The sequence below is a fragment of the Gymnodraco acuticeps genome, unplaced genomic scaffold (genome assembly GCF_902827175.1).
Source record: "Gymnodraco acuticeps unplaced genomic scaffold, fGymAcu1.1, whole genome shotgun sequence".
NCBI lineage: Eukaryota > Metazoa > Chordata > Actinopteri > Perciformes > Bathydraconidae > Gymnodraco > Gymnodraco acuticeps.
The window spans coordinates 1,971,846-2,032,820 of record NW_022990346.1 but is presented as its reverse complement, the minus strand read 5'-3'; the positions used below and the strand labels follow the sequence as shown (position 1 = coordinate 2,032,820).

General features: G+C 40.2%; 1 protein-coding gene across 3 annotated transcripts; it reads left to right on the top strand.

Annotated features, from left to right (window-relative positions):
- The first annotated feature begins 3,721 nt into the window (after positions 1 to 3,721).
- srgap3 (SLIT-ROBO Rho GTPase activating protein 3) lies at positions 3,722 to 60,227 on the top strand. 3 transcript variants are annotated; one of them, XM_034223709.1, is made up of 22 exons: positions 3,730 to 4,310; positions 16,449 to 16,644; positions 25,795 to 25,957; positions 29,397 to 29,459; positions 36,580 to 36,765; positions 38,667 to 38,795; positions 41,612 to 41,833; positions 42,152 to 42,253; positions 43,062 to 43,259; positions 43,508 to 43,592; positions 45,499 to 45,526; positions 46,679 to 46,709; positions 47,168 to 47,228; positions 47,846 to 47,923; positions 48,035 to 48,169; positions 50,886 to 50,991; positions 52,417 to 52,644; positions 52,751 to 52,824; positions 54,769 to 54,949; positions 55,128 to 55,277; positions 55,665 to 55,980; positions 56,653 to 60,227. In XM_034223709.1, exons 1-22 carry the CDS (start codon positions 4,247 to 4,249, stop codon positions 57,094 to 57,096), a joined length of 3,240 nt encoding a protein of 1,079 aa, XP_034079600.1. In that variant the 5' UTR covers positions 3,730 to 4,246; the 3' UTR covers positions 57,097 to 60,227. The 3 variants fall into 3 exon arrangements, 2 of the variants coding, with proteins under 2 accessions (XP_034079600.1, XP_034079599.1); XM_034223708.1 differs by lacking the exon at positions 46,679 to 46,709 and adding an exon at positions 46,106 to 46,208; XR_004569742.1 differs by lacking the exons at positions 50,886 to 50,991; positions 52,417 to 52,644; positions 52,751 to 52,824; ... (2 more) ...; positions 55,665 to 55,980; positions 56,653 to 60,227 and having other exon boundaries at positions 3,722 to 4,310; positions 46,106 to 46,709; positions 48,035 to 48,153.
- The last annotated feature ends 748 nt before the right edge of the window (positions 60,228 to 60,975 follow it).

Here is a 60,975-nt window from a genome sequence, read left to right as displayed (position 1 = left end):
GCAGCGATAGGAGCATACTGTTAAGAATGTCACAAGGCTCAGGACCCAAACGCACAACACCAGAAACAGGTCAGGATTAACAAGGTCTTTTAATTAAGGTCAAAACACAAAACGCTCACTTGGAGGATCAAAACTCTAAACAAAAACATCTACATGGACTATCAAAAATTAAACCAAAAGAGTCTATCAAAAATATACTTAACACGATCAAGGAATGACTGGCAGGCTTGACGAGACAAGACAAACTGGCACAGGACAAAGGGAGACGCAGACTATATATACACATTAGGTAAGGGCACACAGGTGGCAACAATTAAGGGAGGGGCTGACAATCACACTGGAGGGAAAAACACACAAGGGCAGGAATGCTCTGAAACGAGAGGGAAAGGTTACTACAAAATAAAACAGGAAATCACAAGACAAAGCAAAAGACAAAAGGACTGAACTAAATAAATTAACTTAACACAAATGTCTAGACACCACACATACCTCTCTGGAAAGAAATGTGCATATCAATTAGACATCTCTTTCTCAGCGTGAGTGCTCAATTGTTGAATAACCACAGTGTAAAACGGCATCCAAAGAATATACAGACTGCGCTTTTCAGTGTTTTGCATTTCATAGTTCTTAATTTCAATCAGTTATTACAAAATACTGTATTCAGAACCTTTAACTGACAGGAAAGAAAACATAACAGTGAACACAACCTGAAATCCACTTCATATTTGTTCACAGTCATGTGCCATTCAAGCCATTTTATGATGCTTCTAATACATGTATCACTACAGCTATCAGAAAGTAGAGCCGGTCGAACTACACAACTTTAATGGGGATCCCGAAGATCACTCATTTGTTGTATATGTTCTTAGTTTGCTGACTTTATTATTCCATGATTATATCGCATAATGGAAAGTATATCCCATTCGGCTGCAATTACATATTTCTGTATCAGTGCTGAACCTGTTTCACATGCTGCCTATTTCAAGATTCCCACAGGCCAAAGATCTTTTACATTTAAAAGGTTATATGAGATTTATTGGAACGGGTTGCACATGTCTGTACAAAGATTCCTCTGTTTGAAGAAGAAGGACAATATCAGAAACAAAGGCTAAAGGCTTATCTTCTGTCTTATTTCCCACAGATTTGATAAACACTCAGTGGATCACCTTCAATTTAAATCTCAGAGCACACAGCATGAACTCTAGACACTTCCACATGCAATGTTTAATTTAAAGGTAAAAAGTGAACTGTAGACATTGACATCTAATAAAGTGATGTCAAATCTGTTTTTTCATTTCATTTAATTTCAAACCTTTATTTAACGAGATTGGTCCCATTGAGATCATAGATCTCTTTTTCAAGGGAGACCTGTTGCTTACCTATATTGCATTAATTTGCATGCCTCACCCCTAATAAATGATTATCTATTCGATAACAGCATTCAGGCCCATGCAGACTGTATCACAGGGTGGATTTGTTTTACACATTGGGTCTGGAAACAAGAGCAGTTCCCACTCTTGTTCTATAGAAATAAATAGTAAAAGGATCTCACAATGGACCTTTGTGCGATTAATACAGTGAAGTCACAGTTCCCAGGCTTTCCCCCCTGAGATGCCTGATGAGAGAGGTAAGGGTGAGGAACAGAGGGACGGTGGGAGGGATGAAGGGACAGCAGAAAGGTTACCTCCACTGACTTTTCTGTGGTAAACACAAACAAAAGCCGAATCCACCCAAGTGTCACTCTGGCCCTCCAGCACGCCTCTCCGTCACAGCTGATGTGTCACAAGTGTCTGCTCTCCTCAGACGTGCAGGTGATACATGAGGCCTAACAAACAACTAAGACCACCGGAACTGCAAAGATACAAAATACATTGTGATGCAGTGAGACACATAACACAGGAAGTCACTAACCCTTTCGCTGTCTCTCTTTCATATCAAGACTTGCTGAACACAACACAGATACAAACACACGTTATAGTGCCCATCTAAAAACTCCTTTGGGGCTTTTACTCCTGAGAAGACAGCTGTGCATGCTGTGTTCAATAGCAAGAAAATATATTTGTACATCACAAGCCCAGCAAAGATATCAAAGCTGATTTCTCATGCCGTTACTGGTAAAACATGAGGGTATAACCTACCTTTGTGTGAATGGATATTCCTAGATTGAGATAATCACTGTAGACATCTTTCTCATCTTTGTAAATGTTAATTGAGAACCTCAGATTGACTTGTTCCACCTAATTTGTGCAATGTAATATCTTCATTGTTTTGTCTAACTTAACAGTACAACTCATAATAGACTCATGAATAAACTATAAGCCAGTGGTTATCCTCTGGCGTGATAGTGCCGTAATATGTGTTCATTAATGTAATCCATCAATCACAAAAAGAATGACTAGCCATTTGCAGCCATTACTGAAAACCTAAAGCTTTTATAAAGTGTAAGTGGATATTATTCCTGGTTTGATTTTCTTACGAATGCCGTCCCACCTGTCAGCTTGAAATTATGCATGATATTTTGTGGTGCGGATGGAAATGAAGTGCAGAGGGCTTCTACAGTGTGGCAGTTTGCAGGTTGGAGTCACCTCACTGTGAGTCAAAAGCCTGTTCCCTCTTGAGCTGAGAAAAACTGAGGTGACAGGCACAAACCGAGTCCCATGGACTGTTAAAAACACGATGAAGCACCCAGATGACAGTATCTGTCAGGAAACACGCTCAGCCCCCGTCAGTACAACACTTTGACAATCTGCTTCATGATATGCATTTAAATCTGCTTTTTCCCTGCAGGAAACACATCTAGAGCTGAACAAGCCGGATTCATTTTTTGACACAAACCATTTAACAAATAAAATACAAATGCATATCTTTACAGTACTTTGAGAGTATTATTGTCATGGATTCATCTTGGTTGTGCTCATATTTCACATCAATAATTTGCAACAGTTTGTACGTTTTTATTCTCTTTTAAATGCGTACAAGGCTAAAGACATTTTTCTGCCCATGATATTCTTGCTAATCATCTATGATAGGAAGCCTCAGCTCTACCAACAGAGAAGAATAGGTAAACAAAGGGTGCAATGAAAGCATGTCAACATACCTGTTTGCAACAATGAATGGTGGTACAAAGGACAATTGACCTTTAAACCTTTAAAAAAACAATGCAAATACCATAGCAGTGCATTCATAGGCTAAAATGAATCAGTGGTGTTTCATACATGAGCTTCAGAGATTATCCTTCACAACCTCTGCTACGATGTGCCACAACTCATGAACAGAAGGGTGAAAATGTAGGTACAAATGTGTGGTTCCCATGGCAATGCAGTCAGAAGAGGGGGAAGTTCTTATATGGTCAGGATTATTTAACTCCGGAAACATAAATATGACAGGCCTACAGGTATGATACAGTATATGATGATGATGATGATGATAATGATGATGAGACGACGATTACATACATATTAAATGTCTATGTGTTTCTATGTGTGTGTGTGTGTGTGTGTGTGTGTGTGTGTGTGTGTGTGTGTGTGTGTGTGTGTGTGTGTGGGTGGGTGTGGGTGTGTGTATGTGTGAGAGAGAGAGAGAGAGAGAGAGAGAGAGAGAGAGAGAGAGAGAGAGAGAGAGAGAGAGAGAGAGAGGAGAGAGAGAGAGAGAGAGAGAGAGAGAGAGAGAGGGTGGGTGGGCGGGGGAAAGAAGGGGTGGTTGACAATATGAGGAGGCTCACGTGACGATCTTTTAAATTCCTGTTCCCCTGCAGCGCAATTTGTCAGAGCGAATGGTGTCTGCTTGCCTCGATGCTCGTGCGCATGTTACTTAATGTTCCGTTAACAATATCTACTACAATCAGGGTCTTGACTGCTTGAAAACCTCCATGGTTCGCCCGGCTCTCTTCATCATGGTGTTATTACAGTTGTGAGCTCGCTTGTGTCTTTTGTTTTTCCGGCTGAAGCTACTGAGTGGACTGGTACCAGGAGGAGGAGGAGGAGGAGGACTTGGTTCCCCTGCCTGAGGGAAAACCCGAGCAGAAAAAGACAATAATGCAACATTGGACTTTGCTCGTGTGTTATTTATGTACTGATAGGGTGTTTTGAACGGACTGCGGAAATACAACACATTATTGCTTTTGTTTTCTTCAATGCACGGCCACTAGAACAGAATACGAGGAAAGCGCTGCAACGTTACAAGATCATCACCTCAGACCCAAGACAGTCCTCGACAAACAGGGTGTAACCCTAAAACCCGTGGCAGGATGTCTTCTACGAAATACAAGAAGGATAAGGAGATCATAGCGGACTATGAGACCCAAGTGAAAGGTGCGGTGTGGATGTGATGTGTGTGTCCGCTCTGTGTGCATTGTCTCTGCATAGGCTGCCCATCCAACAGCCTGTTTGTCAGCCTGACTTCCCTGTATTTGTGTTGTTCTTTTTATTCCTGTAATATACTGCTTTCCATCTCTGGATTAGCGTTAAACCAGAGAGCATGCATTGATTGACTCTCCCCAATATGATAAATATGGTAAACCGTGACAGTCAACCCAATGACAAGAGGATCAGAGCTAGGGAAAAACCTAGCCCTTATTTTTGTCTGTATCTCGTGTGACAAGGATTGTCATTAATTCAACATCAGCCAAACGGATTTCTTTGTGCTGATGTTGATTTATCACAATGAGTGTTAGCTTTATTTTCTGCAGCTTTATTGCTGGGTAAAATGATCCCTGTTTTAAATCAGTGCAGTGCAACTAATTGTTTTACATTTAGGCCATTTATGTTGCTAACTGGGGATGTTGTGGTAGGCTCAAATGTAGGGTGCTAGATTTAATGCATTCAATTTATTAATATTCAGTGTCCTGTAATGGCGTGTGTGATTTCAATGTGGGTTAATTCAGCTGATCACACTCCACTCACGTTCTGCCTTTGATTCATAGTGATTGACTGTCTCCACCTGGCAACATGGATCAAACACTCTGTGACTTGTGTCTTCATAGACTCCTTAACCTGTGACAATATTTCAGAATCCTTTTAAGCTGAATACAAATATGCATTAAATGAATTCTGCTGTCTAGTTTGAAAGTGAAATGGCATACTGCACATACAAGCAGAGTAGACTGGTTATGAGCAGTAATTTCTCCAAGTGGAGCCAGGGTTCAGTTTGAAGGCCCCATTATAGCACTCTTACTCTCTGTGGTTTCACTAATGTTACGCCTCTGGGGCTTCAGCTGATCATCCCCCGAGTCATGTTCCAGTCCGGACCTTTAGATGCTCAGAGCGTTTGGCTTTGTAGGATTCCTCTTTAGGCACATTCTTCTTTGTATATACGCTGCTACCTCCTAGACTTTCTGTGGCTCTATAACCTCAGTTCTGTCTTGTGGCGTGCACTGGTCATTCAGAAAATGTATTATATCTTATTCTGCTGCTTTCCACTTTACTCCAGGCCATCTTTTGGTAATTCAGGCATCAATTATTTATCTTTGATCCAACTGTGTCATGGGAGAATTACTCTTGTTTCATTGAGCTAGGCCCTGTGTGCTGCCTCTTTGCATTAGTCAAGGCCCTTGAAGTGTGTGAGGACCAAGTTAATGTTAATTTATGGAGAACGCTGCTTGTTTCTCATTCACAGCTGGTGTGTTGCAATGCCTACAGACACAGAGGGCTCTGCTCCCACAATCCACCACCTCACAACAATGGAAATATTATGAATTGAAGCAGGCAGTGAGCAAACCGTAATGACATTCAGATTGGAAATTGCACCTGTCTTCCAGTGAGTTATTGCTTTATGGTTAATGTGTACATGGCACAAGGGGCCAAATCATCAGTGTGTCATTGATTGGGTCATAACAAGTTCGCAGGGTTGCTTTATTATGCATGGGCTAATAAATCCAATTTAAAAAAAAACTTGGTTTCAGCAGCAGTTTAACAACAAAGAAACGCTGCCAGTCAATATGCTATTTCAATATATATGCTCACATTAATAAAGGTGTCCTTAAATGTATTGGCTGCAGGTGTGGAAGCACAATGTTATATTTCCTCTATTGCAGTGTAACAAACCACTGCTTAAATCTTAACACACAGCTCTTAATGAATTCTTGACGACCCTTGAGGCTGGCTGCCAAAGCCGAGGTCTCTGAAGGACCTTGGGAGATGGTGTTCACTTTATTCAAGCTGTTCAGCTGGCAGAACCTGCATTAGCATGTGAAAAGAGAGGGCTCGTACGCTGAACAGAGAGAGCCTGACTGAGGAGCTTAAACTCTGTTTTGTAACTTACCACCATGTGGTTGCTGGACTGCAGCTCTGCCTCCTCCTGTTTGCCAGTTTAATAGGGAGCTTGTGAAGTGATGCCCTCTGGGCTCAACCATCAGCAGCTGTTTGACATTTACACTCCAGATTCTGAGGCTGAAATATGCCTTCAGTATAAACTCAGACTCCCACATCAGTAAAGCGACGATGAACTGAACCATCACGTTTTATTATATCAAACAGCGACCATAAGTTAACTGGTTGGCGCTTAAGAAAAAGAGAGGATGATAGCGGTGGAGAGAGGCAGTGATGACATGCACGGGCTATAACTCTGACTCCATTGTCTTCCACACAGCTCAGTTGTATTAAATTGGTCTTTTGTTTACATATTTTTGCCGTACTGTACTTTGACGTGAGGTACAGCAGGTGGCCTGTTCTATTGGCTGTGTTCCCTGAATCCCCCTCTGCAAAGATTTCTTATTCATTGCACGAGTGCAGCACAGTTTTACGCCTTCTCATTTTCTGTCTTACCGGATCCTTAGAAGTTGTATTTTTCCTGCAGCAATTTGCAGATAAATGTTTGATCAATGATAACACGTGTTGGCTTGATGTAGGAAAATTACACCAGCGTTAATTTGCCTTTCCTTGGTTTTCATCCAAGCTTCAAACTATAGCTCAGATCTTGGAAATGATTGCAGGCAACTGCTTCGATATATTCTTTTTAGTGTCCTCCAGAAAACACACGCACACACGCACACGCACTGACACACTTACACAAACTTGAGGTGATACTGAGAAGGAAGGGTGGGCTTTACACCTCTGGGTTTAGGTTTTTTCTTTTGCTGGTCTATGCCGGTTCCTTTTTCTGCCAGACTAAATTTAAAACAAATGTGACCTTCTAAGCCAACCTAATAAAAACCTGAAAGAAATTTGACCAGACAATATGTAAGTGCTCTGCATGGAGTGTGTACCTAGTGTGGTCTAAAACCATACCTGTCATCACTTACATCAAAATGAACATACTGTGTGATGTGTCGTGTTATATAATGATCCTTCTAAAGACCTGAAAAAGTGTTGCCAGTTTGGTTAAATGCTGATTAGATTTACGTGAGACACCAGGTTGGTCTGTTTGTTGATGCTCCAGGCTACAGACAGATCTGCTGATTGAGGTTAATGCTTAAAACTAATTACAGTTCTTTTATTTTATTTGGCAAAGCACCAATGATTACTCATCATGTGGTATATTCGAACTTTCCAACATTGAAGAAATACCTTATGATAGGCTTATTACTGGCACTGAATATGTTGGTTATGAGATGCTGAAAATGTGTCTAAATGGCATCAAAAGACATCAGATGTACCATCATGATGTGATGTTAGGTAGCTATTAGCATCCTGCTGGGCAGCATGTAGCTGTCCGTGTAAAAACGAACAGTGTAGGAGAGAAGTGGTGGCACTGACTCACCGGCAGCTTGTTTGGCAAACCTGCTGCTGAGTGAGAGAACATTTACGCGGAAATCTTCTATCGATTTAGACAGAATAATATGTTCTGCAACAGCTTGTTTATTTTACGATCCAATACATGTTGTGTTATATACTGGGTTGGTTTGTTTGTGTGCCTTGGTCGCGACGAGTCGAACAAACTGGCAGCTGAAGTTGCTGACTCAGTTAAGATTGCGTGATTTCATTCTATTTATATACACTTGGTCTTAAAGGAGAAGTTTGAATAAAACTCATATTCACTTTCATGCCGATGGATAGATGAAAAGGTTTAAACATATCTGGTGTGTTAGTTTTGAAACACGAGGAAAGCTAGCCTCGCTCTGTCCTTTCTGCATATAAAGGTCACTAAAAAACACGTTATAACTATTCACACAATACCTTTTTCTTGCCCCTCCTTCCTGTTTGTAGTTTTTTTGCTAAGCTAAGTTAGCCTAATACTTAAAATACACATATAAGGTTGGGATCAATCCTCTCATCAAATCTCTGTGAAAAAGTGAGTAAGCACATTGAACTATTCTTTATGGACCACATTATGTTTTATTAACAGGAACAAAATGTATATTTCTCATGGTAATATAAGAGCCAACAAGTCTTCATTATCTTATGTTAATTTTTCTTTTGTCTCTATCAAAGATGTACAATATATTAGCAAATGTGGCAACAAGTGTAGACATCACCTGTTATCGTAACCCTTCAAACACTTTCCTGCCATACTGTACCACATTATGCACTATACAATCGTTTTGTATCAGAGTCCTCCTGACTTTGCTGTCTCTGTTTTGGTGTCTGTAATTTCAGAATGATGGATGCAGCTGTCACTTAAGAAATTGAGAGTTTGTTCTGTCCATTTCACAAGAACTCAGTAGATAATCAGCCTTTCATAAAACGGGTGATCTGCCAGCCATGGATTATCATTTAAAACAGGCTCAGAATAGTTTTTTTGTTTGTGTGCTGGCATTGATGAAGTAGACAAGGGTTCATTGAGACAGAAAAACAGTTTCCTTTTATTAGTTATTTGGTGCCAGACAGTGCATGATTTCACTTCTCTTTGCTTTCAGTCTTGTGTGCTGAAAGAATACTGTCTGGAGAAGTGTAGCTGTCCACAGCATGATTGTGTTATGAGTCGAGTAATGCACTGCTGTTTGCAGGGGGACTAAATGTTCTCCTAAATGTATTTTGCCTTTAGTTGTGAAGATATACATAATGTTCGCAATTGGATATTGACACAAACAGCAGAAAATGTATCTGGTAAATATTGCCATCATGCTCTGTGTGCGAGAAATTACTTTGACCTCATTTGAAAGTGATTATGACTCTATTCGTGTTTTGTTTTTTAAGCATTCAAAATAAAGTTTCATAAGTGTATCTCCAGAAATTCATTGGGTCTCAAGGACAATAAAGTACCACAATGCCTACGACTTACCAGCTTTGAATAACACAGATGAAGGGAATACAATTAAATCTAAAAATTAAAGGGAATTATGACATTATTTGACTTCATTACCCAACAAGCATTCATGGTGAGATGAAGCAATAGTTGATACAGGAAAGAAACAAATTAAAACATACTTCCTGCTGAGAGACTGTAACCTTAGAAACAGAGGAAACAGGGAGTTAAAAAAAGAACTGACTATTTGATATACTAATTAGTTAAGCTCTTCTAGTGCAGGCATGGGACCTGCTAAATTAACTTTATTATGCACCCATGATTCACAGGTCCCACTATAGACTTTAGATAATTAAAAAGCGTACCTATTTGCAGCTCACAAATCCCTCTCACCCACCACTGATGGTAGAAATAGAAGCATATGGCACAGGTTCATTATTTTACACAAAACTGTGGCATTTTGTTACTTTATTGATTTAGTTACTGTAGAACATCAACTAATGATTCATTTCCCTTAAAGCCCAAGGTGTTGTATTTCATTGCTAGATTAGTAAAAAATATAACGTAAAAATAAACAGCAACCCTCTATGCTATTTATTCTTTATGATAAACAGTATAGGTTTATTTCTATTTCACAGTTGACTGTAATGATGGTGTCCCCCAGAATGTGCAGAGCATAAGGAGAGGCTTTATTCTCTCTCAATCTTATTTCAACTGAACTTTACTCTATTCCACCTACTTTGAGAAAGTGAAGAGCTGTCCTTGTGGTAATCTTGGATCACACACTACTTTATAATTAATAGGATCAATTGAGTCATTTAAAACGTCCATTGTATTTCTGATAACCATATGCGCTGGAAGTATTTTATTTGAATTCAATGCAATCAGTGTTCAGGAGGAAATAGTGAAATCAGTTTGATCGCTTTCATCAGTGGGAACCTCATCAGCTTTACATACGTAAACCATGTCGTACGTGCATCCTCACTCAATGCTTCCACCTGTCCACATCCATCAGACTCCACCTCTCCTCTGATAAGCTGCTCCCCGGGGACTGGTTCACGCCTGTGTTGCCATGGAGACACCATTCACCCTGGTCCTGCAGAGTTGGATCCTGGAAACGGCAATGATGGACAGCTAGACTCGGAAAGGGCACGTTTCCGGATGTAGTTGAAACGCTTGTGCTTCTCTGAGGCATCAGACTCGTATAATGTGCAGACACGTGACGGCGACACAGGCACCAGAGAGGAAATCAATTTCAGCCAGCGATAATTTGCACTGTGAAGCAGAGCAACAACTGATCGTTAAAGTTTATTTCACTGTCATCATGTGTTGGAAGTTTCCTTCAAAGCAGTGGGGTTTAGCGTTTATCATTGTTTTCGAGGCTCGTACAAAATAGCTCTTTATCAACAAGCTCATTGTAACAGATTGTTTTTCATGACAAGAAGCAGTTACCTAAATAGCTTTCCTTTCCATTTAGAGGCAAGTGAGGGGAAACCATGCATTAGATAAGCTCATTTGATTGATTTTTTGTTTGACAGAACATCTAGTAGAAAATCGAATAAATCAGCAGATAATTAGGAGGGGAAGATTAAGAGTGAGGGACGATCTAGAGACTGACAGCTGACATCTTGCTGTCAGACGCTCTGTTGGTTCACCTCTGCTCAGCCATTGATTGGTTGCAGATCCTGTTGTCTTATCTTTCAGTACATGTGCTGCAGCAGTCAGGGGTAAGGAGGTAACAGGCAAGATAAAGACAGACAGAGAAGAGCCTGCACTGACATCGGGGATGTGCCCTTGTGAATCAAAAAATTGCATTAATCATTAGGGGACTTAAAACGAACCAAGAAATGGGGGATTAATTTAACGACTGGAACTTGTATTATGAGTCTAATGAATAATACAAGTTATTAATGAACAGAGGGGATGAATAGAGGTCTGGATAAGGGTTATGTTTGTATGTGTGTCTGCTTTTCATGTGAATTTGTCTCTGCAGTGTAGAGCCCAGATACTGCAGAGCTGAGTTGGGGATTAGGTTAGGAAATATTTGGCTCTGAAGGACTTGTGTCTGGTGTGTATGCGTGTGTTACTGCAGTGCATGCTGATGTGAATGCCCAAGGATGTGATTTTCAAAGTGTTTAATACCTTGTGAGGCTGGTTATGATTTATAATTGATCTCCATTACACTGCGACATGAAGTTCTTTCCTCCACTCTGACTGCACCAATATCTTAAAACACGAAGAGGAATGACTGCTTCTTGTTGAGTCATTCAATCACTCGCAGGTATGCTAGACATAGCTGCAATCATTCGTAAAGAAGGCACAACATTCCACTGAAACCCCACTATTTGCGAGATTATATTTTACCCTCATTGCGCTGCAGTAAAACAATCCATCTTTCCTGCTCCTCCTCTGGCAGCCTGGCTTCCCCTGCTGCCCCCGGGATGCTCTGCAGAAAATCCCTCTTACTCACTGCACTCCATGTTATCTTGACTTCATTGCGTCAAGACATCACATGGCCCTCTTAAACAGCAGACTTGCAGGAAAATGCTGCAACAGTGCTTCACCACGAGTCTCCTGGATTGACTCCAGAAGGAGGCACAGATTTTATTTGTATAACCTCATAAGCAACGTCTTGTTCTCAGCCCATAAATCTGTCTGTCGTACATCAGAGGCAATTATACCTTTTTTAAGTGCTGAGAAAAAGGACATTCATTTAGATAAAGGCAAACAAAAAATAATTTAAAAAAAACATATTACAAATTAAGTTGAACAGAGGAGGCAAAACTCTTTCTGGATTATAACATGTTTTTTTGTTTGTATAGCAGAGGCTTTTTTTGCCTGTCCAACTTTCCAAACGCTATTTTTTTTTTACAAAATATGGCACACCGCCTTTGTTAAATCTTAGGTTAGGTTTTTTGTTTGTTTGTTTGTCTGCACCATCACAGAAAATGTCTTATGGGCAGGATGTAGCATGGGCCAGAAAGAAAACTTTACATTTCAGATGCAAAATACTTGTACTTTTTTGTAAGATCTGACAAAGCACTCTGAGAGCTCCAAGAGTTTTGCTTTTTTCATTTAGAATAACCAATATATGGAATCACTCAATAAAAACAACCCTAAACTCCAGCCAAACACAGATTCTCTGAACTTTCACAGCTGGACAAGGACTGTTCTGTGCTTGGTAAATAGGTCCAAAAAACCCAATAGCCTAAGCCAAAAAATATTTAGTTCTATTCATCATTCAAAAATGTCTCTTAATACTTCCATAGTGCATTTTAATGATTGAAGCTTACTTGCTCTGTTAATCAAATGCTATACAGACATTTTGAAGGAGTTCAGCTCACATATGATATTGGGTGGAGTGCAACAGTAGAGAGTTTTCACCAACCATACTAGGCGGTAACACAGCTGCCAATGCAGGATTTTGTCTCTAAGGGTCAAAGTTTAGGGATCTCCAACATTCTAGTATTGTTTTCAGAGGGTTTCCTGTGCTGTGAGGAGACAAGTGTTCACTGAGCTTTCAATTCCTGTCCTCAAACGGTGTAGGGCAATTATATTGTAAAGCAGGTGTCCAGTGGAAGGGTTAGGGCTATAACGGTGATGTATGGACTCGAGGTTGGGAATGTCATGAATTAATACTGTGTGCTCTCATATACAGTACATTTCATAATGAAGCTATAATTTACAGAGCAGCAGTAATGAACCACTGTGCAGAACATTATGACTATTGACCTCAGCGAGATAATCAGACTCGCCTAAGATCTTAAATTGATGATACAATTTGCATGAATGCACACAAAAAAACGTTCTTTCATCCCAACATGCTCTCCACTAAAAGAATTGTTGTTATGGTCCGTACGGACTAAATCCCAGTGGTCGGCAGACAACTCTTGCAAAAATATTGCTCCATCATTAGTTTAGTATCACAGAAAGACACTGATTACTAATTTGTATTTTGATTATTTCAGCTTTTGGGACTTACTTTTGCTTTTACTAAACAGTATTGCAAGGTTTAGAGGGAGAGGCAGTGTACTTTATAATTATAGCCTAATAATAAACAGCTCAGAAGCTGTTTTTTCTTTGTTATGGGAAACGACTAGAATGATACAGAAACCCCATTTTCCATTTCATATAACAGAACTAGAAGCAAAAGGTCCACAATAAGCTCAATTACACAAGACACCATCTAATTATATGATACTGTCACAAGGTCCTTCAATTATAGCCTGTTATAAAGCTTGAAATGATTAAATCATCATCCAGACAAATAATTGTGGTCTTGTTTTGGATGATCCCACCAGACTTTGAACATATTTATGCTGCTCCTCATCCCCCTTTTCTCCATCGGCCTTTTTATCTGAAGATAACCCCCAACTCGGTTCTCCACAAAAAAAGAAAAAGCAGATGGCTTCATCTTTAAATAGAAAGACATAGAGGCAAAACGCAGTAGGTCTGCCACCAATTATAGCTTCATGTGTAATCAAGCAACAACATGAATGTTTAATTTAATCACTTTGAATCAAATACATCGTTTCTTTGGTAGGATGCCCAAATAATCCCACCAGGACTTTGAGAATTTGCCTTGAAATCAACTCAGATTGTTCTCAGACACAGTTTGAAATAATGGGGTCAATAACAATAATAATACATTTACTGTTTTGCTTTTTAATACATGACACACTAATACTTTAATAGTCTAACTGGCTGCTAGTTATTTTTTCATTCTATACATTCAGTGATGTTCGCGTATGGGATTGTATTATGTGACCTATCTAGATTCATCTTTCTGTTGAAATGAGAAGGGAGCTGATAAGCTGAAAGTGGGGCATCCATGTTTACTGTAGCATTTTAATTTGTGGTTCAAAGCCTTGCTACATACATGTCAGAAAGGAAGCAAGGAATGAGGCTGTGGGTGCAGATACAAAGACCTTTATGCTAAGGATATACAGATAATATAGAAAATGAAAGATCCTAAATATCAAACATTAATCTTTTGAAGCACTTGATGTTTTGTGGTTTGCCCCACTAATAATCAGAATCCTAACTGAGAGTTTTATCTATGCCATAAACCGTGGTCATTGTATTTGTTTACATGGCAAATCAAGGAAAGGCAATTATGAACATCAGTCTTTTTCACTTTCACTTCAGGACTACATAAACATTCTCCTCACAGATCTTTTACATCCACAGCCATTGAACCCACTCAAAGAGCTGGGAGTACTTAGGGAATAATTCTCCAGTTTCTCTTGGTTCCTGAGAGGGAAGGGCACACTGCTGGTGTGCATGACCTATTTTTCCAACTCATCTGTCAAATGCAGAGCTGCAGCTGGTGGTTCAGAGTTCCCCTTTTGTGAAAGAATGTTTTCAAAAGTCCTCCTTTTCACTCATGCACATTGGTGTCACATTTTCCTGGGGCATTTCTCTTGGCTCGTCTGCTTTGGCACACTCAAAAAAAACACATCAAACAAGGAACATAACTGCATCTTTGGGAAAGTATTTCTGTCAGGATTGAAGAAGTTAAGTGGTATGTCCCACTAAAAACTGAGCTTTAAGCCCTCAGAGCTGAGAGGGAAAGGGAGGCCCCCGGGTGAAGGGGAGAGCTGGGACAATGGTTAACCACAGAGTGAAGCATGCCGCTCGAGGCAGAGGCCAGGCGGCACGACATCACAGGGAGAAAAAAGGCTTGCCCCCACAGCATCACTGTTGCAATTCAAAGTGATGGCAGTGTGAGTCTGCATGCATCCACAAGGAGGGCTTGGCTGACCAAATCACACCCCCGACATTATGGAAACACAGTCTGTGTCGCTGCAGTGGTTTCACCATTCAGTCAGCGGCTCATCTGCCTGGCAGAGTGGTGCTGCCATGGCTCATGTATAAATCTATCCTTAGTCCTTTCAATGACTCATGAATGTAACTCAAGGATGTTACAACATGCAATGACTTAGATTTAGGAAGTCCGTTTTTCAACTGCCGCTTTCAAGTGCATGGCCATGAAGACTTTTTGAAGACAAACAAATATTTAGGAATGGTGGAAATAAATTCTCTGCAGCACATAACACGATTGTGTATTCCTATTGCTTTAAATGAAGGACTTACACATACAATATACACACTTTTATCATCACAAAGTTCCTAAAGATACCAAGAATAAACACTGAAAGCATGAAGGTGCTTTGATGAAGCGCCGCTCGGTGTTCTGTAATCTTGGATTCTTGTCATTTCTTTTTACACTTGACACAGTACACTGCACTGAGGCAGTGTTTTGTATGTGATAACAAAACCTCTTTTATATGAGATGATCAAACAACATTTTGGTTTCTAATAAGAGATGCTCATTAGTGGGAGTTTTCCTTCCCATGGGAAGTGACACCACTCATCCTGTTTGCTGTAGCCTCTTCCATCAGGTTGCATTTCTGTTCTGCAAAATAGGCCTTTCTCTCTTCCTGAGTGAAGGCATGCTGATGACAGCACTACAAAGAGGATTCGGGTTTCTCTCCTGGGTTTCTACTGGCATGAAGGATCTGTAGTCTGCCTGGCAGCGTCTTCTTAAGGCGAAATGTAACCCTTATACTCGCTCCAAGTGGGGGAGTGCATTCGTTTCTCAATAAATCAGTTTGATCTCACAGACCTACACTCAACCGTCACTTTACAGCCTGGCATGGAGTTTCAGTGGTCATTCCCACGCTCAGCAAGAGGCTTTGTGCTGCTGATGATCTGAAGAGTATAATGAACAAAGCTCAGAACATTGCATTTCATGATGATTCACTGCATTCACCAAAAGTGTGTGAAGATTGTAGATGATTGCAGGACTGCACGGAGTGACATCACATGTTGTGCTTTTAATGCTTTTTCACAAATGTAAGACAAGTTTAAGCTTTACATGTATTTTCCCTTTAAATATTATTAGTGCACATTTTGAGTAGTGCAAAAAGTCTCATCCTAATGAGTGTATCAAAACTGATATTAACTATAACTATGTATGTAAGTCTTAAGTCAGCAGGTTTCTAAAGATGAGTCATCATGTTGTGTTTCGAACAATTCCTTTTTGGATTGCTTCATAGTGTTAACGAGTGTTTCTACTTTCTTTATATTTATATAACCTGTAGTGTTTAATTCCTCTTAACATATTTGTCTTCAATCAGAATCAAACACTTTCAGTATGTGTCAATGTAGAAAAAAATGTACCAATATATGGTTTGTCGAAGAAGAATATCTGAGAAAAATAATGATGTCTCATCATGATATGTTTTTGAGAATGTTGTGCAATGTTGTGACAGCAGAACAAACAGGCCTCTAATATGCTCTTTGTTTGGTGTTTCGATGCACAGAGATCCGTAACCAGCTGGTGGAGCAGTTCAAATGTTTGGAGCAACAGTCTGAGTCTCGGATCCAGCTGCTGCAGGACCTGCAGGAGTTCTTCCGCCGCAAGTCAGAGATTGAACTGGAATACTCCCGCAGCTTAGACAAGCTGGCCGAGAGGTTCTCCTCCAAGATCCGCAGCTCCAGGGAACACCAACAGTTCAAGTGAGTGTCCCTCCCTGCAGGCTGGAGATGCAGCCAGTTGCTGCTGAAACTGTTGCAGGTACTGTGTGTGTGCAAGGGCGTTGGGTTGGTTAATTGAATGGTCTACAAAAAACATAAAAATACTGACCTCATACGCATCCTCTTCTATGTGCATCTCCACAAAAACACTGCTAGCTGCTCTATTTAAAATATAATATCTGATTGATGTTCATAAAGCTAGTGTCCTTTCTCCTTTCAACATGTACTGTAGACCACAAGAAAGTGACTTTATCCCCCTCTCAACACTTCTCTATTTATAACCTGACTGTAGGACCCAGCCCTGCTGCTAATCACAGTGCCTTGTTTGATTACAGTGCAGAACTATACAACAAACGACTCCAACATGATCATGTACTGTAAGGGAATATCCATTATTACAGTCAACATCTTTAAGGCGTCTTCAAAGTTCAGCTAGTTCTGGGGCGATGCTGAGGATGCAGTTTATCAAAGAGGTTAAAGACTGTTAACACTTTCAGCTCTAGAAACACTGAAATACGCTGGTGCAAAAAAATAGATGTCTTCTGCACAGAAACAACCACTTTGGTACCATGCTCACACGGGGCATGAAATGAAGCACTGCAGTCCCAACAGTCCAGCACCTGGGGCGAGCAGGCAAGTTTATTTCTGTTAGTTTACTCTGGAAAACGGGACACTTACCCAACTGTGACCTGGCAGCAGATCTTAGACAATAATCTACATTAACATGTATTTAGTCTACGTTCTGATTTTGCAAATGGAACTGGCAGGACTGCGTTCCTCACATTTAATATTTAGAATCTTAAAGTATGTAATATGAAGACATCTATCCAACTCTTAAATGCTCATTGTTATGCGGCACGACAATATTATAACCAGCATGCTCAAATGAAAATAATATCAAATTATTATTGAAATCAAAATAATATGTTAACAGATTTTGTTATCAGGTGTGAACAGACTTTTTAGTCTGATACAGTAAATGCATGTACCATATGAATACTACAGTAATGTAAAACAGAAGGAACATAATTCCTGTATGTCATTCAATAAAATACAGTAAATGAATCAACAATTGGTACGTTTAATTACATTAGGGGGTAGTGCAAACTACTACATGTGCATATGGTTGTGCAGCATAGTGTATGCATGCAGTACCTTTCTGCTCTTATTTGGAGAGTTTGGACAACGCCAGTAAGGCTTCTCTGTGAGTTTACTTATGATGATTATTAAATACTTTTACTTGAGTTACACACTAAGGGCTCATTGGCTCTCTGACACAGAATAAGGAACGGTAGAAGTGTGTGTATAGAATGTAAATGTACAGTACACAGCAGAGCTGTGTGTGAAGTGGATGAGGATTTGAATTCGTAAATTGAGTCCAGATGTGTTTGAGGCGCTTCACTGTGCTGTCTTAATCTTGTAGTATGGCTGATATTAGACAGAGCTGTGCTGCAACACACTGGCTAAACCTTTGGACTGCACAGTGGATTTTTATCCAATCACTGGCGGCAGGTGTTATAGAAAAATACCGTATATAAAAATATATTACCCTTTATCCGAGATCCATCCATCCATCCATCCATCTTCTCCCGCTTATCCGTGGTCGGGTCGCGGGGGTAGCAGTTCCAGCAGAGAGCCCCAAACTTTCTTTTCCCTGGCGACATCAACCAGCTCTGACTGGGGGATCCCAAGGCGCTCCCAGGCCAGCGAAGAGATATAATCCCTCCACCTGGTCCTAGGTCTACCCCTTGGTCTCTTCCCAGCTGGACGTGCCTGGAACACCTCCCTAGGGAGGCGCCCAGGTAGCATCCTAACTAGGTGCCCGAACCACCTCAACTGGCTCCTTTCGATGCGAAGGAGGAGCGGCTCAACTCCGAGTCCCTCCCTGATGACCGAACTTCTCACCTTATCCCTAAGGGAGACACCAGCCACCCTGCGGAGAAAACCCATCTCGGCCGCTTGTATCATGGCAAATAAAATAAAAACCGAAGCCAATAATTGTCCAAGTTCACACATAGTTCAAACATACACACGCATGCACAGAGTTGAACAATATGTGCTAAAGGTCCAAACTGGACCAGTGAAACCACAGAGGAAATGTGGGTGAGAGGCTACCACCCATACTTGACATATATAGAGGATGTAATCAGTCACACTTAACATCTGTGTTACCTGTCCTTCGTACAACCCACACTCTTTACAGAGTGCATTAGTATCAAACTGACCAATATTTGATCCAAAGAGAGTATTTTTAAGCTCATAACGTGTTTGCACCTTGTACTGTGCACTCCTGTGAGCAGACAGGCAACCACTAATCCTTGTAATCAGCTGTGACACGCCCTGTACTGTGCCCTTCCTCCCACTTTAGTAAAGTTTAATTTATAGCAAGCCACCAAAAATGGAACTTTGCTAGAACACAATTTGTGGGTTTGTCAACAAAAAAAACACTCTGTGCATAAATCCCAACCATGCATAAGCACAATCAAAAAGAGTAAAAAACAAAAGTTTGTAGGCCTTTAAGCCTTTTGGATTTGATCCCTTTATTGACACACTTTATTGACTTGATTGATATTAATGATCTTTTGCTTGATCTTGGTTTTCACTAAAAGGATGTTCCCATGTCTTGTGATTAAATAAAATTAGGAAAATATAAAAAATAATTACTCCAATAGCTTTAGTGGCATTTTAAGAGTTTTAAGTATATTTTGATGATTATTAAGATAATGTTGTAAACCACATTATTTTATAATAATTACAACAAGACATTTCACATCGTCCCAGGAGTACTTTAGGACATCATAGTATCTTGTGCCAGTTAAACTTACAGTATATGTTTTAGAGAGCTATCAAAACTGAGCGTTAAACTTGAGTCATTTTGACCAGGGCAGACTTCCATATGTGCTGGATCACAGTTACAGTCTGTTGGCTGAACCCTCCCAGTGCAGATTCATTAGCAAGCTGAATTACACAGTGATTTACAGCTACTGCAGCTTCAGCCTGACCAAGGATCATTTTGCTTTTCCCCTTTACCTCATTTGCCACAGTGAAAAGACACACTGAAAGAGCTGCTCCATGCTGCTGTTGCTTCTCCCAATAGTGCACCACTTCCTTTCTCTTTCTGGTTCACAATTCCTGAGAGACAACAGATAACTTGATTATAACTATGGGGTAGACATTTCAGGGTATATAATGTGTGTGATTTATAATGTAGCACATCAAATTAGAGTCGATTGGTATCATCCATCTGTCATACAGACATATTCAGACGTAAAATAGCACCATTAAAAAGACATCTCATGCAATATTGATATGGACAATAACCTGTCTGGTAGAGATAAGACTGGGCTTGTTGCAATGCCCAGATTGGTGTGTGTCTGTGTGTGTGTGTGTTTGTTAATCTCTTTGTGTGTATCCAAGTGATTGGTTTTGGAGGAGCTGGGGGAGAAAAGTGTTGTGTATCCGTACAGTGCCAGATCTTTGTACTGTATATTTGAGTTTTGAAGCTGATTTTGCTTATTTCTAAGTGATGTCTCTGTTCATTTCATGGTCAGCAGGGTAAAGCTTTGAAAACTATCAATGGATACTTCTGCTTGCTTCTTTTAAAAGCAGTTAAGAGTCATGCAGCCTGTGTCCAGAACACATTTGTCTTTAAAGGGCCAATATGAAAAGTGTGAATGCTTTAGTTATGATGTGATTATGATGAATGATGTCTGCTGCAGTACACTGTAAAATATTACCATGATTTCACAATATTTAGCTGTAATATTTTACAATAAATTACTGTTTTACCACTTTACAGTCTTTACCTGTAATGTTCACAATATAACACTGTAATTTAGAATTTCACAGTGAAATCAATACAGGCACAGTTAATTACTGTGAATGTACAGGATAAATGATTACCAGGAATTCACAGCATGTTACTGTATTATTTCATAGTAAAATACTGTATTCAGACTATCCTCTGGGATAACACAACAAATTAAGTGATTTTCTTGCTTTTATCGCTCTTGCTTGGCTTTAAATACTAATTTCTTTCTTTGGTGCAGGTTTTACTTCAATTGAAAGGGGCACCGCTGCATGTGCCTTAAAATAAACGAGGCAACATATACATCTATGTAAAATTGAAATTGTTGTCTTGGCTTAGTGTTTTCAGGTGCATCCTGGGCATTAATCCTGAGACGGACTCGAAAGCCAAAAAGAGGCATGGCAATTTAAACCCCCATGTCAGCACATTCTTAAGAAAAATTGTTGACTTTGAGTGGATGTCTGTATAGACATGTGTTAAGTGCTCCCCTCCTTGTTTTCTGTCTCCCTGGCTCCGCCTCTGCCCAGGTGCACCTGGTCTGACCCTGGCTCCGCCTCTGCCCAGGTGCACCTGGTCTGCCCATGGCTCCGCCTCTGCCCAGGTGTTCCAAATTCCACTCAGCCGTGTGTATATATAAAGAGAAGCTGGAGGAGAAGGATGTCTCGCCTATCTTAATGCCCGGAGACACTGTCCTTACAATACCTCTTTGCCATTCTGAGCTGTAGGCCATATTTTTGCAGATGTGTTTATGTTTAGCCTGGAGGACCTGGTAGTCCAGTTTTCGCGGCTTTATTTTGTTTCCCATAGGGTTTATATTTGATTTTTGGTTAGGCGGGGGAGTTCTGGGTCCTACGGCCCGTGGTGTGGCTGGCTTGGGTTCCCTCCTTCTGTTTGTTCCTTTTGGCCAGTCCTCCAGACCTCTTTTTGTTTCCCGTTCCGCTTGTGTGAGCAAACGGCTGATTATCAATAAATGCTCATTACCAAGTACCGGTTATTGCGTGTATTCTTTCATGTTGCGGGTCTCAGCATGAGCCACTACCGCGGAGTAGAGGTTGGGGCCGTAACAACATTTCCAAGACACTGTGAAATGTACTTTGCACTTCAATGGAGTAATACAAAGTTAAAATGGGCATTTTCTTTGTTTTTCTTTGTTGATTGAGCTGATTGAATTGTGTAGTTATGGTACAATCCCAGTCAAATGTACAATATATTATCGTATTATTTAGATTTGTATATTTTCAGTAAATTACTGGCTACTGTGTTGCATTACTTCTACAGTAATAGTGTGAACATACAGGTAATTACTGTAATTTATATAATTTATGTACAGCAAGGTACCATAATAACACAGCTCTGTACTGCTATATCACAGTAATTCCATGGGCATGGCAACTGTAAAGTCACAGTATTTAGTTGTACTTTTATTCTAATTAACTGTAAAATATATACAGTAAATTACTGTGAAATATTTACAGTCAATTACTGTGATATTTTTGTAAGACTTGGTTTATTTGAACACAGCATTTCAGTCCCTGCTCTTGTCAGCTTGACAAATCAAGTTTATGTAAGTCAGCAAGCACAACATCAGTAAAGGAGCTGGTTTGTTTTTCAGATCTTGTCAACTCTTCATTGAAGCCGTGCTGTGCTCCACTCTGCTCTGGTTCCTGTGTCTGTGCAGCTGTGCATTATCAAGTGTTGGCAGTGTGTCTGCTCACACAAAAATGTGCTAAATGATGTGCAGATCAGCACTGAAGCCTTGCTTGAAAACAGGGGCAAAATGAATTTCAATAGCAAAGCTGGCTGCATGTGCCCACGTTCCCCTTGTCTTTTAAAACTGTGTTTGGGTCCTTCTCCTCTCCTTAGCTGTTTCATTGATAAGCAGCAGGCAGGCAGCGTGGAGGGGATTAAAGGCCTTCACAGAGCCGAGTCCTAGTTTGATAAATACACACTTCCTTCTGGAAATCCTGGCTCAGACACATCATAGGCCCTGGGTGATTAGATGGTGGCATCCACTGCAGCCATGACTAAAGCAGATGCACTATTCTATATAATGCTCACTTGTCCAGGGTATGCACATTATGGGGACAGCTTGCCATCAGTTTGTCCTTGAATCAAAGGATTAGTGCAATATTGTCCAACCCTACACTCTTTCATTGTTTCTCTTTTCACTGTCTCTGTCTGATCTTCTTCATGCTTCTTCATGCATTCACAGATGATACTGCATGTATGTGTCTGCCTCACAGAGACAGTGATGCAGTGCAGAACTTGTAAAAACCATAGAGACACCCAGGCAGTGCTTTGCAGATTGAGACGGATGTAATAGGATGCCAGAAAGCTACACTCGTCTCACCTCCTTCTCACTTCTCTAGAGACTCTCAGAGTTCATTGTTTGCCTCCTGTATGTTAATGATATCCTGTGTATAAATACCGAGGACATGGAGCTATCCAAAACCAACCCTTTTGAAGCCATCTATATTAATTGACCCGCGGGCTTCACGATTGATACGCAGCCTTTTACAGGAAATCGGCAAGGAGAAGTGGTTACTAATACAGAGTAGAGATTAATGAGTTTTGCCACATGCTGAAGTCGATATTTTGTGATAGATTGACCTCTGTTTAAAGAGCCGGTACAAACAAAGTATTGTCTCTTTCCCGTAAAACGAGTACAGGAGCTAAATGTATTGCCGTGTTAAAATACTCCCAGACATGCTGCTAGTACACAGGCCTGATTACCGACCTTCTGCTCCTAATTCCTGTGAAATGAGGACAGCGACTTGGGAAGAGAGGTTTGGTGTCCTTTGTCTATTTCTTTCTTCACGATTTAACCCTTAGCATTAGGAATATGTACCTTTTCATTTTCAGACCTTCTTATTTATTACCATCATTTTACATATTTTCTGTCAAATTCTACCTCAACAATAGTTAAATAGATTGCCATTAACATGTGTACAGACATAGTCATGGTCCCCAGATGATACATCAAAAATAACTAAGTAATCCACTGTTCCACTTCCCTCTAGTGCCACCATGAGATTGAGTGACCTTGAATTAAACCACCATAAAACCATAGGATGGATTGTGATTTACTTTTGGTACATTCATGCCCAATTAGGATGAACTTTGATGATCCTCTGATATTTCAACCCGTTTTTACTACTTGAATCGGTCTGCTTCTGTGGTTTATATAATGTGGTTTTTTGCTAATTAATGACTGCTAAACAGCTGATGTGAACATAATAACACACTAAACTAAGATGGGGACCACAATCAACATTAGACCTGCTGATCATCAGCTTGGTAGTATTGTTATTATCAGCATACAAGCACGCTAATGTTAGCAGTTAGCTTAAAGCTCCCTTATGTTATCCAAAGGCACATCATGTATATAGACTCATGGCTCTGTTTGATGCATTATGAACATACTTATGCTATTTTTTGTGTAGTTCCTGCTGATTCAAAAAGATTAAACGCTGAAGAGGACAAAAAGAGACACAAATTGGAGCCTGGTTGTGCTTAGTGTTGTGAGGAAGCATCTCTGACCACTTTTAGGGATTAGCAGAGAGTAGAGGTGCTTTTTTCCCTTAAACCTTTCAACCACAAACAGCAATTAAACACAGAGGAGCTGTGTTGCTTACAGGAAGATACGTTAGTCAAGCAGAACTGAGACATTAGGCCATCCAAGAGTGAAGGAGAATCTGGTTCTCTAAACTCATGATTTCCAGCAAGTCTGGTGCATCTCAAGGTTCAAGGTTCTTTATTGTCAAACTAACATAGCTACAGAGTAATTATGTCGTTGAAAATCTTAGGTCACAGGCTTCTCCAACAATGCAACACAATAATACAGATAAGCAGACAATATTAAAGCAATATTAAAGTATATTATATTAAAAGTAATACAAAAAGAAAAATAGTTTTTAAAAAAGTGAGAGAAAAGAAGTGGAATAGTGCAATACGAGTCTATATACAAGTTATTGGAATGATATATTAGATAATAGATACATAATTACTAAGTAGCAGATGAATGTTATGAAATTGTTTCAGCAGTTTAATTGTTTAACAGTCTTATTGCCTGCGGGATGAAGCTGTCTCTGAATCTGGTGGTTTTTGTCCGGATGCTCATTTTTAAATACAGAAAATTAATATTCAATTTAATCAATTTATTATTACAAGGCTTTAATGGGGCGTGCTGAATTTTCTCAACTCATTCAAATTACCATAATAGCCAATTAATTGACTTGCAAGAGGGATCTCAGGACACCTTTCTCTATCTAATATTGCAGGCCCAGTAATAAATGTACAGTAGATGTTTTTGCCATCCTGCCTCCAGGGTACTGTCGTGCACTGATGCCTGGAGAACCATGTCAACGTTTGTGTCCTTTCAGCCTGATGTACAGTAAGTGCGTTTATGGGCAGAGTTGAGTTAAGGAATAATGGGTAAAGCACTCTGGAGTAGCTAGATATCAACTTCATTAGATGTGATTAGCATTAAGGAATCTCTCTGAAGGACGGCTCTTTGATGTTGGTGCTGCTCATCTCCTCTTTCTGCTCCACAGTGAAACACTATCCCCCAACCCTTGGCCTGGCTCGCTCCCTCCTTTGCTTTCATTTCCCATCTTTCTTTTTCTCCCTCCTCAGGGTTGGTTGATCGATTAACGCTCAGATAGGATCCATCCAGACAAGGGTATGGGGTTTAAGGGGATTGTGTATGTGTCGGCTTCCTTGTCTCAGCCTTGCTCTTTCTATTGGAAATCACCAGAGGCGGAGACAATTTAAACTGATTATGCAGCAATCAGAGCCCATGATTCTCTGGTCATTGTGGTCACCAGCATTATATATTTACAACAAGTTGATGCCTTATAGGCGTTGTCTTTGAGTGTGGTTGCAGGAAAGGATGAAGTGAGGAAGGAGGACATTCACTTAGTAAAGAAAATAAGTTTGATATAGTCATTTATCACCCACATCAGTGTGAATTGTACTGTATTCACTTTGTTGATTTCCTAACAATTCGTTCATCGGGCATCACAATCTGTTAAAATGTTTACATTCTTCAATACTTTGGTTAAACCTTATATGTATACTTTCGCCGTATGCTAAAATGGTCACTTCAGATTAGCATCCTAGCATTGTCATTGTTAGCATGATAGCATGCTGATTTTAGCATTTAGTTCAAAACACGGCTGTGTCTGATTTTATCCTCCTTATGCTGTTGACTCTTATTCATCTTTAAATTAGGATAATGCTATATAAACTACACATGTATAACCACCTTTACATACAGTTTCTAACAGTCCTGTATTTTTCTTGTTTGGATTCTTTTTCTTCAGGAAAGACCAGCACCTGCTGTCCTCAGTAAACTGCTGGTACCTGGTGCTGAACCAGACGAGGCGAGAGAGCCGTGACCATGCCACCCTCAGCGACATCTACACTAACAACGTCATCCTCCGCTTTGCACAGATCAGCGAGGACATCATCCGCCTGTTCAAGAAGGTCAGAACAACTATCATCCTTCCGCATTTGTTTTCTGCTGCTCTCTTATTACCAGTGCTCAAAAGGTCAGATACAATAAGCATGCCAAGCAAAATGCTTAAATACATTGTTTGTGGTTTTCATCTTTTCTTTTTTGTTAGCTTTTAGACTTGTTTTAATGCTTTGTTTTTAATGTCCGGCAGCTAAAATCTACTTCTCTACTTTTGGGCTTAAATGTATCCAAAGCATACAAACTGATGCTAGCCCAAATAAATGTGGTGCGTTGAGCTTTGTCCCAGCACATTTTCATTTAGTAGAAGGTGTATGAGTTGTATTTGGCCTGCAGAACAGCATGGGGAATAGTGAAGCTGAAAACCCCTCGCCCAACACCCTGTACCCCCTATAAGTGTGAGCAACATCTGGCTCAATGTCAGCACATAGCAGGGATGACTGAGGTCTTATCAAAACACCAGAACCCTGTTTTCACCTTGCAGGCTTTCCTGTAGGTGAGCTGCACTCTGCTTACTGGGCTCCATTCAGATATTACCACTCCGTTGGTTTAAGTCCTCAGTGCCCTCAGATATGTTTTCAATATTTGAAAGTATGAATTGATGGCTTTGCTGCTCATAGCTGGCAGACACAAGGCAAGGCAATACATAATGCATGAAAAACATCATGGTGCACTGCAAAACATTTACAAAAGGTTAAATATAAATAACTGAAATAGCTTGTCATATTGGACATGACAAGGAGATCAAGGACAAAAAGGTATAGCTTTCGTATTTTTTTTTATCTAGGGCCTGTTTAGCATATACATGACAAACATTAAAATGACCAAATATTAATGCAATGAATGTAGGAGGGTCAAATGTAAATGAACAGCAAGCCTGTTTTATGACTCTCAGTATAAGTTAATTGCAAAGATAATATATTGTAACATAAACTATAGCAGGTGCAACTCTGCTTCTTTTCGCCTTTTCATATAGGGAAGATTATAAGAATGGTTACTAACAGGCATTTCTATAAGAGCTGCTACAATACCACCCGTCACATCTCTTACAGTGTGTTGCATCATGGTGCTTCACTTGCTGGTTGAACCCTCCCTGCTCTCCCTCTCTCTGCAGTGCACGCTGCAGTCTGTCTCACTTCAGAGCCACCGATGCATACAGATGCCATTCACCAGCTGCCAGATCCCTTTGAGGATATTCCCATTTATCACATTCAGTCCAATGCTTGTTCGACTAGGATTTAAAACCTCAATACACACAGAGTAAAAACATAAAATCCCTTCTGTGATATTAAGGTTATTTAGTTTTTATGCCAAGAATGTTCTTGTTTTGGTTTGTTTGTATAACAGCAGGATTATGGAAAACTACTGGCTTAATTTACCCGACACTTTGGCATAGGGAGAAGAACCAATTCAGTTTTGCAGAGGATCTGAATCACAGGACAGATACATAAATTATCTTTCACTTTCATTACCATTGCGTGTTAGGGCATGGTTTTGGCGGAGGTCTGTGCTCTCTGAATTTCCTTCTAGTTTTATTATGTAGCTTAGTGAAAACCTGTTGGTGCAAGATTTCATTTGATGATTGTTATTTTTTGTATGAATCGTTACATTTATGACTCACTAGTAACATGTTATTTCAAGAACAGTTAGAGTTATTCACATCAGGGTGCGGACAACATGTTTTGTGTGTGTGTGTGTGTGTGTGTTTTTCTTTCAAAGAAGCTACTCCTTATTTAATGAACCTGTAAGAAAATGAATATTATATTATAAAATGATTAATGTTTGAAATTACCATTATGCATCTTGCTCAGTCACTATGATACCAGGAGTGACGAGTCAGCTAATGACGTTGTTGAAACTGACACTTGTCACTCATAAACATGGCATCAATTGTGTTGACCTTTTTACTTTTAACTGAACAGTTTCTCTTTTCCTGTCCATCGCCCGTAAAGACCCTTAAAATCTTGTTTTTGTTTTTTCCAATGCAGGGTTACAGGCTCTGCTAAAGACTCAAAGTGAAATAAGACCATAATATAGAAATATGTACATGCATGGTTTGACTAAAAGCAGAGAGAGAAAATAACATGGGAAGGGTTGTAAATAATGTGCCAGAGTTAGCATGGCTAGCATGCTAACAATGGGGTTCACTTTTTTATAATACAGTGTTATACAGCATTTGACTGTCAGTAACCTCTTTAATCTGCTGCTTGTGTTATTTCTCCATAAAGTGTATATTGTCTTGGGCTGTACACATTTGAGGGAAACAGAACAAAAACAGATAATAGAGTTTAGCTGCAGAGCAATACTTTTCAGAATCAGAATCAGAAATCCTTTATTAGTCACAGAGCGGGGACATTTACAGTGTTACAGCAAAAAGTGGCATAGCAGGTATAAAGAGACATGCATTAATAAAGAATAAGCTAACTTATTAAATGTAGAGAAGAGAAGAACACATTAGTTATAGAATACAAATAAAGACAAATCAAGTACACATCAATGGCTACAAATTATGAGCAATTTTACATTTAACCACAACTCATGGTAACAATAAAGAGAAAATATTAACCTGTATAAATGTATTAGAAGACTAAATAGTTAACATTTTAAGATTCGATCTCAACCATATCTTCCTATAGCTCTGAGAAGTTGTGAGAGGTGTTGCTTCTGTTTTTTGAATGTGTCAGACAGTCACACTGTGACACGCGTGTGCTGTTGGTGCATTTTCTCACCTCACAGTCTTCAAATAAAGGCTTTGCGCTTCTCTCCCACACAACAGACATTATTAGATTCCCTCTGTCATTTATTTTTCCCTAAAGTCCAGGTGTGTCTAGAGGTTTTTTTATTACAAGGCTTGCTGTGCAGTGAGATGACTGTGTACAGTTGCCAAGAGTAGAATTAACTTTACAAAACATATTGAAGGTAGAAAGAAAGGATAAGCAATATTTTCCCTGGGGAAATATGGCGTGTTATCCACTACCATGCTATATCATCCATTTGTATGAATCTTTTGTAGAGAACAGTGAAACCTCAACATACGCTGTGTTTATTTGTCAAGAGCATGTCACACATTGTCTTTTTAAATGTTTTGAAAGATAGTAAAATCAAGTCAAACTGTATTTCTATAGCAAATACAAAATAACCAAAAGTGAGAATCGATATTGCCCTGATATCATCATTTTGGAATACTTATGTTATATCGTGACAGCCTTAATCTGAAGTGGTCGTCAAGTAAAAATTCTGACCAAAGTATTTGGGATTCATCCTTGGATGTCTTTGAATAACTATCAGATTGTGTGGCGATCCATCCACTAGCTGCTGCGAGACTTCACTATGGCTCACTAAAGTCACAGTGTCAGCAGAACCACTTGGGTTTGCTCCAATAGGTCGCAGCTGAAGGCTCAAGCTTTGTTTGTTGGCTCACCCCTGTCCTTTCCTCCTGCTGTGTTTCAGAGCAAGGACATTGGGATCCAGATGCACGAAGAGCTGGTGAAGGTGACGAATGAACTCTACACTGTAAGTACTACACGTGTCTCCTCCTGATTGATCACTCACACTTTATCGCAGCACAAAGCTCATCCAGTTATTATTGCTCTCTCTGTCTTTCTCACATTTTATTTCACGTCTCTCTTTTTCGGTTCTCTTTTATTACCTTGCTTTGCACGTTATGAACTATTTCTTGAATGAATGAGTATTTTCTGCTTTTGAAACATTAGACTTTGGCCTGGGTGAACCTACCAAGTAAAGCAAATACGAGGCCCACTGTCACGGCCAATATGGCTGTGCTTAGCTCTGGAAGCACCAGTACCAAGAGTAGCGTTAGATTAAGTCTCATTAAAACACCACTGCCATCAGCCCACCTATTCGTGATATATACCAAGTTTACAGTTTATGAGGTACAACTAGCTGAAATGAATGCAGACAAATGCAACTGCCTTTAAATACATCTTAAATCTAAGTTTTGTCCAAAAGTGACAAGTGTGCAACCTCATGGTCATTTTGAAGCATGTCATTTGTGGTGCTGTCGAACTCTTTTCTGTTAAACTGAGAGGAGAAGCTCATGAGAGAGTTCTCCATAAGATATTTGAAAGGGACTTCTTATAAAGATAGTTTGTTTAAATGTACTCTATAGCTGCTGAGCACACAGGGGGTTAGGATGATGATTTATGTTGGTAAGTGAGAGAAAGATAGAGGCTGTTGTAAATGATGAAATGGAACATTACTTTCTCTCCAAGTTGGACAGTTTCTGGGCTTTGAGTCACTTCAACATCTGGTGGGTTCTTCAGCTCTGGTCCTGTTAAAGGGGCAGATGACTGGTTGTGTCTGTGGAGGCCTGTGAAATACCTGCATGCCTTAATACATGAAGGTATCGTCCTGTCAGAGTGTGTTTGCAGTTATTATTCATTTTAGGTCACCTGCTATAGCTCTGCTGCTTTGTTGCATTGGATGTCACCACTATGCTTTCCTCTTCGGAGAGTTACGATAGGGAGAGGTTTCTTTACTGGTACAATTTGTTTTCTTTATTTTTGTTTAAATGTCCTTCCGCTTCATTTTGAGATGGAGAAAAAAACATTGGAGAAAAAAGTAGTTCTTATTCATTTCTCTGAAAAGCAGATTTTTTTCCTCAGCTTTCTCGCAGCCCAAATAGCTGTTTCCCTTATTTTCAGCAATAACTCTCAGACATCCTGCAGCTGCTGCCCATACATTTTAATAAACACAAATTGCGAAATGTATGTATGTGTGGTTGATTCCCGTCATGCTTTATAGCCAAGATGTTTGGTTTTCAAAACATCTACAGTATATAACACTTTTAGAGGGCAGTATTTAAACATTGTCTCAGTTGGGTTTTTTTTTTTTTTAAATGGTAAAGCAGCATCATGGTATCCCCGATTTATTTTGACTTTGTGCCACTATTTCTAAAATCCTTCAAAATGTTCTATTTATTCAACACTAATTCAAAACTGAATTGTTAATAATGGGATTTCCTGCATGCAGGAAGCCTTGCAGATAGATGAACATATGTTGGGAATTAGGACATAATGTACTGGTACTGGTAGGATGAGTAGGAAGGAGGGTTCATGCCCACTTACTGGACAACTTCAGCAATCTTCTGCTCCCTGAGGTGGAACACAAGCGATGGCAGGGCTGCTTTATATTACTAAATCATCTGAGCAATGTGAGGAGAGTTCAACTGTTAAAGGCCACTGATGGCAATTCTCCTCGAGCTTGCAATCTGTACATTTTGATGTTGCAATAGATAAGTGTTATGGACAGCCAGGTATAATAATATAAAGGTATGAAAGAGCATATATTTAATTAGTGCATTTTAAAATAATTGTGTTTTAGGGTAAATAACTTCAAAGACTGACCGAGGTTGCTATACTTGACTTTATGTCTTAACTGTATATCAATTATAAGTATTGTTTCTGAAGGCTACGTCTGACAGAAATATGGTTTAGGTTTCAGGTTTATGAAATCCCATGGAAATATATTGTTATTATTCACCTTTTATACTTTTTTAAAATGTCTGTTTCACCCATTCTGCCCTCTCCGGCTCCGGCTGAGGACGATGCTGCATAATGAAACTCAGATGGTCCCTCTTATCATGCTCTACTTGGCCTCAGCTGCAATCTGGCTGAAAATTCTCTGAACATGAGGATTGTGTGAATTGTGGGAATCTTCACAGCTAAGAAAAGAAAATGATGATGGTTGCAACAACACAAAAATCACTTCCTCAAATTACAAGCTTCAGGCTGGACAAAAAAGCACCAACTGTACATTTTGACACTTTCTCAGACTTTTATTCCGTTTATTGACTTCTGTTTTAAGCATGACTTTGTTTCCATCATAACCTCTGACAAGGTTTAACAATGCACAGGCGGCAGAAAAGTTATTTCACAAATGACCCTCAGGCAGCAGTGATGTTCATTGTTGGAGGGGAATGAAGGATTGTTTTTCATGACTTCAACCTTGTTAGTATTTGTGCAGAAATAGCTGAATCAATAGCCTGGCCTCGTGGTGGTTGCCTTGTGGTATTTTGTAACCGTTTTCACAGGCTGCCAACCAATTCTATTCAAGGAAAACTGTGAAGTCCCATTAGGATCCCAGTCTGCTCAGTGAGAGGTAAACTGTTGGCTGAAGCTATTGTTCAAACGTAGTTTAAAGTATGGCGCTGCAGCGTGAGTATTCTTGAAATTGCAGAGCATGTTTTCATTATTTCGGCTTGTCAATAATAGCAAACCTGAGATGAGAAATATGAGCTAAAGCCCGTCACTTCCTGCTTCCAACAACATATATCGATGTGAAATTGAGTTTTCTTAGCTTGAAGCTGTTTTAATTTCCTGCTACACTGCCTTAATATCCCCACTGGGATCAATAAAGCTTATCTTATCTTTCTGGTCCCCCACCTTGTGTTGGTTGTTTGCTCCTCAGTCTTAAACACGCTTTTTCTTTTGTTAACAACATCAACAACCTCTCTCTAAGGCAGGGGTGTCAAACTAAATTTCATCGCGGGCCACATTCGCATAAAGGTTGCACTCAAAGGACCGGTTGTAACTATATAAATATATAATATATATATAAAATAATGTATTATATATTACATTATTGTCTCTGAATTGGATTATTATCGGATAGGATAATAACTTAGTAATTAACTACGTCTGAAAGCAGAAGTCCAGGGTAAATAATTGCAAGTCTCTTCAGTGCGCATGTCACAAAACGAGATGCATTGTGGGACATGTAGTTTATGGGCAACCTGCTTCTGTAAAGTGTCATGTAACCGTATAATAAACGCATTATATTCTTTGCAAGCTCTTGCGGGGCCACATAAAATGAAGTCGCGGGCCGGATTTGGCCCCCGGGCCTTGAGTTTGAGACCCCTGCTCTAAGGGCTGGTGCTGGTTAGATTCATTTATTTCGTCAGTTGTAGTTCATTCCTCAGGGATATATTTAACAACATTTACTCACACCATGTTAGTGCTGAAAAAAACACAAAATTATTGAAGCTGCTGCATATTTGGGAAAAACAACATCACAGATGTATTTGATGCATTGTTGGTCTCTTCTTACATTTACGTTTTCCAATTGTTTTCATCCTTGCTAATGCTTCACACACGATATACTATACAGATTATGTTGTGACATTTGGAAATCACATTGTTGCATCTCGCTTTTTTCAAACATTAATCTTAATGTATCAGTCAGTTTTTTATATTTAAGTTGCATATTTGTACATGACATTGTTACAATACAAACGCTTTTTAATTAAAGGTGGGGTAGGTAATTTTGGAGAAACCAGCTCGAGTGCGCTAGAATTTGAAAATGCACAACCGGAAAAAATCTGCCACTTCCTTACAGAGCCCCTCCTCCAACACACACGAACGCGCACATGACCAATGAGGGCACGAGATAAGTTTGTGCACAGATGGAAGGCTGACAGGCAGGTAGGCCATCCAGTTACTTTAGCCGGGCCGGCTAAAATGATTGGTCGTGCTTTTTACAGTACTACGGCTTCTACAGATGAATTTTTTCGTATGGATTTTTTGTCAAAGCATTTAATATATTCATTGCTATCGGGATGTGAAGAGCATTCCATGGAATATAACAAAAAGTGTATTTCAATCCGGTTTCTCAAACTTACCTACCCTACCTTTAATTAAGTGTTCAGAGAGAAGAATACAAATAAGGAAAGACAACAAAGGTCCAGTCAAACGCAAACGAGCGACTTAGTGATTACTCATGGTCTTTCCTAGAATATTTAGATATCAGTAAAATAGAAGTATGTGCTTTTTGCCTTGCATTCATTATGAAAAACTCCAGGCATCCTTTCACTGTTGGGTCTCTTTTACCAGCACACAGACTGCAGGAGTTAAATAGCCCTAAGCAGATGACTCAACTATTCACACACCTCCTGTAGACACAGCTGAACTCAGTCTTCCTGCAAATTAGTTTGTGTCTCTAGCTGCCGGTCCTGTAGTCAGATGGTTCAATGTAAATGTAGCACATTTTAAGAGAAATGTAAAATAAATGGTGCTAAAGCCTGGGGAGGAACAGGGTGTTAGCCTAGTTTCTCTCTTGGCGGAGTAGCAACAACGATGTTGAGCTTTATCTCTCTCAGAATAGACCACTGGCTTTCATTTTATCTATTTATTTTACTTTCGGGTGTTTGCCTAGCAGCTCTTTGTCACTCTGTTGTTCTTGTTTTTCTAAGATTTCCTGCACTGCCTGGAGAGGAAAACTATTTATTCACACATCACACAAAGGGGAATAAATAGAGCCTCTTAAAGTGGCAGTAATGATAAATATACTGTCGCAGGGTTGAAGGTCTGTGGAAGATTATAGTTGTGAGTGACCCAACGGCAAACACCTGATGTTGATGAATAGCTCTCAGAGTTAAAAGGAACCCCACTGCTTAAGTTTAGCACCAAGTGAGCATTACTTACTTGAACACAGGAAACACATAAATTACTGTTTATGTTGACTGTCCAACATCCTGAGGTGTTCAATGAGATTTCTGAATGTTTGAGGCATTTGAAGACATGCTCACATCTGGACAGTCCTTTACGAGGCTTAAGACTGGGCTTCCAAAAGGAAAAACTCCCAATGAGCATCTGGGATGGGTTAAAGACGCAGGGTGCTTCTGTCTTCTATAATGAAGGTTTTCAGTCACCACAGTCTTGTCATCATAATGTTGGAGTGTGGTAGGGGGGCTGAATTTCATGTTCAGTGTGTAAGTAGAGATCAAAGTGGAGAGGTAACTGCAGAGAAAACCGAAAATACTACTGTCACTTTGCTGCACAAAAAAAAGATGAAGATGAAGAACTCTGTTGTGAAGATGAGTTGCAGTAGATATGATGTAGAGGCTCTGGAAAGCCAGAGTGAGGAGGGGATGAGGTGGTGAGTTGAAGATTTGACAGCCAAGGCTACACCACACACAGCCCCACTGGGCCTTGGATTAAGTTAAAAATATTCCACATAGTGACATCTGTGTTAGCGCTGCTTCGACGCCCAAATTGATCCACCAGGCCACCATGAAAACGCTCAAGCCAAGCCAGTTTTTTAAAGGAAATGACACTAGAGACGTGGAAAATATGATCTTTTATTTGTATCTCATTATGTTGGTTGCATGCTGAAGGGAATATGGCATTATTAACACAAACAGTAATGCTGTTGTTACTCAATTAGGGCACTTTGTCCTGGAAAGAAACAATATATTGTTTATATTGAAGTATATTCTTAAAGTTTCTGTTGGTTTCAGCTGTTACACAGATTAAGGACTTAATACTGGTGTTGGCTTTCTTCTTATGATTTCAGCAATCAAACCCTTCTTCTGTGCACATAGCCCGAGTCTATACTTATTCATTAACGTATATTAGTGTTTGTTTTAGCAGTAAAATAAAATCACATTCTGAATTTGTTTAGAGCCCCTGGTGATGTCTTCAATTAACCTGTTTTGTCTGATTAACTACTCAAAACCCAAATCTTTTAACGTCATACTGTATATGAGAAATAAAAGCCATAAATACTTACATTTGATGAGTAGAAACCCAAGAACGTTTGGAATTTTGTATTGAAAAATGACTGAAATTATGAATAGATTATCAAAATAGTTCCCAATGTATTAATGTTCAATTTGACTCATCAGTATTACTTTATTGTTGCAGCTCTTTTTTTGATATACAGCTTTGATTTCAATGTACCACGCTAAGCAATTGTTTCCCATACCGTATTTTCGCTTTTCCCAGTCTGTGGGCTACTCAATGTGCTTTTTTAAAACCAATATGTCCTCTGATTATGTCTTAAAGGGGACCTATCATGCTAAATGCACTTTGTGATGTCTTTTATACATACATATGTGTCCCCGGTGCGTCGGGGAACTCACGCAGCGTCAGAAAATAAAACCCTCTCTCTTTTCCTCCGTACCCAAATCTTTTTAAAATGGGGGTACAACGAGCGGATACAGATTCCATCCGAACTGACGTCAAATCGGCAGCGGACCCACAGAAAGTTGCTATCAGAAACAATTCATGACGTGTTTTGGACGTCTTTGTTTACATTAGCAAGCCTTGCTAACACTCAGAGCTAACCTGTACCGAAGAGCACATGTGTTTTAAAAAGCAGGATATAAAAAAAGAACTCACCTTGTGATAAACCTGCAAGAGAAAAAGCTTTTGAGCTCCATACTGTTTCAGAAATAATCCTTGACGTGGTTTAAACAGGATGGCGTTTTATCACAACCGAATTTAACTTTATCTCCGGATTCTGATCAGGCATTAGCTCCGCCTCCTCTTCTTTTCTTTGTTTCAAGCTAAGGACCCAAGATCCGCGTTTCTCTAACAGGGCTTCAAAAGAGGGGTACAATGGCTACAATGGGTGAACTGTTTGGTATTTTGAAAAAAAAACTTCACAGACATGTTTTGTATAGGTTTTGTATAGGCCCTACAATATATGTTTCAAATATAGCATGAATCATGCTATATTTGAAACATATATTGTAGGGCCTACCTATCATGCTGCATGATAGGTCCTCTTTAAGTTAACATGTAAACTGACAGCAACTGAAAAGCATCTGTTATGTGATGATCATCAGCCCTGTTATTGGTCAATCTGAATGTCTGTTATCCTCCTGCTGCAGGTGATGAAAACATACCACATGTACCACACTGAGAGCATCAGTGCAGAGAGCAAGCTGAAGGATGCTGAGAAGCAGGAGGAGAAGCAGTTCAGCAAGTCCGGAGATCTCAACGTTAACCTCCTGCGCCACGAGGACCGCCAACCAAGACGCAGCTTTGTCAGGAAAATAGAAAAGATAAAAGAGAAGGTGAGTCTAAGGGATGTTAAGGTTTTCGTTAATTTAGCTTCAATTTAAAAATACTGAACCATTAAATGGGTATTTAATTGAAATGTGAAAGGGGGAACCCACAGAGAATTAACATTGAATCTGCAGTTTCTCTCAGCTTGGTTATGTTCGCTAATTGTTTGGTTTTCAGGCCCTTAACACTGTCACTACTCTCTGTCATGTGTGGCCAAAGCAGGCAGCTGTATTGATAAAAGAGTCAGATATTGCCCTCAGGAGTTAGTAAAGGCCTAGAATTGCATTTGCCAAGTGGTCAGAAACTGGACAGAGGATGAATGACAATGTTGCACCATGTCTGCTGGAAGCATGCTAACAAGTTGAACATATCAACTTTAAGCATGAAAATATGTAAGTGTTATTTTAGTTTGTTGCATGTTAAGCAGCTCCTTCTCAAAGCCAAATTAGTAGGTGTGAGGACTTTACTTCTGTAAATGGAGCTCTTTCTTAAGGTTATTTGAGTGAGTGAAGGACACACCACGAACAGGCAGCAATAACATTTCAAAAAGTCTCAGTAGGATCCTATAGGACTGCAGCCAGATACACACTGAGAAAATAGCAGCCAACAATCCAACTGTCTTTTCATCTTATGGAGATTTCCACTTGTTTAAAATCTTCTCTTCCAGCAGTGTAAGGCTGGTGGCCTCTGGAGCATAATGTACTTCAGATGCTCCCATGCATGTTTTACTTTGGATCTTCTCCCAGAATTTTTCTATGCAAATGAAACCCCCATCATCTCTCAGGTGCAGGAAATGAAAAGGCTGTCAGGAAGACGGCATCTCTCCCGCCGCAGGCTGAACTGAACACTATTTATAATGCAAAGTGGCAATGAAAGTTGTTTCCTGCTTCTCGTTTCCAAGCTTCTGTCTCAGTACTCTGCCTGCAAACAGGTTGGAGTAGAAATAGCAAGAAAGTTCATCTATCTTCCTCTCAACCACTGCTGACATTTGCATCATAATGGCTCTGTTCAATTGGAAACAAAATGACCATGTGGAATGAAATGAACAAACAAACTATTCAAATAATGGGCAAAATGTCTCTGCTCAAAAATGATTATGCTTGTGTTGTATTACAAACTACAGTATTGCCTTTCTGAGTCACTCAATTGTTGAGTTGCTAAAGGGAAACTACTTTGTCAAAACTGTTAAGCACACATTTGCAAAATCAATATGTTTTGTTCTATTCAGAGCAATAGTTACTTAATGGAAAATGCTGTCATTTGTCTTTATTCTAGAACAGGAGAAGTACAATTGTGCAAATGCATTGCTAAATTCAAACTAGAGACACAGTCCCACATTTAGCCAACCATAAATTAAGAGTTAGAGTTGAAGAAACAAATTGAGCTAACCGGCAGATGGTTACGTTAAGCCTAGCATAAAGAGGGGAGGGGTCTAACTAGCATGAGTCCAAACACAATATTGTTGTTTTTACAATTGTTTTTTTCTATTGAACAAATAATATATGACATGTTTGAGAAGCTGGTAGCTGGATTCTATTACCATTAGAAAAAGGCAGGCTAGCTGTTTCACTCTCTTTATGAAAGCTAAGCTAATCAGCTGCTGGCCCCAGCTTCATTTCACTTAGTGAAGCCAGAGTCTCTTTAAGTGCTCCCCTGTGAGCATCCACAGTCTGCAGTCTGTGCTACTTAAGTGTTTGGAGACGGAATAATGACTAAAAGCCTGGCTGTGGCACTTAACACTTACTATCTGAGTTTCTCCACAGCCTGTTTCTCCAAACTTTCCCTGCCATCTCTACCTGTCTGATGGTCCCAAAGCTGCAGCTGACTGAGCACACACTCAAACCCCCCCCCCCCCTCCTACACTGATGTTGTTTCTTCTCATCTGCTCCGTCTCTTCTCTCCTCCCCAGAGGCAAGCAAAGTATTCAGAGAACAAGCTGAAATGCACAAAAGCCCGGAATGACTATTTGTTGAACCTGGCAGCAACAAATGCTGTAGTGGCGAAATATTACATCCATGACGTCTCTGATATGATTGATGTAAGTATGCGCTGGGCACATGTGTTTGTTTACATCTCTCAGCTGGGATTTTTAATGTTGATTTAACTCTGCAGCACTGTCACTTTTCTCACCATCTGTTCCCGAGTCTCATTCACTCTCAGCCTGTTAGCTGTTTGCTTTCAAGCTGCTCTGTCGCCCCACTGAATGTTATGCCATCATTTTTTCATTATTAAGTCCTGCAAAACAAACTAAACACTGACTGCTGTTGACATGAATCAGCAATCTGCAGTAACACACAGCTCCAGGAAGATTATATTTGACAAATTATTTAGAGGGACTCCATCAGTGTTGACTCCTTCGTCTCATACTCATTAATTTATTTTTGTCGATGCTGCTTTCGGGAGCTTTGCCGGAACAAACACAGCATGTCCTTGTGATTGTCTGCCTCTGACTGTCACCAAGTAAAAAACACGGCCCATGACACACGCAGTCTGTCTCTATTGTTTGGCCTTCTGTTGTCTCTCCTTTCATGGATCAGAGTAGAGGAACAGCCTTTGTAACTATGACACTATAATATTCCCTTCAATATAACTTTCAATAATGTCCCCATTTGTGTTTGTCCAGAGAACCTAATAAATGAAGTCACTATTATTCAAATGATGAACCAGTAGCACAGCTGGAAGGTCTGATTACCAGGGTTTAATAGGGTGCATGTTGAGAAAACCACTAATGCTTGGAAGTCGATCAGAGTCAGCTGGTGAGCAGAGGCTGTGTTAATGCAGCCATGAATGCGGTTAATGTGGCTGGCACAGAGCTCTCAGCCCCAGGTGACCTGCTACCCTGCAGACAAACAGATGAACATTAAGATGGGAAAGCCTTTATTGACCATTTACATTTTTTTAACATTCTGTATTTATTTATTTAGTGCACATATCCCTATTCAGGGAGGTTGGACTTTGGGACTTCATTTGCTATTTAATTCTATTCTCAATAAATATTTGATTGTCTGCTTTTGTTGTGCAACAAAAAAGGGCACCCACTGTTGACTGCTTTCTATTGAGTTTTTCCCATCCCAAACTGACATTTTCCTTATTTACTGTTTGGGTTGTGCTGCTAGCTATTGTAGACTCTGTAATTGGATTTGGTAGTTGTGAAGCAAATTCGTTGTTTTCTAAAATTAAACTTTCTGTGTTATTTTCCACATGAAGACAATCTTTCATATCAGGCCTATGTTGCAGAGTTTAAATGACACATGGCAGTATATGTGGGCTTTGTTGCCGACAATACCAAACACAACACTAATATTTCTATCAATATAAACCTTTCAGCCCTTTAATGTTTCCCTTCTGCTTCTCACATTTTTGCTTGAGGGCCGACCACCATACGGAGTCACAATGATGACATTTTCCAGGTCAGGCATGATTCAGGCATATGATTTTAGTGAGAATTCTACATTTTAATGAACGCTATTCGAAACAAATTGCAGTTGAAATGGAATGCAGAGTATGTCTCTGCTGTATGCAGTGCGATGGTGGTATGTTGTTTTGTAAGTGGACATACAAAGATTTCCCTGCCTCTTTGCTGAGCAGCTGTGATGGATCCAGTCTCTTGAAACTGAAAGGTCCATGTCGTACCAAATCCTGCTGAGCTGCAGGGAATAGGATTGTGAGCTTGACTGGTTTGGCTGCCACAAGCGGCGCAGAGGTTTGTCGTGTCAGAGTAACTGCACACCACACATCAAACCAGACGCTCACGCAGCAAGAAGTCAGATTTGTCAGTCAGCATCAGAGACTTTAAACTGTTAAAGTGTAATTTGGACAACATGTGGAGCTTATTCTTTACTGCCGGGAGCTGATGAATGCTGTGAAGAGGGAGTTTGGTCAGTGGTGTCAACTTGATACATTATTTAAAATTCTGCTTGGAAATAAGCTTAACATGACTTTAATTACCTCCATTGAGGAATGCAATTCTTGCAGCAGCTTGAAGTAGACTAAGATATACAGCAAGGAAAAAAGAATAACACAATAATTCAGTACATTTTGGTTTTGCATACATATCATCTATTGTGGGGCCAACTGCCCAACTGCGTTTAAATTTAGTAATTGTATCATGTTTGAGTTTTTTTTGCTGAGGGTGAAATAACTTGAATATAACTTTATTAACCAAATTAAAGACAGCCCTTAATTTAAACATGAATGAGAAGCATGTTAAACAAATGACACATATTTGCAAATAATAACATGCAGCCGGAATATAATATGTCCTATGTTTGCATAGCTCTAATGAGAAAGAAAAGACATATTAAAAAAGGAAATTGGTCAACAGTTTCAAGAGTGTATCTAATCTTCCCGCTTCCTTCAGGCCGCCACTGCAGTTATGAATGTATTTTGACTCAGTTTACTTGTTTAAAATAAGCTAATTGGCTGCCTTTTAGTCTTTAGTCTATTGACTAAGTGGTGCAATGATGCTTGTGCACCAAAGTAGAGACTTCTTCCTCGGTCCTCTGGAGTGTTAGAGTGTTTACTTAGTCATTCACAGAGCTGTCAGCTGCCTCAAGCTCGCTCTAAACCTCCTCACTACCATCGTCTGCTTAATGAGGTTACTTCATCCAGCTCTGTGTGATAAGACTCTGTAATTATCCCTACTGTCCTACTGTGCTAGCTCCTGTAATTCTGTGAACTCTACTTCTATTTTAGAACGGTAACAAGTAGCAGGATGTAATTTGGAATTTAGTTCATTAAATAGGTCTGAACATGATGGAAAGTGCTCAAGCTAACATACTTTTCAACTTAACCTGTGCACATTCTTCCACATTCCCTGAAATATTTAATACGATATTTGCTTTATCTCCACAGTGCTGTGACCTGGGCTACCATGCTAGCCTTGCACGCACTCTCAGGACCTACTTATCTGCCGAGTACAACTTGGAGACATCACGCCATGAGGGACTGGATATCATAGAGAATGCAGTAGACAACCTGGATAACCGCAGTGACAAGCACAAGATCATGGATATGCATAACCAGGTGTTCTGCCCTCCAATGCGCTTTGACTACCTGCCACACATGGGAGATGAGGTGAGATTCTTTAGCCATCAGGCTGCACAACAAGGGGTCAACAATGTAACACACAAACATCAAATATACACTGTTTTTCACAATAACTTTACTGGCACATAGTATTTTAAAGTTAATTTGATCTTTAATTTGATCTGTGTGAATCTGTGCCGTCCTGTTTTCTTACCTTACCCTGTTGCTGTTTAAAACTGATTAATTTCTCCACGGGGATTAATAAAGGTCCATCTTATCTTATCTTAATATTGAGTTTTAAAAAGTGTCTATTAAGGTCTCAGATGGATCAGTTATGTCTCTTGTAACCCTCCTCATCCTCCTCAGGTGTGCCAGGTGAGCGCCCAGCAGCCGGTCCAGACTGAACTCCTGATGCGCTACCACCAGCTGCAATCTCGCTTAACTACGCTGAAGATTGAGAATGAGGAGGTGAGGATTTATGATGTCCCTGTTTTTGTCCAGCGTCCAATCCAGCACCTCCTTTAGCCCCACCCCCCAAAAAACAAAAAGCCCGGCTCATTTCCCCCAGAGCCAAGTAGGAGGGCCACATCACCATCTGTTCTCTTTGCAATTACTCTCCAATGACCTTTGCTCTGCGGGAGGCAATAATATATTAAGATCATCACAGCACCAATGTTATGTTTTCTATGAAGTTATATATAAAATGGTCTGTTTTGTAATGAAAATGGGACTTTTTCATTAAAAGCCGCAGAGACAAATATGCAAATGGAGGTTATAATAACCTGGCCATGTAGAGTCTTCTGTGCCAATGGCTCTGCCTCTTCCCTGTCTCCCCGTGTTTTGTGCTTCGGAGGATAATGGACGAGCGCTGCCATTACTGTGAATGAGCTTTATCAATCTCAGCCCTAAACAAAAAGCCTCCTTCAGTAATTTCACATACAATTTGTTTCTGTGCCAGGCGCGCTTCATTTTTATGTCTTAGTCTGATGTATGCCTGATGTGCAGGTTGCTCTGGAGTGATATTTGAAGGCTGCTTGATGTCATTTCAGTGTAATTCAAGGTCATTTGTTGTTCTGGGGACAATTTGTCTTTGATATAAATATACTAGTGCTGTAAATCACTCACTCTGCCCTTGAAAAGATCATCAGTTTCTTTGGTTACATCAAGGCTTGTGAATAAATAGCTACAAAAAGGAAAATATGTGCAAGACATATTGGTAAGATATGATGACCATTTGTCATCTTCGTCCCTTTCTATTTCCCCCCCATCTGTGCAGGTGAGAAAGACCTTGGATGCCACCATGCAGACGCTGCAGGACATGCTGACGGTAGAGGACTTTGACGTGTCGGATGCCTTCCAACACAGCCGCTCCACTGAATCCATTAAGTCCGTGGCCTCCGAGTCCTACATGAGCAAGCTGAATGTAGCCAAGAGGAGGTCGAACCAACACGAGACTGAAATGTTTTACTTTTCTGTGAGTTCATGTGGATTTCGATCTGTTTATCCTTCCGAACTGTTAATGTCCGCCAGCCTGCTATGAACTACAGCTTTGCAGCACTTTTAAAAATCAAACCATTAGTCATAATTTCAACATGTTTAAAAATAAGAATTAAATTAAAGCTGGAACAGATTGAATTTATGCTGATTTGAATTGTTTAACTGGGCTAATGTAACACTGGATTAGTGCTGCTCGCTGATTGTTGCCTTTATCGGTCTCTGCAGAAATTCAAGGAGTACCTCAACGGCAGTAACCTCATCATTAAGTTGCAGGCCAAGCATGACTTACTGAAGCAGACGCTGGGCGAAGGTAGGGGATATTCTCCGTTTGTCTTCCTCTATGACCCTCAGAATCCCACAGCTCTGTTAAATCAGTGCCTTCAGGGTTATAGTGGTGCAGGTCTTATCTAAAAATCAGCATGGAATGAGGTGTAGGAGGCTTCAAAGACAACATTTTTTAGGGAAGCAGGAAGGAGAGAGGAAATGAGAGCTGATATTCAAATGGGAAACTATCACACCAAAAGCAGGCCACATCTACTTTGAGCTATCCATTCCCCCTTCTACTTATCTCCATTGGTTGAAGTATTATCCGGTTAGTGTCTTTATGGTAAAGCCGCAGGGAGGGTTTCCATTTCCAGCCTGTGAGAGAAGGGCTTCCCTCGGCCCCTCCCTTCCCCAGGGGTCCCCTTGTCACCTCAGCCGTGAACAGTTTACCCCCAATCAATCAGCAGGACCAGACCCAGGCCCGTTTCTGCAGCTGCTCCTGCATCAGGGGTTCACCTTATAGAAAAGGGCATCAGGCACAGACAGCTGAGGCCTTGTGACACTAATGAATACTTCTACATTTCACACCTTGGATTCATTAATTCAAGTCTTTACTTAATTATTTATTTTCCTTTATTCACTCTGTAGTAAACTACCAACTGAATGCTTTTTGCACTCTTAAAACTCACATTATACATCTCTGGACAGCTCTGTTTGTATGTCCGCAGTGGAGCAGGTGATAGAGTGCATAAACAAGGCATATGGCGTCTCTAGGTACCACCCATGTTTAATTATTCAGATGATCAATCAGGGTTGTGTTGTGCTCATTAGCTTGTCGTTTCACAACCAAAATAGCGTTAGAGTATGCGTGTGGTTGTTTGTGAGCATGACAGAGGGAACAAGATATGACTGGTGAGTGCCACATGGCGTTCACATCTTGCTGCATGTATTAATAAAAACATTATATAAATCACCGGCACCAGTCAAGATGGTGCTAGGATATATGCCAGGCCTTGTTTCCAAATAAGGAATCACCATTTCCCTTGTTCAGCGACATTTATTGGTACATATTTTAAGTTGATGTAATACGTATTTCTCTATCATTGAGGCACTTTATTTGATGAAATTAGGGGAACATTAACATAGACTTTTTTGATCATGCTTGAGAAAATGTGTGTGTAATTTTGAGGTTGGTTGGCCAGGCGTAGACAGAGGCTATCACTCAAAGGAATGGTGCCTGGGAAATGTGCTGTTGTTTCTCCACATGAATGCTTCAGAGACCCTGTCCCATCTGCCAGAATGATGTGTTGAGAAATGGGTTTGCCTTTGCTCTTTCTGTCCATTGTTAGATGGATAAGAGATGAAATTATGTCTGAGTGCTTTTTTGTACATTGACTGCCTTCCAGTTCATAATCCAGTTGTCACTGCCGGACAAAGACACACTCCTACTCTGAGTTCATAAAGACAAGCTAGGTCATCTTTCAATTAACCTAAGACCAAAGGACTGTGTTATCAGTTGAAACATATTTTTGACATATTCCTAAATAAGTCAAGAACAATATAGCTGAATTTAATTATGACCTCAGACTGTATCAGAGTTTTCTCTATACATATGCCTATAACATGTGCGTGTATTGTTGGAAACTGATAACAAAAGACTCGGTGAACCAGTGCAGACTTCCCCAACAAATAGACACTGCAGCCGCAACCCCCCCTTTTCTTCGCTCTGCGAGGAGGCCTCTAACCCCATAGGGTCCTCTCGGTCCCCTGTGGATTCAGTGACGACTGCTCAATAGCTTTGTCCAATGAATGGTGTTAGCACTGCTCCATTCATCTCTCTCTCAATAGTCATGTTGTGTACCATCAAACCATTCAGTGACGGTGGACACTGGAGTCTGTATAATATGTACCACAGTGACAAACATGTCCCTCTTGTCTTGTTTTTTCCGCAGGGGAAAGGGCTGAGTGTGGAACTACAAGGTATGGTGTCCTTTGACTTTCACTCACAAAGCATCTGTAGCATTTCTTCAGATAGCTAGAACATATAAAAAAGGAAGACAAAAGCATGTCAGCTGTTGTTTGAACACTCCAATCGATATAAACATTTTAAAATAATTATATAAATAATTTCAAAACATCAATAATTATAATTTTTTTTTATATTTAACTAAATATAATGGCAACATTGCAGTCAATACATATCAAGCAACATCTCTAAACAAAGGCCATGCTCAGTTTGTTTACAGACAAAAAAATTAAAGTTTTCTTTTACTTTCACTTTAAAAATATCCAATATTGTGGTTCCAAAAATGTTACACTGAATTTGTCAAAAGAAAGAGAGTTTACATATGCACTCATGATTTTATATGGTTAAATCTCTAGTAAAAGATAAAAGGCGATTGTTTTTCAAAAGTTTCTTTATAACACAGAGGGTTGTTTTACTGCTCTGTTTGATCGACGGTTTTGGAGATTTGTAATGCCTGAGTTTGAGCCTCCATGGTTTTAAAGTTTTTCACAAAGTATTTGGTGTTTTTGTACCCTTTGTCCACCATTTCACAGGCCGCCCACACTTCCCCCTAAACCACAGAAATTGCGGAAGCCTAGGCCACGCTCTTCGTATAACCATAAGCTGTTTAACGGCAATATGGAGACCTTCATTGAGGTACCTCTGGTGGTAGTGTATGACTGTGGAGCAGGAGGGGAAGGCAGCAAGATGATTTCATCTTATTCTCTTCCTAACTTTGGCCTTCTATCCCTCCCTCTTCCAGCTGCCCTTGATTATGATATAACGCCTCTGTTTAACCTCTAATCTTCCTCGTTCCTTCATGGTTGTGGCAATGCAGCGACAGTCAGCTCTCTCTTTATACCCTTCCAGAACAACTCACCATCTCATACTTTATTTCTAGACCCCTGACTCTCTCTAGACGATTGAGAGGCAGCAGTGGATCTGCTCTGTCCCTCACTGCACCCACCAACCCTTTACTGCATCTCTGTAGCTTTCCTATTGCCGCTCGCTGTGCTTAGCCTTCTTTAACCTCCAGAGGGGTCATTTGTTATCTGAGCTTTTCTAACTCTGTGCTTCTCTGCCCTCTCTTCCTCTGCTACTCTGTGCTTTGCGGCTTTCTGTCCCAGAGGAAGAAGGAATGCCCGCGCCCGCATTCAGGTACCGCTGCTGTTAGAGAGTATAGGTCAGGGCACAAGGGCACTAAACTTTTAGACTAATGGTAGATATATACTGGCTTCTGCTTGGGCTGCTCTATCATACTGCTTCGGGTTTTATTCAAACATTTAATATTAATAACAGTTGCTTGTATTTTGGATGTTTATTTTTCTTTGTTTAGCAGTGCTCATGATTTGCTTAATACATGTTAAACAAGTTTGTGATGAAATGGAGCAAGATACTTGTATATGTTTAGTATGAACTAGAACTAGATTTGCATGCATTGATAAGTGAATATTGCGACATGATTAATTATTCAGTGTCTAAATATAGAACATTCCGAAATCGTACAGTCAAAAATTGCGCTGTATAAAGTTTTCACAAAATAATATATGTTTTGCTTTACTTTGTCCTGCTTTTTGCTTGTTTTTTTTAATTTTTTATACAATATTTCATTTCAGGATTCTGGTCAACCAATCCCACTGGTTGTTGAAAGCTGTGTAAGACACATCAACCTATACGGTGAGTTTTACATTATTTTGCTGTGACTTTACTTTCGAGCGAAAGGGCAGAAAGGAAAGCAAAATATAAAGTCCTTTTGAAAACTCCTTCAGCCTGATAAGAAGTGACAGCAGCTGTTGGATGAGGCAATCTATTTCCACAAATAGGTACAGAGCCTGACCTGCTCTGCACCTCCAGCCTCTGAGGTGCTCAGCTGCCTGCCAGTGAAGTGACAAGCTTATAACAATAGATCACACACATAGAGTTTTGAAAGTCCCATTGGTCTTGGTTTAGTTAGTTCACCCCCCACCCCCCTCAACCCTTTTTATAACTCCTCCCTGTCTACCTTCACATCTGTCTTCAGCTCATTGCTGTGGCCTGGAGGCCTTTCCCCTGGATCTGGACCTAATGAAACTACAGAAAACTGATTAGGAACCCTTTAACTGAAACCATATGCTGCAGCCTCACTGAGGGGCCCTCTGGTGGAAAAATACGCATCTCCCTTTATGACTAGATTACATTTCCTGCTCTGTGTTATGTGTTTCCAGTGGGCTTTCATGAAGCTGGCACTGGGGTTTGAAGATAATGGTAGCTTGCGTAACCCTGAATCCCCAATTTCTGGGTTGTATTTCTTTCAGGCTTGCAGCAGCAAGGCATATTTCGTGTGCCGGGTTCACAGGTGGAAGTCAATGACATTAAGAACTCATTTGAGAGGGGTGAGTCAAAGGAAGACAGCGTTCACATACACTTTTTTAACGTCACAAATCATGTGCAGCATAAACCCATCTAATGTCACAAATGAAAGCATGCATATTTTTCTAAATCAGGTGAAGATCCCTTGGTTGATGACCAGAATGACCATGATATCAACTCAGTGGCGGGGGTGCTGAAGCTCTACTTCAGGGGACTGGAGAACCCCATCTTCCCAAAGGAGCGCTTCCTGGACTTCATCTCTACTATCAGTGAGTCACACACAGCAGAACATATCCTTGATCTCATATTCTCAAGGAACTGCTCTACTTCTAACCTCTCTGTAAACCCGCTCCACACATCCGATCACTTCTTCATTTCATTCTCTCTACCAATTTCCAAACATAACAAACTAATCTCTTCCCATCCTGCACCTGTCCGCCGTAACCTTCGTTCCCTCTCCCCCTCCACCTTTGCCTCATCGGTGCTCTCAGCCCTCCCTTCCTCTGACTCGTTCCAACTCCTACCTCCAAACTCTGCTGCAGAAACTCTCCTCTCTACTCTCTCATCCTCTCTGGACTCTCTCTGTCCTCTCACATCTCGGCAGGCTCGTCAGTCCCCTCCTGCTCCCTGGCTAAATGATGCACTGCGTGCTAATATAACCGTCCTTCGGGCAGCAGAGCGGAAATGGTGGAAATCCAAACACCGTGACCACCTCCTAACCTATCAGGCTCTCCTCTCCTCTTTCTCTGCTTCGATCTCTCAGGCAAAAAGCACTTTCTTTCAAGATAAGATCCAATCTTCCTATTCCAATCCCAAAAAACTATTTTCCATCTTCTCCTCCCTCTTGGACCCCCCCAAAGCCCCTTCCCCCTCCTCCCTTCTGTCAAGCGACTTTGTTAACCACTTTGAAAAAAAGGTTGATGATATTCGCTCTTCTTTTTCTGACTCACCTTTACTCACCGCTGGGTCACCAGACCTTCCTTTCACCAACACACTGACCTCCTTTTCCCCTCTCTCTCCAAGTGAGGTTCTTACCCTCATTACCTCTGCCCGCCCTACCACCTGTCCTCTGGACCCTATCCCTTCAAACCTCCTTCAGACTATCGCTCCTGATATTCTACCGTTTCTCACCCATTTCATCAACACTTCTCTAACTTATGGTCACTTTCCAAACAGTCTCAAGGAGGCAAGAGTAAACCCTCTCCTAAAGAAACCCACTCTCAACCCGTCTGATGTTATAAACTACAGGCCTGTCTCTCTCCTCCCGTTCCTGTCTAAAACACTTGAACGCGCTGTCTTTAGACAACTCTCCTGTTATCTCCATCAGAACAACCTTCTGGATCCGCACCAGTCTGGTTTCAAGGCAGGTCACTCCACAGAAACTGCCCTCCTTGCTGTCATCTGAAACTCCAAGTGCTTGGAGAGTGCGAAGGAGGATCTGATGATTCACCGTGTCGAATGCAGCAGACAGGTCCAAAAGGATGATGACAGAGGAGAGGAGAGCACACTGCTAAAGCAGCCTCCCTCTCCTCTGTCATCATCCTGTTGGACCTGTCTGCTGCATTCGACACGGTGAATCATCAGATCCTCCTTCGCACTCTCCAAGCACTTGGAGTTTCAGGCTCTGCACTTTCCCTCCTCACCTCATACCTCAAAGACCGCACCTACAGGGTTACTTGGAGAGGGTCCGAGTCCGACCCTTGTCAATTAACTACAGGGGTCCCTCAGGGCTCTGTTCTTGGTCCCCTCCTCTTCTCCTTGTACACAAACTCGCTCGGATCAGTCATTAGCCCGCATGGTTTTTCATACCACTGCTACGCTGACGACACCCAATTAATTCTGTCCTTTCCAGAATGCAGCTGCTCGCCTGGTCTTCAACCTTCCTAAATTCTCCCACACCACGCCGCTCCTCCGCTGCCTTCACTGGCTTCCGATAACTGCTAGAATCCACTTCAAGACAATGGTACTTGCGTACCATGCTGTGAATGGATCTGGCCCTTCCTACATCCAGGACATGGTTAAACCGTACACCCCAGCACGTGCACTCCGCTCTGCATCAACCAAACGGCTCGCTGCACCCTCGCTGCGAAGGGGACCCAAGTTCCCATCAGCAAAAACATGTGGGTTTGCTATCCTGGCTCCTAAATGGTGGAATGAGCTCCCCATTGACATCAGGACAGCAGAAAGCTTACACACCTTCCGGCGCAGACTGAAAACTCATCTCTTTCGACTCCACTTCGAGCGATAGAACTATTAACAAAGCACTTATATACTAATAAAGGACTGGCTTACCTAAAGCCAGTTGAGTAGCACTTGAAATGTTTTTGCTCTATGAAGCCTGATGTACTTATATGATTCTGTTTTCTTCAAGTTTGTATTTTGTTGGTCGAACGCACTTATTGTAAGTCGCTTTGGTTAAAAGCGTCAGCTAAATGCAATGTAATGTAATGTAAAGCCATTACAGTCGTGATTGTACCTGGTAAATGGAAAAGAGAAAACTCACTTTGCAGAAACTCAGCTTTACTGAAAAAGCAAAAGGCATGCAGGGCAGCACATGGAAGCAATCTCAACACCAGGGCCCTTTGCCTGATATTTAACAGAAAGCCAATAGGAAGAGGAGAGATTCTTGTCATCAGTCTGCCCTGTGCGAGTTCACCACAGAATCATTTCCCCGCTGTTTCTACAGTAATAGTTTGATCACACAGTGTGCTTTAGGGGTCTGGTGAAAGTCAGGAGAGGGCAACTATTAAAGTGTTGAATAACAGACTTCTAACTCCCCTGCCTTTTATTTCTGCTTACTTTGATCAATTCTACATGCTAAGGCTTAGTATGGTCTCTCTGTGTACAGTATTGTAAAAGGCTTGGTACCTACTGTATATATATATATATATATATATATATATATAAGTTTAAAAGCTATGTTTGTTTCTTTTATTGCTGTGGAAAGCCTTGTTGTTAACCTCTCTATCTCTTTTTTTGTTTCAGAGCTGGAGACTGGAGCTGAGAGAGCTCATCACATCCAGCAGATTACTGTGACGCTTTCCCGCACCATCATCATCGTCATGAGATACCTTTTTGCTTTTCTCAATCAGTAAGTTTGTACAAATTCACATTTTATTTGAATCCACAGGTCCTGGTGTGTACAGACAGCATGTAGATGATTTTATTGTTGTACAGACATCAGTGCTTAACAATTAATGCATCATAAACTTAACTTACATGTAAATGTACTTAAAAATGGGGAAATCTATTTCAAACAAGAATAGTATTCGAAAATATAGTTGGGAAAATAACACACATAATTTATTGCTACGTCTGTCTGCAGCGATTTAGGAGTTATTTATGGGCTCGGAAACTCATGTCTCACTGAGGTAGTATACCTGTCCTCTTATAATGGATGTTTTAAATGGTCCTTTTTACTGGGTTTGCCTGCAGAACAAAGAGTTTGATTTGGAACCCGAGGTTTTACTCTGCTCTTCTGTACCCCGCTTCACTGCTGGAGCTGTTCCAGCTGTGGTTTTACTGCTCAGCCTCAGCTTGTTGATAATGTGCAATGACTGATTATGACTTCCTCTTACAGCATTGTATGATTTGGTTACCCATAGTGGGCTGTGGCATGCGCTAGTCATTTCCAGATAGGGGAAGACTGATCAGGGTGATTTTCAAGCACATTTCTAACTAAGCTCTGCAATAAAGCATGTAATACTGTACGTCAAAGCAGAATTTATTTGACACCAGACTCTGACTCTCTATTGGATTTGACTGCTCTATAGTTCTGCTTAAGGCAGGATTGATCACTTAAAGCAACTCTTTTCAGTATTTTTAACAATGGATCACGTGACTGCTTGTATAAAAACAGCGTCTCAGTTTTCCTCAGCTCTCTGTAGCTTTTTTACCGTTATTTGGCTCCCCCTTTCTTTTCTGGTTCAGTTTTGTTTTCGGCCGCAGAAAGTTGTGGTTTTCAGCGAAGAAGACGTATGCAACGTGGCCAGACACAAACACCACATTTAGCAACTATCTGGTGAACATACAGTAGAGGAGCATTTAGCTGCAAAAGAGACAGATATTTCCCTGAACTCTTTTTTAATACCAAAAACCAAACCAAAAAGAGGGGATCTTCAATTTAATTTCTCCAGGTGCCCAACCCAGTTAGATGGCAACGTTGATCTTGGTCTGCTAAATGTATAAAGATACTGTTTGTTCACTCATGCATCATAATAAATGTCCTTATTGGGTTTTCTGCTTGTTTGCACTGTCCACAAGTTGCCAACAATACATTCATTGCAGCAGGGTAATAATAACCAGTAAAGTGCTTTATGATATTTATATACATATTTTAAAAGTAAACAAAAGGATTGCCCAATCACAAAATATAAACTGTCAAATTGATTAACTATAGTCTTCTAACACAGACTACCAATAGAATGCAACTTCATTTAAACAAACTTTATTTTATGTGATGTTTAAGCTCGCTTTCATCATTCAACACACAATGTTCTCCTCTCCTGTCCCTCAGTCTCTCCCAGTACAGCGATGAGAACATGATGGATCCATACAATTTGGCAATTTGCTTTGGTCCAACCCTGATGCCAATCCCGGACGGATATGATCCTGTATCGTACCAGGCACATGTCAACGAGGTCGTCAAGACCATCATCATGCACCAGGAACTCATCTTTCCCAATCAACGTGAGCTGGACGGCCCCGTCTACGAGAAGTGCATGAGTGGGGGGGAGGAGTACTGGTTAGTACAATTAATTTTCTCTTAGATCTTGAATTATGCTCAGAAAACACATTTTGTCATCTTCCAATGTCTAAGTTGACTTTTTACTTTCCCTTTGCTCTCACAGTGACAGCCCACACAGTGAACCAGGAACTATTGACGAGGCTGACAATGGAACTGAACCGCACACCAGTGATGAAGGTCAGCATATCATAGTAGCCATTTTGTATCTATTTCCTATGAATGGGCCTCGTTGTTACCCAGTTCCAGCACCCAGGGAATGGAAATGTTGGTCTTTGTGGTATAGACTTAACTCTTCAACTTCCGGATGGATTGGACCTCTTGTCCGACCTGGATGTTGACATTTGTGGTTTGGAGTTAAGTGTTCTATCAAATAGATGGATTCCCATTAAAGTTGGTACAGATATTCAGGTTTTCCTCTAAGAATAAATTGTTACAACTTTGGAGATTAACTGAATTTGCTGGCAATTTGCCATCGTCAGGTCAAAAAGCCATGTTTCTGATTTATTCTGTCCAATGTTAGTAGCTGACATTAGTTAGCTCTGAACTCTAGGTCTTAACTGTGCAGTCAATACCAGTGAATATATTAGGATTATTTTTTCTCTGATTCTACAGCATTCACTGAGAAATGTAACCGTTTGTATTACTACTTTGCATACAATATATAAAAAAGAAACAAAGAGAAGTTTGAATCTTGGCAAATAGTCTCGCATGTTATTCACAAGAGAATATATGACCTGATTTTAGAAGCCTTCGTGGATAAGAAAGCAATGCAACCTGACCTTTTTTATTAAGTGCTTTTGTCTGAGAGGTGAGTGAGGTTTCTGCTGCAACAGCTTATGATTGCAAAGGCTTATGTGATGTTTGAAGCTGGAGGCAAGTTGAGTAAACAGTGTTGGCATGCAGCACTGCATCTTTGATCCGCCTTTCTGTGTGTGAGTCTCTCTCCTCTCTCCTCCCCTGCTAGCTCTTTGTTCAGTGTTAGTCAGCAATTCTCCTGAGACTTTCTCCTTTGTGCAGGATTTACCCAATTCTCCTCTGAGCTTTGAATGCATAACTGGGCCAGGCCCAAAAGCCAAAGCAAGGGTAATACACAGAATAATATCTCCTTTGCCGCATGTGAACAGTCAGTGGACTGGTCTAAGAAGTATGGAGTGTGTGAGGTCGGACTGGGGTCACACTATCTTTGAGCTTAGCTTGTGCTGTTGGCTGCTTTTGTGTTGAGTGCTGACCCTTGCTTTTTTTTGGTGCTCTTATTTGAAAAAGCAATCATGGGCTTCAGTGTTTCACTGTAGTTTCTTTAGCGGTGGATGTCCTTAGCTTTAGTTTTTTACATTACATTACATTACATTGCATTTAGCTGACGCTTTTGTCCAAAGCGACTTACAATAAGTACATTCGACCAGGAAGACACAACCTTGAAGAAAACAGAATCATATAAGTATATCAGGTTTCATAGAGCCAAACATTTCAAGTGCTACTCAACTGGCTTTAGGTAATCCAGTCCTTTATTGGTATAAAAGTGCTTCGTTAATCGTTCTAACGCTCGAAGTTTTCATGGAAGACAAAACAAGTTGGTGTCAGATTTAAAACCAAGCAACCACACTCTACCTTTTCTATTTTAATAACTCTCAAACTCATACCAAGTTTGGAAAGAAATACGCTTTTTATCTTCGTTCACTGTTCTCTTATACATCTTTGTGCCCAAAAAGAAAACTGTGTTTAAGATAACTGAATGTTGTCAACTGTACAGTTTACTCTTACTGACCCCTGCTGGCTGGTATGGTGAAATACACTGAAGATAAGAGCTTTCTTTTTTAATATAATCACAAAAATACTAATTTTTTCAGACTTAAATCACTTAAAAACCGTTTGTCATGCAATCATTAGTACAATAATTATTACTCCCATGTTAAAATGCAGCTTTGTTGCTCTGTACTATGTCTGATTTACAGTGCAGAGTGACATGGGGCAAAGATTGAAATTAAAAGCAAATATTTTATGTCTTAATGTTTGAGTAATATATGTACTGTAAGGTCCAGGATTTTGAATTATGTTGTTGAGTAAGCCATGTTGGGGTCTATCAAGAAGTTGATTAGGTTTGTATGGATTTTATGTTTTCAGAGGTTGAACAGATTGAGGCCATCGCTAAATTTGACTACGTGGGACGCACTCCCAGGGAGCTGTCTTTCAAGAAGGGAGCGTCTCTGCTTCTGTACCACAGAGCATCTGAAGACTGGTGGGAGGGACGCCACAATGGTGTGGATGGCCTCATCCCACATCAGTACATTGTGGTACAAGATCTGTGAGTAATGGCAGAATGTGTTTTTGTACTTTGTTTATCTCGTGTCATGTAATCTTCTCACTTCACAAAACTCTTTGCTTTGACTAAGATACTATTCCTTTATTGAATTATTTGAATAGGTTTTTCTGTTCTTTATGTGTATATCTTATACTCACTATCAATGCCTCTGCTCTTTCAGGGATGATGCTTTCTCTGATAACCTCAGCCAGAAAGCGGATAGTGAAGCGAGCAGTGGACCACTGCTGGATGATAAGGGCTCATTAAAAAATGATGCCCCTTCACCATGTGAACCATCACCTGATTACAACTTTGGTGGAGTCATGGGGAGGTAGATAAATTAAGAGTAAAACCTATTTGTTCCCTATTTGTTGTTTTGTTATATGTCGTTGCTGCTATATTGTACTGCCATGTGGTAAATACTTGTGTATGCTGCTCTTGCTCTTTTGCACTTTTTGCATATCATGTATTTTGTTTTTGCTATGTTTCTAAAATGTAATTTTCTTAAATGTTTTATGTGAGGGACTGCAGATCGAAATTAGCTCAAAGCTAAATCTGGCACTGTTACGCTTGACACATTTGAATGTTTTAAGTGTTCATTACTGTGCATTGTCCCTGCCAAATAAACGATTAAATTAAATGAAAAATTGTTCCCAACGTTCTTTTGAGAATATTGAAAATATTTCTGGTTTGACCTTGTAATCTGATCACTCTGCAGGGTAAGACTACGGTCAGATGGAGCTGCAATCCCTCGTCGTCGGAGTGGTGCAGAGACCCACAGCCCAACCAGAGGGGCCGACACCCCGCCACGGGCTGCAGCCTGTCCCAGCAGCCCCCACAAGGTGTCCATCAGCAAGGGGCATATTGAGAGCCCAGAAAAGAGGCGCATAGGCACCTTTGGCAGTTCAGGAAGCATCAACTACCCAGAAAGGAAGGCCTATCCTGAGGGCCACCCTTTGAGACCGGTGCCTGGGGCCACTCGCCACAGCAGCCTCGGGGACCACAAATCACTTGAGACTGAAGCTCTGGCTGATGTAAGTGTGGGAAAGGCAGAAGTCATGGGAAAAATCATACAGACAAACAGAAGTATATTTTGATACAATTGTTTTGTGTCCAGTAATGATATGACGTGTCTGGTAATTATAGCATATAAGAGGATTTAGAATGTTTGGTAGAATAGATCCAGGAGAGATCCAATCTGAGAGCCGCAGACCTGTAATAAATGTCAGGGTCAATACAGCCTAGAGATAGACACAGAGGCATGGACCTGAATAACAAGTTAAAGAGCATGAAAGGTTCAAATGTTCCTCATCAGCTAATTTCGGCAACATTAGATCGAAACACGATCACTTTTCAAAATGGAAAAAAAGTATATAAAATAAAACTTGTTTTAACATTTCAAATGCAAATTGAGTTAAGCAGATACAAAACAAGAATCAATCAAATGGTCAACATTCATGTTTAATATATTTGAACTGTATTTAAGGAGCCAACCTTTTAAGTGTCTGTATACCTGTTCACCCTGGCCTTCGGGCCCTAGCCCTTTCTTGGTCCCCCGGCTTCCTTTATTTTTTGTTCGCCCTTTGACTGTCTGTTTGTTTTGTTTGTCCACCATGTACAGCGACCTTGGGTCCCTTGAGAGGCGCTATATAAATATAATTTATTATTATTATTATACTTATCGTTCTGTTCGTCTCCTCTACCAGGACATAGAGAAGACTATGAATACAGCGCTTCATGAGCTCCGGGAGCTGGAGCGACAGAACACGGTAAAGCAGGCTCCTGATGTGGTGCTGGACACTCTGGAGCCCATGAAGAACCCGGTGAGCTCTGAGCCCGGCAGCCCTCTGCACACCATCATGATCCGTGACCCGGATGCAGCCATGCGCCGCAGCAGCAGCTCCACATCCGAGATGATGAGCACTTTCAAACCCGCTCTCTCCGCACGGATGGCTGGGGCTCAGCTGCGCCCCCCACCCATGAGGCCGGTGCGCCCCCCTCCCACCCAGCACCGCTCCAGCAGCTCCAGCTCTTCAGGGGTCGGCAGCCCTGCTGTGACTCCCACTGAGAAGATGTTTCCCAGTAACAGTACAGCTGCTGTTAGCATGGGTACATCCAGTGATGCTGGAGATAAGTCCGGTACCATGTAGCAAAGGTAGAATCTGCAAGGTGTTCAGGTTGTAAAGCTTGAAGTGTGGGAAAAGCTTATGGAAATGAGTGCTGATGTGTGAGAAGCAGATATGGATATTTTCCTCTGTTTTCCGCCTGACTTAATTCATATATTCAGGAAGCTCTTGAAGCAAGCCTACAATATGTTGCCATGGGGATAAAGCGGTTAAAGAAGCTGTAGAGGTGTGATAACGCAAAGCTCAACTCTCTTTGAATCTTGATCCAACTGAAGAAAATGTTTATAAGAATACATGTAATTCAGTTTTACCTCGGTTTAAAAATAAAGAATCTCTGGCCATATTCTCGTTTCAGAGATAAAATGGATGCAAGTGAAGCAATACTTGTGTAACATTTAGTATTGCTTTGCACCAAGCACACATTGTCCAGCTGACGTTTGATTTACTCCTTCTGAAGTGTATGAAGCACCTCATCTGGACAATGTCAACATTCAGGCTAAAATACCATGTCTGCTTACCATTGAGGTCACATGCTTTATGGCTGTACATACAAACTTACTTGAAGTACCCATGCTTTCTGTTTGTACTATAATAGAGTGGATGTTAAGCGAAGTGGCCCCTTAGAGACATTCTATACTTCTGCATGCTGGGTTTGGGTCAAATTAGCAAAACATTAAGACTTACATCATTTAGAAATGTGTAATGATGTGGGACTTTCTTATTTCCTCATTGTAAGAATAAGAAATCAGTTTGAAACTAGTTTGAAACCTAAACTTCAAAAAGAAAAATTCAGATGTACACATATTTGATTAAGAAACACATGGGGAACTCTCAGTGTTACGTTTTGAACCTGCCATGTGTGGGGTACTCTAGATGTTGTACCTAAATCATTGCATTCACTGCTTAAAATAAACGCATCCTGGCATGAATATGATCTCTGAAGCCTGAGATGTACTAATCTGACCTTAACAAAGCAAGTCATCCTCCAATATAGTGTATTGTTGGACTGTGGGCAGACTTAACAAAGCAAATTCATCAACTAATCTAGGAAACCTGTGGTCAACCTGTACATAATATATAGCTAGATTCTTTTTAAGTGGTCAGTCTTGTACAAAAAAAAGACAAAAAAGGTTGGCTGTAAATGGCACTTAGAGTTAAGAACCCCATATATCTGAATATTATCATATTCATTTAAGAACAAACATAATCTTTAACTGCTTAAAGTTCAAATAATAAACCTTGAACTGTCTGCTTTTGGGAATAGTACAGTAGAAAACGGATTGCTGTTGAACGGACAAGAAGCCTGAGTACATTCTTTCTTTATTATCTTTAGACACACTTGCCCATTTTCACACTCAGTTTGTTAATCTTGAATTGTTGCCACTTCAAATTACATTTGGGTGATATTATTTCATTATAGGCATAATAAAATACCCTCCGACAGTTCCTCTTTTAAATTAAAAATGTGATACTCACCAAGAGGAACTAGCAACGTTGATGTTGTGACATACTGTTATCAGATTCCTTCCTTCCTGCCTTTTTCTGCTTCTTTTTGATGAATACAGTTATGCTCTGACTGTAGACCATTTATTTAGTTGAAAGGAAACTAAACAGATACATTTCAGTGTTTATATCTACCATACCTCTTGTCACTCTGACAACTCTAGTCCAGACAGAGACCTTAATATCCGCATCCCAAAGAGTCTGCTGTGTGCTGCATGTCTGACTCATATTCTGCAGCAGTTAAACAATGGCTGTATGTGGTGCCTTGCCTTGGTAAAATGCACACAATAACTCAATATTGGATGTTTGTTTTTAGAGAAATGGTTCTTAACATTAACAGGGATTGGAAATGATTAATTAAACAGTTGCCAAATAGTGAAAGGAACAATGCTTGATTGAGTAAAATCAGTTTAAACATTAGCATGTAAACAAGGCCCTGATTCCACTGTTAATCTGCAGTCAGTCTGTATATTCTAAAGTGTTACTGATGTACATGTAAATTGAACTCATTTGCTTGTTGTCGAGGGATTGAGTTTTAGGGAAGAGCGCTCCAACAACCAGTAAAAAAAAAAGGAAATACAGCATTTAAACTCAAACAGTGCCCTCACACCCTCTGCTGGTTCCTGCTGGTATTGCCTCTTGTGACGCACTTTCCATGGGCCTTTTAATCTGGAGCTAAAATAACAATCACTAATCTTTTCCATATAGTTTCATGTGTTGGTCCTGGTTACAGTATTGTAACTGTTAAAATCTATGAAGAAGATGTTACTACAAAAGTCATGTTTATTAAAAAACAAAGAAAGCACACAATTTCAAAAGGGTTAAATTACCATCATTATATTTAACTAGACTGTTTTGTATTTTATTTATAGACACTTGTTTGACACATGCTTGAGTGCCTTTTGTGCACAACATCAATTTTTATTGGACTTTTATATTTACTTTTTTTACTGTAATATGTTGTCTATAAGTTGTCATGTTTATTATAAACTGATGTTGCGTTTTTATCTTTACTTTCTACTGCTACTCAGTTGTCAAAACACCATAAGAAATGAAGCGTGTACAGATATTCCTCTCATGAATTAAAGAGTAATATTCATGAAGTGCTCGTCAGTTTTTGAGGAAGAATAGGAGTTAAAGAAACTACTGTATAACAAGCTCTACTGGTGAAATTCAGTAGAATCATCTCAGAATAATTCTCTCATTTTTTAGTTTTCCCTGTGAACTGCCTGTGCTGTGGTTGAGCCGTACTCGTCATTTAGCTCCTTCCCTTCATTGCATTATTGTTGGTAACTCTTCCTCTTTTTACAGAGGTTATAAGGCACTTAATGCGCTGTTCTTCTCCCTACAGTACATGTGACATTTTACAAGGAATGTATGCTAAAATGGGTAACACTGTTAGTCTGCTGCCGTGAGAAGATAATAAATTAATATTGAAAAAGGACATCACAGTAAGAGCGCAGACTTTGATGTTGTGGGACCAGAGTGTGAGTTGCTGTCATACTGTTTACCTTCTCTTTAATTGTTTGTCTAGTGATGCTGTTTGTTGATGAGTGTCTGGTTGGTTGAAACCTTGTGATGTAATGTACACCATACCACTGACTGGATGTTGAAAACCCCTGCATCCAAATAAAACCATTATTGCTCTTTGATCTGGATAATGTGAGTGCATTTTTTTCTGATTTGTGGCATTAAAAGTCTGATCTAAAGGCTGAAAGCTGAATCCTGATGGATGGAAGCATTTTTATACTGTTGATACTTCATTTTATCATTCTTTAGATTAGAGCCCTTATACCTACCTAGTTCTCTTTTAATATGAATATTTATTATTAACAATGAAAGTCATTTTGGGTAAAACATTCTTACAATAGATATGATTAAAGTTTAAGATTCAAAACATCCCAAAACATTCACAATATTTAGTTGAATGGTGCTAAATCTAGATTGGTGCTTTAAGGTGCATGTTGACAAAACCTTTTAACTGATCTGCATCAACTTCAAATAAGTTAGAAAGGGCAGTAGGACAAACTGAAAAAGTCTGGCATTCTTGATCAGAAAAGGGCTGATGAGAATACACAAGCAATACTTAAAAGCTTGAATCCTACCGTACTCCTTATTGAAATGGTCATTTTTGTTAACACATTGCATGGCAGATATAAAGACTTATAACAAGTGGACTTCAAGGGCCAAGTCAGTAACAACAAAGAGAGAGAGAGAAGTAAATATAGATCATAAAAGAAAACAGGTATAGGCTAATAACTCTTCTTTACTGTAAAAGCAAGTACATTTTTATTTTATAAGCACAAGACCATAAGAGCAGTTTTCTCTGTACACTTTTGATTGACAGGGACACAACATAACATAAACCAGCAGTGGGTGAGTGGAAAGGATGAAAACATC

Excerpts from the sequence above, each read along its gene's own strand:
- srgap3 (XM_034223708.1), top strand. The coding sequence starts at position 4,247 with ATGTCTTCTACGAAATACAAGAAGGATAAGGAGATCATAGCGGACTAT. Across the intron at positions 46,209-47,167 it reads ATATGGAGACCTTCATTGAG|GATTCTGGTCAACCAATCCC; the intron begins GTACCTCTGGTG and ends ATTTCATTTCAG. Across the intron at positions 52,825-54,768 it reads ACCGCACACCAGTGATGAAG|AGGTTGAACAGATTGAGGCC; the intron begins GTCAGCATATCA and ends TTATGTTTTCAG.